The sequence below is a fragment of the Lemur catta genome, chromosome X, assembly GCF_020740605.2.
Source record: "Lemur catta isolate mLemCat1 chromosome X, mLemCat1.pri, whole genome shotgun sequence".
Classification (NCBI taxonomy): Eukaryota; Metazoa; Chordata; class Mammalia; order Primates; family Lemuridae; genus Lemur; species Lemur catta.
Window position 1 is genome coordinate 42169754 of NC_059155.1, and position 71925 is coordinate 42241678.

Genomic DNA, 71925 nt, shown 5'->3' on the forward strand with positions numbered 1-71925 from the left:
GACTGATGAGCATCGTCCCTCTTCAGTCACTGGGCTCTTTGCTAGCTAGGCCTTAATTCTCCACGTTGTAAACCCCGGATCGGATCTCCGCCCGGAATCCTGTAGAGGCCCACCGAATGGATGTTTGGACTGGGATGTCTCGTAGACCTTACCTATTAAAAACCAATCCAGGCTGGGCTTGGTGACTGACGCCTGTAATCCTAGGCCAAGGCGGGGAGGAGGATCGACCCCTTGAGGTCAGGAGTTCGAGACCTGCCTCGGCAAAAGCAAGACCCCCGTCTCTACCAAAAATACAAAAAATTAGCTGTGCATGGTTGCACATGCCTGTAGTCCCAGCCATTTGGGAGGCGGAGGAAGGAGGATCGCTTGAGCCCAGGAGTTTGAGGCTTCCAGTGAGTGAACTGTGCCCTGCTCCCCCGCCACCCCTCCCCATCATCTCTTAGGAAATTACAATAAAATAAAATAAGATAAAATAAAGCTCAGAAAAAAAAAATGTACTATGTAGCGAGACCGATCATAAGAACACGGGGGGGGGGGGGGGGCGGCGAGGCGGGGGGTGGGGAAGGAAGTCACTACCATGGTATAAAATTGTATAAACATTACCCGTTTCTGCGTGAACGGGTGCGTGTGTTTTCTGAGAAATGATCCCCTATTTCTATGGGGCCAGGACTGGAGTCCCAGTTTGGGACCATAGGATTCACGGATTCACCGCACTCGACTCCTGACTGATTCCACCTAGAGTTAGCTCTGTGTAAACACTCTAGATGTGGGTGTTTTATGGACTTCTGTCCTTTGGGAGAAACGACTGGCCCGGGTACAGGAGTGACTGAATGTACTGACCGTCTTCTCCCACCTCTCTCTCTCTCTCTCTCTCTCTCTCTCTCTCTCTCTCTCTCTCTCTCTCACACACACACACACACACACACACACACACACCCACCCACCCCGTTTCTGGGAGCGCCCACTTCATGCGCTTCGGTCCACCGTGACAGATATTCCAACTGTGAGATGATCGTGAGTGGTTGCGCCTAGACCCTGCTCTGAAACTCTCCGCACTGTTCATGTGTCTTCAGCAGGTCCTGCCTCCACCCGTGCATCTAGCACAGGCCGACGCGGCCCTGTCCTCTCTCCTTGCCGTGGACCCCCCCTCCGCCCCCCGGGGGCTCTCTGGTGGACTAGACGTGGTCCGAGAGGGGCTGGGAGGAGGCCTGCGACCCAGTGTGTACCCACTCCCGCCCCCACGCTCCCTCCCCCACCAGGGAGCGCGTCCTTTCCAGGCTGGCACTTGGATCCGTGGATGATGGGGGTTACCTAGCCGTGGGCGGGCGAACGTTATGGAAAAATCCCGGTAGGCGTGTTGCGACCTTCTGCCACAGAGATGGCTCTGGCAACAGCCTCGGGCCTCCCCACCCTGGCCCCTGGCCAGGGCCCGTGAATGTGTTCTCTTTGTCCTTGACTTCTTTCTTCGTTTCACCAGCCAGCATATTCTAAGAATGTGAAGTGTATCATAGTTCCACCCTGGGTTGCAGGATCCTAAGATAGGAAGGGGTTTTAGGATTCCATGACAGAAAGCTTTTCTCATCCTGTCATCTCTCCCCCCTCTTCTTTCTTTCTCTTCCTTTTTCTGCCTTTTCTTTATTTCTTTTTTGTTTCCTACTTTCAGTCTTCCTGTCTTCCTTCTTTCTTGTCTGCCTTCCTTCCTTCCTTATTTCTTTCCATTTTTCTTTCCTTTCTTCCTTCCTCCTGTTATCCTGTCTTTCTATCTCTCTTTTTTCCATCTTTCTTCTCCCTTTCTACTTTCCTACCTTCCTTCTTTCTCATTTTCTCCTTTCTCTCTCCTTCCTTCTTTCTGTCTTTCCTTTCTTCCTTCCTTCTTTCTTTCTGTGTCTTTCTCTGCTTTCTCTCTCTCTCTCCTTCCTTCTCTCTATATTTTTCTCTTTCCATCTTTCCGTATTGTTCGTTCTTTTTCTCTTAATTTCCTTTCTTTTTCTTTTCTGTTCTTTCTTTCCCTCTTCCTTCCTTCCTTCCTTCCTTCCTTCCTTCCTTCCTTCCTTCCTTTCTTTCTTTCTTTCTTTCTTTCTTTCTTTCTTTCTTTCTTTCTTCTTTCTTCTTTCTTTCTCCTTCCTTCCTTCTTCTCATTCTCTTTCTTTCGGCCTGTCTTTTCTTTCCTTAGTTCTTCTTTCCTTCTGTCTTTCTGTGTTTCTTATCTCCTTCCTTCCTTCCTTTTCCTTTTCCTTTCTGCTCCTCTTCCTGTCTTTTATTATTTACTGTTTTCTTCCTTCTGACTTTCTCTCTGTGTTTCTCTGTCTCTTTTCTTTCTCTTCTTTTCCTTTCTCTCCCTTTCTCTCTTTCCCTCTTTCTGTTTCTGCCTGTCTGTCTCTCGGCTATGTTTTGGTCTGTGCAGAGACGGGTTTGGTGGATGATTTCGGTGGTCGGGTCGACCCGTCCTTTCTTTCATCCAAGTGCTAGCCAGGCTGGGGCCTGTTTAGCTTCTAAGATCAGACGAGTTTGGGTGCGTTCAGGGTGGTGTGGCCCTAGACTGACCCGTCATTTCTCGATGGCTTCTGTGCGGAGTAGGGGAACAGTGTTTTATGCCCTCGGGTGACCTGGATGCTGAAGTGACGGGCTTCAGACGGTTGCCCCGTGTTTTGCAGCAGACCTCTGGTGGCTGGCGCCGGTTGTGGTTGGGCTCTTCCTGGAGGCCGCTTTTCTACAAGTCTCTTGTCCTCTGAATCTTCGGTGCAGCAGGCAAAGCAGGGGACAGTCCACGATGTGAGTGAAGCTGAGTTCCGGGAAGCAAGCAGCCTTCACAGGGCCGTCTGGTTAGTGCCGGGATGCCGGCTGGGACATCTGTGAGGCAGATCTTGGGCCTGCAGGGCTGTTGTGGGAGGACGTTGTCACGGCGCTTCCAGGCTCAGCTGGCTAGGCGGCTTGTGGGGCTGCCCAGGCAGGTCGACCAGCACGCTGTGGCTGCTTTGGAGACCTGACGAACCCCACGGGGACAGGGAGGGGGGGAGGGGGGGAGAAAGAAAATGTCACACCTTTTGTCACGTATTGAGGAAGGGAGGCAGAAGCAGTAGAGAAGCCTGAGACCACAGAGCCCTCTGGCGGTGTCCCCTTCCATAGCATTGACAGGGCGGGTCCCACAGAGGTTAAGTCTGACAGGGATATCTGGTTGACCAGGTGCACCATGGCGTCCATGCATGGCACCGGCGGAGGGTGAGCCAGCGGGTGGGGGTGGGGCAGAAACAAGTCACCGCTTCGGCCACGTAGTGAGGAAGGGAGGGTGAGAAATGCGAGGAGCCTGAAACCGCAGAGCCCTTTGGCAGTGTCCCCTTCCATAGCGTCGACGAGGCGGGTCCCACAGAGACTAAGTCTGACGGGGAAATCTGGTCAACCCAGGGCACCATGGCGTCCACGCGTGGCACCGGCGGAGGCTGAGCCAACTGGCGGGTGTGGGGCAGAAAAAAAAAGTGACAAATTCAGCCACGAAGTGAAGAAGGGATGGTGAGAGAGTCGAGAAGCCTGCACCCGCAGAGCCCTCTGGCGGTAATGCCTACCATAGTGTCGACGAGGCCGGACCCGCAGAGACTAACTGTGACAGGGACCTCTGGTCGACCCTGTGCACCATGCCGTTGGTGCGCGGCACTGCTGGAGGTGCGAGGGTGCGGGTGGGGGGGGGAAGGTGGGGAGAAAAAAAAGTCACACCTTCGGCCACGTAGTGAGGAAAGGAGGGAGAGGGAGTCGGGAAACCTTCAAAGGCAGAGCCCTCTGGTGGTGTCCCCTTCCATAGCATCGATGAGGCCGATCCCACAGAGACTAAGTCTGATAGGGACATCTTGTTGATGCAGTGCACCATGGTATCCTCGCGAGGCACCGGCTGAGGGTGAACGAGCCAGCGGTGGTGGGGCAGAAAAAAAAAAAGTCACACCTTTGGCACGTATTGAGGAAGGGAGGGTGAGAAAGTAGAGAAGCCTGCAACTGCAGGGCCCTCTGGCGGTGTCCTCTTCCATAGCATCGACGAGGCGGGTCCCCCAGTGACTAAGTCTGACGGGGACATCTGGGCGACCTGATGCACCATGGCATCTGAGTGTGGCACTGCCGGAGGCCGAGCCACCGGGCGGGGGTGGGGCAGAAAAAAAAAGTCACACGTTTGGCCATGTAGTGAGGAAGGGAGGGAGAGAAAGTCCAGAAGCATGCAACCGCAGGGCCCTTTGTCGGTGTCCCCTTCCATATCATCGACGAGGCGGGTCCCACCGAGACGAAGACTTTTGTGGAAATCTGGTCGACCCTGTGCACCATGCCATGCACGCATAGCATAGGTGGAGGCGTGAGCGTGCGATGGGGGGGGGGAGAGGGGAGCAAAAATAATTCACACCTTTGACCACGTAAAGAGAAAGGGAGGGAGAGGGAGTCGAGAAGCCTGCAACCTCAGAGACCTCTGGCGGTGACCCCTTCCATAGAATCGATGAGGCCAGCCCCACAGTGACTTTAAGAGTCACGGGGACATCTGGTCTACCCCATGCACCATGGCGTCCACTCTCAGCACCAGTGGAGGCGGGAGTGAGCAAGCGGGCTGGGGGGTGGGGAGGCGGTGAGAAAAAAAAAAAGTCACACCTTTGGCCCCGTAGTGAGGAAGGGAGGGAGAGGGAGTAGAGAAGCCTGCAAGCACAGGGCCCTCTGACGATGGCCCCTTCCATAGCTTCGACGAGGCGGGGTCCCACAGAGACTAAGTCTGACGGGGAAATCTGGTCAACACGGTGCACCGTGGCATCTGCCCACGGCACCAGCGGAGGCGCGAGGGAGCGGGCAAGGTGGGGCAGAAAGTAAAGAGTCACATCTTCGTCCACGTAGTGAGGAAGGGAGGGTGAGAAAGTAGAGAAGCCTGCAACCGCAGGGCCCTTTGGCGGTGTCCCTTTCCATAGCATCGACAAGGTGGGTCCCACAGAGACGAAGACTTTTGTGGACATCTGGTCGACCCCGTGCACTATGCCGGGCACGCACGGCATAGGCAGAGCCGCGAGTGTGCGAGCGGCGGGGTGAGGGGTGGAGAAAAAAAAGTCATACCTTCGGCCATGCAGTGAGGAAGGGAGGCAGAGGGAGTCCAGAAGCCTGAAACTGCAGAGGCCTCTGGCGTTGACCCCTTCCATAGTGGCGATGAGGCCCACTCCGGAGAGACTAAGTGTGACGGCGATATCTGGTCGACCCTGTGCACCATGGAGTCTGAGCAGGGAATCAGCGGAGGCGTGAGCGAGCGAGTGGGAAGGGAAGGGGGTAGAAAACAAAAGTCACACCTTTGGCCATGTAGCGAGGAAGGGAGGGAGAGGGGGTGGAGAAGCCTGCAACAGCAGAGCCCTCTGCGGGTGACACCTTCCATAGTGTCGAAGAGGCCAGCCCCGCAGAGACTAAGTGTGTTGGGGACATTGGGTCTACCCCATGCACCATGGCGTCTGCGTGCAACTCCGTCGGAGGCACGAGCGTGCCAGCCGGTGGGGGGGGGGGAGGTGGAAGCAAAAAAAGTCACACCTTCGGCAATGTAGTGAGGAAGAGAATGAGGGTGAGTCAAGAAGCCTGCAACTGCAGAGCCCTCTGGCGATGTCCCCTTTTATAGCATCGACAAGGCAGGTCACACAGAGATTAAGTCTGACAGGGATATCTGGTCGACCCGGTGCACCATGGCGTCTTCCCATGGCACCATAGGAGATGCGAGCAAGTGGGCAGGGCTGGTAGAAAAAAATAGTCACACCTTTGGCCAGGTAGTGAGGAAGAAAGGGAGAGGGAGTCGAGTAGCCTGCAACCGCAGAGCACTCAGGCGATGTCCCCATACATAGCATTGAGGAGGCCGGTCCCGTAGAGACTGTGTGACTGGGACCTCTGGTCGACCTCGTGCACCATGGCATCCGCGTGCAGCACTGGCCGAGGCGAGAGCGTGCGAGTGGGTGGTGGGAGGAGGGGGGAGAAAAAAAAGTCACACCTTCATCCACGTGGTGAGGAAGGGATCAAGAGGGAGTCAAGAAGCCTGCAACTGCAGAGACCTCTGGCTGTGTCCCCTTCTATGTCGTCGATGAGGCGGGTCCCACCGAGACTAAGTCTGCCCGGGATATCTGGTCGACACTGTTCATCATGGCGTCTGCCCGCGGCACTGGAGGAGGCGTGAGTGAGTGGGGGGGGCAGAAAAAAAATTCACACCTTTAGCCACGTAGTGAGGAAGAAAGGGATAGAGAGTTGAGAAGCCTGCAACCACAGAGCCCTCTGGCGGTGTTCCCATCCATAGCATCGACGAGGCCGGTTCCACAGAGACTAAGTGTGACGGGGACATCTGGTCGACCCGGTGCACCATGGTGTCCGTTCGCAACACCGGCGGAGGTGCTTGCGAGCGTCGGGGGTGGTAGAAATAAAAAAGTCACACCTTCGGCCACGTAGTGAGGAAGGGAGCGAGAGGGAGTGCAGAAGCTTGCTACCGCAGAGCCCTCTGGCGGTGTCCCCATCCATAGCATCGACAAGGCTGGTCCCGCAGAGAGTAAGCGTGACGGGGACACCTGGTCAACCCCATGCACCATGGAGTCAGCGTGGGGCACCGGTGGAGGCACAAGCGAACGAGTGAGGGGGGGAAGAGGGTAGAAAAAAAAGTCACACCTTCGGCCATGTAGTAAGGAAGGGAGGGAGAGGGAGTGGAGAAGCCTGCAACAGCAGAGCGCTCAGCGAGTGACACCTTCCACAGTGTCGAAGAGGCCGGCCCTGCAGAGACTAAGTGTGATGGGGACATCAGGTCAACCGCATGCACCATGGCATCCGCGTGCACCACCGTCGGAGGCGCGAACGTGCCAGCGGGCGGTGGGGGGAGGTGGGAGCAAAAAATGTCACATCTTTGGCCATGTAGTGAGGAAGGGAGGGGGAGGGAATGGGGAAGCCTGCAACAGCAGAGCCTTCTGGTGGTGACACCTTCCATAGCGTCGATGAGGCCGGCCCCGCAGAGACTGTGACGGGGATATCTTGTCGACTCCATGCACCATGGCGTCCGTGTTCGGCCCCAGCGGAGGCGATTGCGAGTGGGCAGGGGTGGTAGAAATAAAAAAGTCACACCTTCGGCCACGTAGTGAGGAACGGAGGGAGAGGGAGTCAAGAAGCCTGCAACTACAGAGCCCTTTGGTGGTGTCCCCATCCATAGCATCGACGAGGCTGGTCCCGCAGAGCCTAAGTGTGACGGGGACATCTGGTTGACCCCGTGTACCATGGCATCCAAGTGCAGCACCAGCGGACGCGTGAGCATGCGAGTGGGTGGTAGGGGGAGGGAGGAGCAAAAGTGATTCACAGCTTCGGCCACGTAGTTAGAAAGAAAAGGAGAGGGAGTCCAGAAGGCTGCAACTGCAGAGAACTCTGGGGGTGACACCCTTCCTAGCATCAATGAGGCTGACCCTGAAGAGCCTAAGTGTGACGGGGACATCTGGTCGACCTGGTGCACCACGGTGTCCGCTCGTGGCACCAGAGGAGGCACTTGCGAGTGTGCAGGGGTGGTAGAAAAAAGAAGTCACACCTTCGGCTACAAGTGAGGAAGAGAGGGAGAGGGAGTCGAGAAGCCTGCAACCGCAGAGCCCTCTGGCATTGTTCCCATCCATAGCATCAACTAGGCTGGTCCCAAAGACACTACGTGTGATGGGGACATCTGGTCGATGCGGCGCACCATGGCGTCCGTTCGCCGCACCAGTGGAGGTGCTTGCGAGCAGGCGGGGGTGTTAGAAAAAAAAAGTCACACCTTCAGCCAAGTAGTGATGAAGGGAAGGAGAGGGAGTGGAGAATCCTGCAACAGCAGAGCCCTACTGTGCTGACACCTTTCATAGCATCGAGGGAGGCCAGTCCCGCAGAGACTACGTGTGACGGGGACATCTGGTCGACTCCGTCCACCATAGCGACCACGTGCAGACCCTGCGAAGGCGCGAGCGTGCAAGCGGGAGATGGGAGGAGGGGGGAGCAAAAATAACTCACACCTTCGGCCACAAAGTGAGGACGGGAGGGAGAGGGAGTCAGGGAGCCTGCAACCGCAGAGCCCTCTGGTGGTGTTCCTTCTATAGCATTGACGAGGTGGGTCCCACAGAAACTAAGTCTGGCGGGGACATCGGGTTGACCCGCTCCTTTAAGTAACTCTATCTAGGTGAACAATGAGTTACAAAATCTTCTTATGGCAAACTTCTAAGTTTTATGATAACGCTATTACTTTAGCAAAAAAACAGAGACATCTGGGCTCCGGTAATTGTGTTTTTGGAGACAGAGATGATCTCAGAAGTCAACATGAGCTGTGCCTTGTGCTAATTACTTTAACCGCATGGTTCCGTCTGGGCCTGGCTTGGGCATTAGCATATCTAAGTGATTAGCTCTCATCTCTGGAAGGCCTTTGTTGATCAGTTCTGGCAACCTATGGCCCTAGGTGAGGCCTGCCTTGTCTTTCAAAACAGATGAGAACCATAGGCCCAGCTTACAGCTGTCTCTTTGAAATGCAGCTGTTACTGACCAATTAGACGCCCTCCTGAGGGGAGGCAGCTTTTGAACTAACACGTTATTTTTTCTTTAAGGCAAAGCCTTATTTGACTTCTGATAATAAATCTTGTCTCCAAAAATACAGCGGGCATTTCTATAACTCAGTATTCTTAGGCTCAACACTTAGACATAGGTTTGCAGCTATAAGTTAACTATCCAGCCAAAATCTTTTGTCAAGGGACTTTTAGATGGAACTTTTCTATGTTACAACAAAACTTCACAAACAAAGGCTGACAATACAAGGAATCCCCAGTACAAAATGCCACTGCCGAACAAATGGGAACCACACATTAGAACCAAGTTCTCAATTGAGAATTAGTATCTCCTAATCCAAAGGGGACAAAGGAGAGCCAAAATCTCCCAGACAAGAGAAGCAACGTCTCCCAACCCCTGCTGGTTCTCTGGGAACTGCAAATGAGCTCAAACCAAACCGGGTCCTGAAGCCCCAGTAAACGGCTACATTTCCACTCGCAAACAGTGCCTCTAAACAAACAGGGAGGTCTCACCCCCCAAAAAATTGGTGGAAACAGGGCCTTGGCATCCTGGAGGGCTTTACTTACAAATGGCTGTGGCTATCCTGATGCTTCCCAAATCTGTTGCCTTCTCCTCAAATCAGTTCAGGTTGGTTGGGGCTGCAGCCATCTGGAAAGAAAGAGATGGGGCAGGGCTCCTCGGAGCTAATCATGCCCCAGCACATGCTAGGAACCCCTTTCTTTCTTACCTGAAAAGGCGATGCTCCCATCCATGGTATGACCCGGAGCTGCTCCCTGCCTCTTCCAGCAGTCTCAGGGTGCCATTCTACAGGAAGCCACGACTCAAATCAGGGACACCAAAACTGTTACCAAAAGCTCGGTGCTTGTCCACAGGGCTGAATCAGAAGAAAGAGGACCAGTGGTTTGAGAAGGAAGGAAAGAGACATTTTATTATTTTGCCAGCAAAGGAGGAGGATGGAGACTCCTGTCTGAAATGCCACCGTCCTCCTAATAAGCAGAAATACAGAGCTTTTAAAGGATGAGTCCTCAGACTCAGACAATTACTGTTCAACTATAGTGGATGATTCTGATCTTCCTATCTCATCTCCCCTGAAGACAATCCCCTGGGTAATTTTTTAAAAAAATATTTTAGAGGTGTGGTCTTGCTATGTAGCCCAGGCTAATCATGAACTCCTGGCCTCAAGATATCTTCCCAACTCAGCCTCCGAAGTAGCTGGGATCATAGGTGTGAGCCACCCTGCCCAGCTCAATCTGTGCCCTTTGGAATATCCTTCATGATAAACCAAAGAACGTGAATCCCTGAGTTCTGGGAGCCACTCCAGGAAATTAATCGAGCCCAAACAGGGGATTCATGGGAACCCCAACTTGAAACCAGTTGGTTAGAAATTCTGGAGGCTGAGACTTGTGACTGGTGTCTAGGACTGTGTGCATGTGTTGGGGGCAGTCGTGGGGACTAAGTCTTCAACCTGTGGGATCTGACACTATCTGCAGGTACACAGTGTCAGAACTGAATGGGAGGACACTGACCTGGTGCCTGCTGCTTGTTGGTGGGGAAACCCCATTTCCCACATTGGTCACAGATGTATTCTATCTTGTCTGGTGGCTTTGTTGAGTGAGAGAATAAGAACCATGGTTTGAGTTTTACTACGAGCCAGCAATCCTACTCTTGGGAGAAATGAAAACATGTCCACACAGAAACATGCACAGGAATGTTTACAGAGCTTGGATCACAATCATCAAAACGGGAAACCAACCCAATGCCTTGCAATTTGTGAAGAGATAAACACACTGTGATCTACCCATTTTATGGAATATTACTCAGCCACAAGCAGGAACTGACAACTGTTCCATGCAATGACATGGAGGTACCCGAAATGCACTCTGCTGGATGTTAGGAGGCACATGCAGGAGGCCATGTACAGTGTGACACTCTTGATATGACATTTTGGAAAAGGCAAAACTGCAGATTCAGAAAGCACATCTGTGGCTGCCTGTGGTGGGGGAGGGGCCTGTTCCAGCAGAACACAAGGGGACTTGGGGGTGACCTGTTCTGTATCTTGATTGTGGAGGTGGTTCTGTGACTGTTTGTGTTTCTCAAAACCTGCAGAACTCTATGCTGAAATGGGTGAAACTCTATGTATTACAGTTTGAGTTAAAAAAAATTTTTAAAAAAGAGAGAAAAGCTCATTTAAGATGGAAGATATTACAGGGTACACAGAACACACGGGGGCGCTATAACCAAGTTCTCACAGCAACATTAAAATCAGGCCAGTAAAGGACTGTGGCCCTTTGCTGAAAACCACTCCAAGAAGACCATCATTCTGTGCGAAGACATTCTTTCTCCTCAAACGGGACCTTAAGTCAGTGTTAAGAACCTGCCAGGGCCGGGAGTGGTGGCTCATGCCTGTAATCCTAGCACTCTGGGTGGCCGAGGCGGGAGGATCGCTCGAGGTCAGGAGTTCGAGACCAGCCTTAGCAAGAGCGAGACCCCGTTTGTACTAAAAATAGAAAGAAATTATATGGACAACTAAAAATATATACAGAAAAATTTAGCCAGGCATGGTGGCACAAGCCTGTAGTCCTAGTTACTCGGGAGGCTCAGGCAGTAGGATCACTTGAGCCCAGGAGTCTGAGGTTGCTGTGAGCTAGGCTGATGCCACGACACTCTAGCCCGGGCAACAGAGCCAGACTCTGTCTCCAAAAAATAAAAAAAAAGAAAAGAAAATGATGCTTTTGCCACAAAGGTGCCATTTTAGTAAAGTAACAGTGTATCTAAGTATCTACAATAGCAAAGACTAAGAGCTTTCATGTATTTTAAAGTAAATGCATACATGGACTCTAAACATAAGAGAGAAAAAATGAAGTACCCTGCTGCTATTCTCAGGCACATACTCAGAAGGAAGATGGTTCTTGTCAAAAAAAATGTAACTGAGAGAGATAGGAAGAGATGGATGTGTTAAAGGCTACAAAATTCCAGCTACGTAAGAGGAATAAATTCTAGTGTTCTATACCGATAGGATGACAACAGTTAGCAATAACATATTATATAATTTCAAATAGCTAGGGAGGAGGATATTGAATACTTCCAACACAAAGAAATGACAAATGTTTGAGGTGATGGATATGCTGTTTACCCTGATCTGATCATTATACATCATATGTATCAAAACATCACTGTGTACCCTGTGAATGCGTACAATTATTATGTATCAATCATTTTTAAAGTATAGAAAAATGTGAGTGAGTCCCTACAAGGGGTGACTTGGTCATATATCAAAGTTTCAGCTACCTGGTCTTTGTATCGCTGAGGGAAAAGCCGCGATCCTGCAGAAGGCTGCTTTCCCATGCCGGGGAGCTGCCAGGAGGAGCAGCTTTGAAAAGAGGGCGAGAAGGAGGTGCTAATATGTGTCAGAGGGGACAGTCCCAGCTCTGTGTGAGCTGGGCACAATCTCCCAAATTGGAAAAAAGATTCTCTTCTACACGTGGGCTTTGTCACCACATGGGCTGAAGCACGGTCTTCCCAGCTTTGCAGACAGGCAGTCTCAGATCACGGACGGACGCAGTGCTGGCTTGGCTCAGCCCAGGGTGAGCTATTTCACACCACAGCAATTTCCCCGGCTGCTGATTGGAAGCCTCCATGGTCCCACCTGCTTGGCCTGTGGTGACAATTAAATGAGCAAATTCTCTTTGCATGTTTAGCACAGAACCTGGGTGACAATAAACTTAGGGGCTGCCACTGTTAATAGATCATAGTGTTATTAATAGGAACTTTGCCTGCTAACTTCACCTGTTACCTGTTATGCTTTGATACCTGTGGGGCTTTAGTGCACGTGCCTTTCCCTTGCTCTGAGCGCCTGTTAATTACCTTCCTGCCTGTTCTAATTGTCCAAACAAAAGAGCTCTCTGTACCTGCACCTTCTTAGCAGGAAAGAGAAGAGCTCTTGCTCCAGGCAAGCTTTCCTCTTCTCCAGGCCAGGCTGAGAGCAGCTCTTAGCAAGGGGATGGTGACTCCCTGCCCTGGGTCTGCACGTCTCTGGAAGTGACAGTGCTCATTAGCATAGCAGCCTCACTGGAAAGGATGATGTGGTTCACCTTAGCGTTTCCCCACCAGGTTTATAAATTTCCTCTCAAGGACTTTCCTTTCTTGATCACTTTAAAAGACATTTGAACAAAATAATGTCACAAGTAGGAAACAAACCAAACAAAAAGTCATACAGACAGAGCCTGGGAGCTTCCTGTACCATTCTAAGAGGTCTGGGTGGTGTTGACAGGGAGAAGACCCCTATAGGGTGTTATTGCTCAGGGATGTGGTATGATTAGATTGGCCACAAAAGCAACCATAGGTCACAGGCAAGGAAGCGTGGAAGGGTGGGGTATGGTAGAGGTCCCCAGTGAGACGTGGCTGCTGGGGGCCCCAGCTGAAGGCAGGACAACAGGCTTAGAGTGACGTGTAACTGAGAGATGCTGCGGAGGGAGACCCACAAGGGGATGACACCTGGCCGACTGTGAGCGGTGTGAGGCAACCAGTCGGAGTGACCATCAGGCTGCTTGTACCAGGCTGGGGTGACGGCAGATGAGGCCAGTGCCTGTGTGGCAAAGGGTGGGCTCTGCGTGAAGCGAACCTGAGCTGCAAGACGCTCCAGTAGGGCTGCCCCGCAGGCAGCTGAGAGCCGAATGTGAGCCACTTCAAATCCTGCTTGGAAGAAGGAAGAGCATAAATAACTAAAGGAAAAAAAAACTCTACAAACTAAAATAATAGTTAAAAAAAAAAAAAAGAATGGGCTTCTGTGAGAAGTGGCGTTGGGGATGAATTGGCGTCATCAGCTTAGAGGTGATCACTGGAGACGCAGAGGAGCCGCAGGCGGGTGGAGGCTGAGGAAGAGCCCGCACAGGGAGGCCCACCCGGGAAGCAGCTCCGGGCGCCAGGGTCTGTGCCAAGGTGAGCCCTGCGAGCGCTGCCACCCACGCAGGAGACGGAAAGGGGCACGCCCATGGCATCCTGCAGCCGCTGGAAGGAAGCTAGAGTTTTTGCCTTGAATTTTCCAGATAAGAAACTGCAGCTCCCAGTGCAGAAATTAACCCACATTGCCCCAAATCACACTTTTTGTCAATGACACTCACCACAGTAGCCTATAAAAGATGCTGATTCTTTTCTTGTTTGCCACATAATAAAACACCGATATAGCTACTGTAATTTAGCAAAGCCTACCACTGGCACAGAGATAGTCCAAAGGATGAGTAAGAGAGATTGGAGCCCAGAAGTAGATTCAAGAGACATCAAGGACTTAACATACACCCGAGGTGATGTCTCCATTTAGGGAGAAAAGAATTGTTTTAATAATAAATGGTGCTGATAAAATTAGCTCTTCTGAAAGAAAAAGTAACTAAACTTACATCTCATGCTATACACAGAAATAAGTCCCAAAGGATTCAAGACTTAAATATTAAACTACAAGTAATAAAAGTATTTTTAACCAAAGAGAATTTCTGCATAAGCGCACAGTCTGGGTGCTCTGCCTGTGCCAGATAGGAGACCTGGAGGCCACGCATGAAAGACCAGACATATTTGACTAAATAAAAACGACAAGTTTTCATATGGCAAAAATAAAAAGTACGTTACCTAAGATAATAGAAATAAGTCTACTGGGAAAATATTTTCAACACTTAGAATGGAAAAGGGATTGGTATGTACACTATTTAAAGAATTTCTACAAATTCACGAGAAAAAGACAAACTCAACAAGAAAATGGTGAAAAGATATAAATAGGCTTCCCACAGAAGAAATCCAAAAGGTCAGCAAACATAGGAAAGGATGCTCAACTTCACTGACAGTGAGAAAAATGTAAAATAAAGAAATACGGTACACTGTCCCTTAGTATGTAATTGACAAACATTTTAAGAAGAGAGAAAAGAATTAAATACCTAATGCTTTCATGAAGGCAAGAAATAAGCAGTGGTGGAGATTGCTAGGGAAAGTGGGAATTGTCCCAATTTAGGAAAGCAATGCACCAATATCTGTTTTAAAATTACATATATCCTTTTACAGAACTATCCTGTTTTATGAATCTATTCTATAAAAATAAAAGCACATACAAGTACATACACAAGGATGCTAACTACAGTATTGTTTATGATATCAAACAAACAAGCAGACACACATTAGAAACAATCCCAATGGCCATAACTGGAGGGAGGCTTTTATTAGCTGTGCCCGTCTATACCATGAAACAGTGTATGGCTATTAAAGGGAACAAGGTAGCACAATAGCACATCTATTGACCTGGAGAGATGTCCATGCTATAGTGATACAAGAGGAGAGCAATTTGTAGAGTAATTTATACAGCATGATTCCATTTCTCTAAAAATCCACTGTGTGATTTTGTCTATATATTTGCATATATGTTTGTCTGAGGATTGATGGATAGACATAAGTCTGTTTGACCTTGGCTACTTGAGAGAAGAGGATAGAGACTGCAGGTGACAGATATGTGACAACTTATACAGGCTTATGTTGTAGTGCTGTGCCACTTGTGTAATTTTAAAATTTATAAAGAAAATATTTTTTAAAAGAAGAGAGCTTTTCAGATGTAACTCAGATTCCCAGGCCCTCATTCATTTGAGCAGATGGGATCAAAGGCTGGAAATCTGCATTCTATTTTTTTTTTGAGACAGAGTCTCGCTCTGTTGCCTGGGCTAGAGTGAAGTGGCATCAGCCTAGCAACGTCAAACTCCTGGGCTCAAGCAATCCTCCTGTCTCAGCCTCCCCAGTAGCTGGGACTACAGGCATGCGCCACCATGCCCAGCTAATTTTTTCTATATATTTTTAGTTGTCCAGCCAATTTCTTTCTATTTTCAGTAGAGACAGGGTCTCGCTCTTGCTCAGGCTGGTCTCGAACTCCTTAGCTCAAATGGTCCGCCTGCCTCAGCCTCCCAGAGTGCTAGTATTACAGGAGTAAGCCACCACGCCTGACCTGGAAATCTGCATTCTAATGAGCAGTCCCAGCGATCCTTGGCATGGTGGCTGTGGCCTACACCTTGGGAAGGGCTGCAGTGCCAGTGTCCTGAGGGAGAGCAAGAGGACCTGGAAGGCCAGCAAGGTCCATGTAAGGTTTTATAGTGGAGGTGATGGAAGAGACGGGAGGTAGGCAAGAGAGCAAATGGGCAAAACACAGGAGGTGGGAAGAAGGAAGGCTTCAGTCTGTGAGTATGGGGAATCTCTTCCTCTAAGTCTATAAAGAAGTACCTAAGAGGAGTATACAAGAAGAGTCAGAGAAATTTCTAAGGGGCAGCAGAGGAAATTCATGAGTTTTAGAGAAGAGTGAGAAACGTGGAAAGTATCAGAGTAGAAAGGGTGGGAAGTGGCACCGTCAGTAAGGAAGGCTGCAAACTCCAGGTCACAGAGGGGGTGGCTGTGCTCAGACACGGGGTGTGGTGGATCGAACCGACACCAGCATGCCACGCCCTCCTCCTCCTGAGGAAGGTGAGTGTGGGGGGGTGGTGGCTGGAGGCTGGAATGGGTTATCCCTCTGTTCCCTCAGCCATGACACGACGTACAGGCAGAGACAAGATTAAAATTAAGGTTGTGGTTTGTGATATACAGTTATCATGAGTATAAAATTGGGTTGGATCCCAATTAGGAAGCCAGGGAAATGACACTCATCATTTGTTAAGTGCCAGATGCTGTACAAATAACCTTTCAACAACTTCTTGGGGGCAGACATTATTATTCCCATTTCCAAATAAGAAAACCAAGGTTTGGAGAATTGGAGAGACTCCCACAATTCCATGCCTGTTCAGACAGCGGCAGCTCCCAGAGTGGGACATACATCTTTCCCTTACTAAGGCTCAGGTTCCTCCCACCGCCTCTATAAAAGGACAGACCCAGAGTCCCTGGACCAGGGAAGAGAAACCCAGCAGAGAATTTAGCCTTTTGTTTGCCAGGGTGAATAAACATACCGGCACCAGCCTCTCAGGTTGAGCCTGTGGGACTCTGGACAGCAGCTTTCTTGATGACTCACCCTCCCCACTGATATGTCACAGTCCTGCTGGGTAACGCAGCACAGAGCAGTGGTCAGGGTGGCAGCCAGGCTCCCTGTTGGAGCCCAAGACACGGCCAGCAGCTACACGGCCGGCCAAGAAAAATGGCTCAGCCCTCCCTGCTCGTCCCTCCTCCTTCTTTCTGCTGGGATGGGGCATCAATTGTGTCTCCTTTTTCTGTCTCTGTCCTTGGGCTGTGCTTAGAGTGGCAGACAGAATGGTGCTGACCTTAGGCCACCTGCACAGAGCTGTGTGCAGAGACAGCAGCATGAGGGCACTTGCTAAAGAAAGGAGGCTTTTCCTGGAGGGCTGGGTGAGGATCCAAACCTCTCATGAAGGAACGATTTGGGGCAGAGAGAATAGGCGGGAAGGGTGTTCGTCTGTTGTTTGAAAATCCACTGAGAGCCTGCTGCTGTGCTGGGATTCTCAGGAGCAGGGACACAGAACAACGGAGATGGTTCACTGTGGAATCCCTTGTTTCCTTTCTTCTTGTGTCTCCACATTGGAACAGCGTCTGGCACACATAGGCTCTCAGTAGACAACTGTTGAATGAATGAATGAATGACGGACTTGATCCCAGCCCTTATGAACGTCGAACTCGTAATCACACAACTAATTCACTGCAATGGTGACAGAAGTAGGAAGTGCATGGTGAACTGCAGTTGTTTTGGAAAGCTTTAAGAGTCTTTTGCTGGAATGACATTTTCTTTTGAGAATCTTCTCAGTTTTGAAATGAGAAAAAAATGTCAAAAATCATCGCGAGTCTTGGGTTGAATATAGCAATAGATAGAGTGTGCTGTGCTCTAATGGAAGGATAAATTCCTATCAGTGCCTGTGAGATACAGGAAAAACGACCTCAATTTCTCCTACCATCCTTCTCTCACAACACAGAATACTTTTGTGACCTCTGGTCACCAATGTGTGAGTATTTCTCCCCACTAAGGAAGCAAGCAATTTTGCAGATTCTCCAGTGGACACCAGCTGAGTGTCCTCCAATTCAACTCTGGCGCTATCTACCTGGAGATAGCATCTGATCCCACAGGTTGAGGGCTCTGTCCCACAAGACCTCCCCAACCTCTGATGCCAGTCACAAGCCCCAACTTATTTTGCGCGTGGTTTCTGACTGGCTGGCTCTAATTCTGAGTTCCCGAGACTGGGTTTCATTAATTTGCTAGAGCAGCTCACAGAACTCAGGGAATCACTTAGTTATATTCACCGGTTTATTACAAAGGATATTACTCAGGCTAAAGATGAATGACCAGATGGAAGAGATGCACAGGGAAAGGCACATGGGAAGGGGTGCAGAGCTTCCCCGCCCTCTTTTGGCATGCCAGCATCTGGAAACCTCCTCGTGTCCAGCTATCTGGAAGCTCCCTGAACCCAGTCCTTAGAGGAGTTTTTTGGAGGCTTCATTAAGTAGGTATCATTGATTAAATCATTGGCCACTGATGATCAACTCAACCTTGAGCCCCTTTCCCCTCCCCTGAGGTTGAGGGGTGGGCCTGAAAGTTCCTACCCTGTGTCACATAGCTGGTTTTCCTGGTCACCAGCCCCCATCTGGAGGCTTTCTAGGGGCCCACCAAGAGTTGCCTGACTAGTTGCCTCCTGGCATCCACATCTCTCAGGAAATTAGAAGGGTTTTAGGAGCTCTGTGCCAGGGACTGAAGGCAGAGACCAATACGTACACTGTCTTGTTCGACATAACAATGGAGAACATGACTGTTCCATATAATGATGGAGCCTACCTGTATGACAGTCATCCCATAAGATTATAATGGAGCTGAAAAACTTCTGTTGCCTGGTACCACGGTAGCCCTCATCATTTTATAGTGTAATCACTTTATTTATTTATTTATTTTTTATTTATTTTTTTTTTTGAGACAGAGTCTCGCTTTGTCGCCCGGGCTAGAGTGAGTGCCGTGGCATCAGCCTAGCTCACAGCAACCTCAAACTCCTGGGCTTAAGCGATCCTACTGCCTCAGCCTCCCGAGTAGCTGAGACTACAGGCATGCGCCACCATGCCCAGCTAATTTTTTCTATATAGATTTTTAGCTGTCCAAATCATTTCTTTCTATTTTTGGTGGAGACGGGGTCTCACTCTTGCTCAGGCTGGTCTCGAACTCTTGACCTCGAGCAATCCACCCGCCTCGGCCTCCCAGAGTGCTAGGATTACAGGCGTGAGCCACTGTGCCCGGCCTATTTATTTATTTTTTTAAAGCACAAAAACAAAAACTTTTTATTTTAGAATCGTTTCAGACTTGCAGAAAAATTACAAAAATATTACCAAGAATTCCTGTATACCCTTCACCCACATTCTCCAAATGTTAAAATTTTACCATATTTACTTTATCATTCACTCTCTCTATATTTTTTCACCTAAAACATTTGAGAACAAGTTAAAAACATGATTTACCTTTTTACCCCTTTATCACTAAATAACTTCAGTGTGTAGTATTTCCCCAAAACAAGGGCATACTTCCATAACCTCAATACAATAAAAGTCAGGAATTAATATTGACATAATACTATTGTCCAATTTACAGACTGTATTCAAATTTAGTTTCTAATGTCTTTTATGGCAATAGAAAAAAATGTCCTCACTCAGAATCTGATCCAGGAAAACTCAGTGCCTGCAGTTGTCCTGTCTTCAGAGTCTCCTTAACCTGGAACAGTTCTTCAGTCTTCATCTTTCATGACCTTAACAGTTTTGAAGAGTGAAAGTCAGTTATTTTGCAGAATGTCCTCAGTTTGCATGTGTCTGGTGTTTCTTGAGTAGGTTTAGGTTATATATTTTTGGCAGGAATACCGCAGAGGGAGTGTGTCCTCAACACATGGCATCAGGAGGCACTTGACAGTAGTCTGTCCCGATGCTGGTGATGATACCTTGGACCACTTGGTTAAGGTGATATCTGCTAGGCTTCATCCATGGTAAATATTTGCCCCCTTTTATTTAACAAGTGTTTTGTGGGAAGATGTTTTTAAACCATGTAAATATCCTGCTTCTTTTTATACTTTCACCCACTAGTATTAACACCCATTGTTGATTCTTTTTTTTTATTTCAGCATATTATGGGGGTACAAAAGTTTAGGTTATGTATATTGCCCTTCTGCCCCATCCTCCCCGAATCAGAGCTTCAAGCGTGTCCATCCCTTAGACGGTGGGCATTGCACTCATTATGTATGTATCCACCCATCCCCTCCCCCACCACATCTGCCCGACACCCAATTGATGTTATTCCTAAATGTGCTCTGAGGTGATGATCAGTGAAACCAATTTGATGGTGAGTAAATGTGGTGCTTATTTTTCCATTCTTGGGCTACTTCACTTAGTAGAATGGGTTCCAGCTCTATCCAGGAAAATACAAGAGGTGCTAGATCACCATTGTTTCTTATAGCTGAGTAGTACTCCATGGTATACATATACCACATTTTATTAATCCACTGATGTATTGATGGGCACTTGGGTTGTTTCCACATCTTTGCAATTGTGAATTGTGCTGCTATAAACATTCGGGTGCAGATGTCTTCTTTATAGAATGTCTTTTGTTCTTTTGGGTAGATGCCCAGTAATGGGATTGCTGAATCAAACGGTAGGTCTACTTGTATCTGTTTAAGGTATCTCCATATTGATTTCCACAGAGGTTGCACTACTTTGCAGTCCCACCAATAGTGTATGAGTGTTCCTGTCTCTCCCCATCCACGCCAACACTTATTGTTTTGGGACTTTTTGATAAAGGCCATTCTCACTGGAGATAAATGATATCTCATTGTGGTTTTGATATGTATTTCCCTGATGATTAGAGATGTTGAGCATTTTTTCATATGTTTGTTGGCCATACTTCTGTCTTCTTTTGAAAAATTTCTATTCATGTCCTTTGCCCACTTTTAAAGCCATGAGATTAAGCCCTGTTGTGTGCTGGGCAGCAGGCATAAAACCCAGCTCAGGAAGCCGCGTCCTGCGTGGAGAGCCAGCACTGACCAGTTGCACAGTGTGAGCGGCGGTGTGCACGGGCGGGGAGGTACACAGAGCTGCTGCTCCTCCCCAGAAGGGTCCCTGGTAACCCTGCTTTTAGACTTCACATATTTTCCTGTCTTTCTTCTCATCCTCGGGCTTTTACTTCAGTGCGGACGCCTACATTTACTAAGATACTCCTCTGCCTACGTTTCAAAAATCAGAAAACCTGACCCCTGGTAGCCAAAACATCCCTACTTTGTACAAAACAATGAAGCTTGAATTTAAAACACCAACATGGCATTCAGAAAGATTAAGTACTAAAAGACACTGTGTTCTTTGATTTCTATTTTTTTTTTTTTTTTTTTTTAGAGACAGAGTCTCACTCTGCCTCCCAGGCTGGAGTGCAATGGCATCATCTAACTCACTGGAACCTCAAACTCCTGGGCTCAAGCAATCTTCCCACCTCAGCCCCCTGAGTGTCTGAGACTACAGGCATGAGCTACCATGCCCAGCTGATTTTTTTTTACTTTATTTTGTTAAGATGTTGCAGGGGCGTGGTGGGTGGCAGGGATCTTACTAAGTTGCTCAGGCTGGTCTCGAACTCTTGGCCTCAAGGGATCCTCAGGCTTAGTTAGGGCTCCCAAAATGCTGGGATTACAGGTATGGGCCATGCAGGGAGGGTCTTGATTTTTGTTTTCTATGGGTAATGAAAAACAAATACTTCTTGTGGTTTTTTTTTGTTTTTTTTTTCTGCTCACAGTAAAGGAGAAGCTGAGATGCTCCCAGGCTGTACTATTACGACTCTGTTTTCTCTCCAGGTTTCATCTAAACCTCAGGCTTCACCAGGGCCCTCAGGCTGTTTCACTAAAGCAAGTATTTCCTGGCATCTCTGCTGCTCTTTAAAGTGGGGAGGCCCCTTGGGAGCTGAGCCGCCTGAAAGGGAGAGACGGACACTCAGGGCCACAGGTGAAAGCACCTGCGCGTCGCCTTCAGATTGAAACTCCGCAGCGGCGCCAGCAGTATCGCCCTGGCGAAACTTCTCCATGCAGCGAAGTGACCAGGCTGCCTGAACTCCACCTGCTTGATTCCCGGTTGTCTGTTACTACGTTCTGCCGGGGTGCCTTCGAGTGGCTCCGTGCCTGCATGTCCCCAAGGCCAGAAAACGTCCTGCACTCGGCGCAGGCTCGGTTCCGGCTGGAGCTGGGCCTTAGGAGCCCTCCGCGGGCAGCGGCCACGCGCCCCCAGCCCTGCCCCCGGCGCCCCGAACCCCGCTCACCGGAGAAGTTGTCGAAGGCCGTGCGGACGTCCTCGGTGGGGTAGCCCTCTTGCCCACGGCGCTGTCGCCGACCAGCACACACTTGAGGCCGCGCTCCTCTGCACCGCCCACGCGCCCCCTGCCCACCCCAGGGCTCCCCAGACCCGCGACTCCCGCGTCCCCCACGCTCCCGGTGCGTGGGCACGGGAGGCGCCTCGCAGCGGCCAGGTAATGCGGGGGCCCCTGCTGTGGGGGCATCGGTCCACGCGCTCACGTGCAGGAGCGAGTGAGCAGGGCCCTGCCTGACCGCCCCTCAGCCACGGAGGGCTGCAGGAGGGAGGAGCTGTCACCGATCGCCGCAGGCGCGTCCCCCGCCCCCGAAGGCAGCCATTCCAGGCCACACGTTTTGCAGACAAAGGCGGCCGGGGAGGGTGGCGCCTCCGCATTGCAGCTGCGGCAGCCGGCTCTGCCCAGCTCGACGGGAGGACCGCGGCCCGAGCGCTCTGCCTCCGCCCGGCTTCCCCGCGACACGGCGCGTGGGGAGCGGGCGGGCGGGGAGGGGAAAGAGGCGGGTCCGGCCGGGTGGATCGGCCCCGCCGCGAAGCCACAGCGCCACCGGTCTGCGCGCCGCGGCCCTGCACCGGCTCCCGAGGCGGCGCGGCCCGCAGGCGGGGCTGCGGACAAGGGCGCCAGGGGACCATGAACGCACGTTCTGGGCAGCTTCCTCCCCAGCTCTGGAAAAGGCGACCACCGCTCGACTGGCCACGCGGTTCTGCTCTCTGGCGCCCATGGAGCCGGGAAACCTGAGCTGCTTCCTTTCCCCTCGGTGTGGACGCCCGCCCGCCACGGCGCTCCACCCAAGGGGGACAATGAAGTGTCCTGGCGGGACGTCCCGTAAATGAGACTGAATTAACAGACAACTTTTTTTTAAGAAGTCTAACTACTGCCGGTCGTGTGATTTTTTTTTCATATTGAAGTAAAAGGATGCCAGCCCCATTGTTAATGCTCATTGGACTTTTCCTTTTGGCATGCCATGCTCCTCTATGCGTGGATGGCCCAGCAGATTTCATTATGGCCCCCATTCCTTCATTTACTTAAGTGTAATTTGGAGATGTTAATATTATCTGAAAAAATATCCCGTTTATCTTTGATTCCTTTCTCTCTCTGCTTTCCTCCTACATGTAGCCAACAGTCCATTCAAAAAATGAGATGTCTCTTCTAGGCCTAGACAGGATACAAAGACTGCTGGGGATTTACAGTGTGGTGTGAGGAAAGCCACATACTATCAATATGGATGCAATACTATTACTGGTAGCAGTAAAAATAATAATAGGTAATAAATATTGAGCTTTTATAATGTGCCAGACACTGTTGTAAGCCCTCTGCATGAACTAATTCCTTTAATCATAACATTCCTTATACCCATTTTACAGATGAGAACACCTGAGGCACTGAGATATGAAGTAATGTATTTGGATTCCACAAGCTAGTAAGTGGCAGTGCCAGAATCCAAACCCAAGGAGTCTAGCTCCACAGCCTGAGCTTCTAACCAAGATCCTGAAGGCAAAAATAAGTCGGTGTGGTAAAGTCAGACTTGGAAGTACTGCTGTGGCTGGAATGCAGAGATGGATTTATCAAGAAGCTAGAAGCTTGAATCCAGGGCCCCTGACTTACAGAAAGCATCTTCCAACACACTGGGAGACCTAGCAATGTGAGTACATGGTAAGGTATTTCTATAAATTTTGCAAACACATATATTTTAACCACCACGAGTTAAGTCCACAGTGCCTTTTTAGAGGGTAACTCTAATTTACCCTCATATTGAGTAGCTTTCAAGTAGCCACACCTATGTCGCTTACTGGCTTTTCTCCAAGCTCCAGCTGGTACCCTGCACAAGGGCTTCAGTTGGATGGGATTAGGCACTGATTCCCTCTGAACTTCCCTATGAACCTTCCCTGGTGACTCCTGAACTCATGGAAACTCTCCTTCCTTATCCCTGTGCCTGGGAGTTGCTCTGATTTCCTGACTGAGCCCTAACTATTGGCCTCTTTTTTTTCCCCTGGGGGTGTCATCCTAGGGAAAAAAAATGACAAGGAAAATAGTCGACATTTTTCACTAGAGAAGATGGCAAAATCATATGTCACCAACCACCAGCTGGGCTACCAGTGGGTCCTTGGCAGTAATCACAAACATCAGCTAGTGTCACGGTAAGGGCCCAGGCCACATCATTTGATGTGTTGATACTGGTTTCCCTGCCTCCAGATGTCCCTTTGTCACTTGCCATCACCTTGTTGGTAACTAGAATGAATAAATTAAGAGCTCCCATTGGCATCATGAAATTTGAAGGTGTGAAAATCAATCACTAATTTTGGTTATAAAAAATTTTCTGAAAACAAAATGTTTATATTGCTTTTACTAGTTAGATTAGGTTACACTGTGCTGCAGTAATGAATAAAATCTCCATGTGTAGAAACATAAGAGCTGATTGGTCATGCAAAATCCACAGGAGATCAAGTGGCTCTATAAGGCAGCTCCCTTCCAAGTGGTGACTCAAGTCTATTTGCATCTTGTAACTGTGCCACCTGGGATGCGTACACATACATTCCTCTGTGTGCACCTGTACATTTCTATACATGAACACACATGTCTCTGTGTGTGTACCCATGCATTTCTGTGAGTGAACACGTGCATTTCTGTGTGTGTGCAGACATGTGCAACAGCAATTTTACGGGAACTCAAAACTGAAAACCGTCTAAATGTCTAAAACAGCAAAATGGATTAGTTAGTTTGGGAATTTATATTATTCAATCAAGTAAATGAGCAACAACAAGAATGAATCTCCCAAATAAATGAGGAGTCAAAGAAGGCACACACAAAAGAGTATAAATTGTCTGAGTTGATAGTTTAGAAATGGAAAAAATTAAGCAGTGTTAAATGGCAGAACGATTGAGGATAATTGTTTCATTCTGCAAGGAAGGGGGCCATGGAGAGCTTCTGATGTTCAGGTGATGTTCTATTTCTTTTATTGTATCGTATTGTATTGTATTGTATTTATTTCATTTTTTGAGACAGGATCTTGCTCGGTGCCCCAGGCTGGTGTACAATGTCATGATCATAGCTTGTAACTGGAAACTCCTAGGCTCAAGTGATCCTTTTGCTTCAGCCTCCCACGTTGCTAGGACTATAAGCTATGTACCACCACTCTGGGTAATTTTTAATTTTTTTTTTTTGTAGAGATGGGGTCTCATTATGCTGTCCAGGCTGGTCTCAAACTCTTGGCCTTAAGCGATCCTCCTGCCTTGGCCTCACAAAGCGCTGGGATTGCAGGAGTGAGACACCTTGACCAGTCAATGTTCTTTTCTTGATCTGAGTGACGATTTCATAGGTGTTCACTTTATAGTAATTAATTATACCATACATTTGTTTTATTCACTTTTATGAATTGCATTATACTTCGAAATTATAATGGCTAAAAATATTCAAACCTATAAATCATATTAAATAGTACTCATGGTCATTTGCATTCCAAAGAACTATTTGCTTTAGCCTAGCACAGTGCTAATCACATATTGTACACTTTTTTAATTAAATAACACTCTTATCATAAAATTTAAATGTGATTAAAGTGACCAAAACCCTATTTATACAAAGCTTTTCCAGGAACATTATCACAAAGTATTGCTGTACATTATTTACATCTCTAATATTTATTTTTAATATGGGTATCATCTTCCACAAGGGCTATATATATTTTAATATTTTTAACTAATTCAACTGGTTCTGCAGGATTATTACAAAAGAGATAAATGGCAATTTCCATGCAGAAGTTCCAGGAGAAAAATGAACACATCAGGGAGAGCCCTTGGAGGGACGGCAGGTAAATTTGCCTAGAGAGGAAAGGCTGGACTCATTGCCAATGTGGAAAACAGATGCTGTGCAAGGCAGGCTGAGCAATGCAGGTGTCACCTTTCCCCCCTCAGTCTTGGCTTATGTTTCTTTTTAAAATCCCCTGCTCTGGGCATTTCCAGCTGCTGCAGCCCTGCCATTGCCCTTGGTGGGAAGGCTAACCCATCGAGCTGTGGCATTCCCTGCCAGCTGGCTAACCCTTCCTATGGAAGAGCCTCCCATCCAAGGCCTCCCCAGAAACTGATCCTCTTCCAACTTCCCTCCCCAAACACATCACAGAAACTCCCCAGGCCAAAATTTCCCAGCTTCCCAAGTCCTCACAGATGATAAGAACTCTTTAGAAAGCCCTCTTAGCTATTGCCAAACTGTGACCTCCCCTAATTTTTCAGCCACCCTGAAGATAACAACTAGCCATGTCATCATTTCCCAACAGCTAATCACCCCGGCCAGCATTTCTTTCCCTCCAGAATCCACAGCCATTTCTCTGCTCTAGCTCTTCCCAGCTGAGCATGTGAATGCTTCCACAGTCCTACACTGGGCAGAAGGTGGTGTTTTCATATATTCCAGTAGTTCTCAAAATTTATTGCTGGATTTGCAATAACAGTGTAAGACTCAGAATGAATGTGTGGACATCCAAATCTGCCTAAGTCAGTCTTTGAGAAGAAATGAGGGTCTACTGTACCAGGAGGCCTGTTTTTTCTGTCATATGCATCCTAGAAAAAAATGTATTAGAAGGTAAATATTGCTTCTCCACATTGAAATCATGAAAGGAATTTCATTTTAAGAGGATCAGGGGTATAGTCCTTGGCTACATTATTGAATGGATTCATCCAACTCATGAGCTTAGTATGACTGTGTGTGAGCAATAGTAATCAGCATGGATGTGCTTAGAGCATCAAGGAGTTTATAATCCTAGTAAGAGAAAAGATAGCTGTAAAATAACTGTAATGCAATACAGCGTATGGTGAAGGCAAGGGGATGTGCAATAGAAAGTCAGAAGATGCCTAAGGACAGACTCTCAACTGGGAACGCAAACAACCTTGCTCTGACACAGTTGAGAAGATTGTTTGCTGCAACCTCCAGGTCCAAAAAGATCTTCTTCCTCTTCATCTTCTGAGTGTTCATAAATCTTCAACAAATTACAGCCCCGCCTATTAAGCTTATGATGTCCTAAGCATTTTACATGCATTGTCATATTTAATATTCACAAAATCTAAACATGTGCTATTATTTCCCCAGTTTTATGGATTAGATGGTGGCCACTCAAAGGGAATGAGTTTTCCCTGTTTACCCAGCTAGTGACAGAATCAGGACTCAATCCCCAGCACCAGAGGTTTTACCACACTCTGTATGTAGCCTGTCTGTCAAATATCAGCCCTACATAAGACAACAGAGCAAAGAAGCTATTTTACAAGTTTTAACAAGTTTTTTTAAAAGCCTTTCGTACCACAGTCACAGGACAAAATAACAGTATTGCACCCTTACTCACTAATTCAGTATGAGGTATACAGTACAGACGAGTAAGCACTGACCAGTAGGGAGAGACATAGGAAACAGGCTCCAAAGTCTTGCAGCATGTATTAATACTAGAAGGGAGAAAAATATAAGTGTACATAAATAAGAAAAGCTAAGAAGCAAGGAGAAAAAACAGAGAGAGATCCCATAGTAATTTGGAAGTTTTAAAAAGGCTAAAGTGGAATTTTTCCGCTTATTAGTTATTTTTTGTTTACTAAGATAGTAAAAGAATTGTAGAGGGAATGTTTTAGGTAGCTAAGAAGAGATTATCTGTCATGCCCTACTGAAACATCATTTTACACATGTGCCTGCTAATGTGAAATAATTTTTATCTGTTAATTAAGTTAATCCCATAAACATTGAGTCCCATTGTTAACTTAAGGACTTATTAAATGATCAATTACTTTATGTTTAAAATGTTTTTTTTCCTAAAATTCTAAATTTCTTTAATTCAGATGTCTTTCTGATCAGGAAAAATATGAAAATTGTAAGTTGCATTAAAAATATCTTATAGGGTGGGCATGGTGGCTCACACTTGTAATTTTAACACTTTGGGAGGCCAAGGTAGGAGGATCACTTGAGGCCAGGAGTTCAAGATCAGCCTGAGCAAGAGTAAGAACCCCATTCCTATAAAAAATAGAAAAAGCCAGGCATAGGGTGTGTGCGCACCAGCTACTGGGGAGGCTGAGGCAGGAGGATCGCTTGATCCCAAGAGTTTGAGATTGCAGTGAGCTATGATGACACCACTGTGCTCAAGCCTGGGTGACAGAGGGAGACCCTGCCTCAAAAAGGTGTGTGTGTATATATATATATATATATATATATATATCAAAAAGATATATATATCTGTATGTATCACACACACACATTTTATAGAGTTGTGGCTGTCTAGAGAGCGCTGTCCACGGTCTTTGCCTAATGCAATCTGAAGGGTGCCGCCATCATTCCCCCACAGTGCTCGCCAGGTGGGGAAGTGCTCCATCCTCCTTTGGCGCTCACAGCCCTTGGGCGGTGCCCTCGCTGCTGCTCTCTTGGGCTCGGTGGGCACGGAGGGTGAAGAGAGACACTCGGGGTTGCCCATCACTGGTCCCTCCGGGAGGCCAAGGAAGCCCAGGGGAGGTCTCTGCAGCAATGGCCCCTCGGATTGCAGCACCCACGTGACCATGCAAGACCTGTACTGAACCCCAGACTTCTGTACCGCCCAAACCTATCAGGAAACCCGATTTGGGAACCACTGGGTAAAAACACTCTTCTGGGCTATTTCTCCCTAGGAATATAGAGAAAGCCTGGTTGCTATTGAGCTCTAGTTTCTGTAAATTTTGAAACTCTGCCCTTTGGGACTCGAGAGTGCAGAGCGAATTCCTGCCTCATATTCCAGGGAAGCACCTTCAAATTATTCAATCTGAAAATGACCCAGAAGACGAATATGAATAGCAGGAAGGATTTTATTACACAAAAATGTCAATTTTCTTTTCCTTTTATCCCTATAACCATAGTCTTTAGACTAAATAAAATAAAATAAAATGCAAAGAAAGACTGCCAGGCCAGAAAGGACACAAGGGCAACCCACTAAAATGAGTGACTTTGCTCTGTTCTGGGGAAGAAAATGAAGCTGATCAGCTCGATCTGGCTCACTTCAGGCCGTATCAGTTGAATGCCTTCTGCGTGGCAAGGGGTGTATTCAATGTCCAAAAGGATGGAGGTGCACATAAGAGGGAGAAAGAGGGAGAGTACCTACACCAACCACACTTATTTAACATACAGAAAAGCTTTACCTTACCATAGCAGGGAACTTCAAAAACAACACCACTGCATACAAAGTTTCCAGGGTACAAAGTTTCAGTTAGGCAGGAAGAATACATTCTAGAGATCTATCAGACAGCTTAGTGATTATATAGTTAATCATAATGTATCGCATACTTAACAATTGCTAAGAGAGTAGATCTTAAGTGTTTTCACCAAGAAAAAAACAAGTAAGTACGTGCGGTAATGGAAATGTTAATTAGCTTGATTGTGGTAATCATTTCACATGTATACATGTATCGAACCATCACATTGTATACCATAAATACATACAATTTTTTATTTGTATAAAATAATAAATCTGGATGGGTTGGGGGGAAACAAAGGGAGCTTTTTTAAGCCACCAATGATTTATCCTTTCTTCTCAGACAGTAAGACCTTTCCATCTAAATAAGGGAAGTTGTGTAGGAAGAATTGCATTAATTCACTCATTCAACAAATATTTATAAGGCACCCACTACACATGAGGCCTAGGGTAGTTGGGGATACATCAATGAGCACATAAACACAAACCATTCCTGTATGCATCTGATGTTTTAGTGCAACTTCTGAAATAACTAAATGATGTAACATGTTCAAGGATGAGTGAGTGTCACAGAGGAGAAAAAAGCAGGGCATGGGGTTGGGGAAGGCCTCACAAGGGACACATTTGAGCAAAGACTTTGAAGGAAGCAAGGGACCAAATACTGTGGGTTTCTAAGCATTCCAGGCAAATAGACTAGCAAGGGCCTGTCTACGTGTTGAGAAACAGCAAGAAACCCAGTGAATCTAGGAAAAAGTCAGCAAGCGGGAAGCGAGGCAGGAGGATCACTTGAGCCTGGGAGTTCGAGGCTGCAGTGAACTATGATTCCACCACTGAACTCCAGCCTGGATGACAGAGACCTTTTCTCTAAAAAGAAAAGAGAGAGAAGGCCGGGCGTGGTGGCTCACGCCTGTAATCCCAGCACTCTGGGAGGCCGAGGCGGGTGGATTGCTCGAGGTCAGGAGTTCGAGACCAGCCTCAGCAAGAGCGAGACCCCATCTCTACTAAAAAAATAGAAAGAAATTATCTGGCCAACTAAAATATATATATATATAAAAAAATTAGCCGGGCATGGTGGCGCATGCCTGTAGTCCCAGCTACTGGGGAGGCTGAGGCAGTAGGATCGCTTAAGCCCAGGAGTTTGAGGTTGCTGTGAGCTAGGCTGACGCCACGGCACTCACTCTAGCCCGGGCAACACAGCGAGACTCTGTCTCAAAAAAAAAAAAAAATTAAAAAAAAAAAAATAAAAGAGAGAGAAAAGAAAGAAAGAAATTATTAGGTAAGGCAAAATATCAGATGGCAGACCGGTCACTGGGAAGGAAGAAATGGAAAAGATACCAAATGCCCTGCCTATGTAAGAGCTTACCTCCACAGGTACCTAGCCCCTGCCTGCACAGTTCACCACTTGGCCCCATCTGAATTTGAAACAGTCCTTGTCTCCTTTGTGTACCACGTGGCCAGCAATAAATCTGGCATGGCACTGTGGCCACCATATGTTAAGGGCACCAGACTCTGCCTATTCGCCACCTGATGGCCCCATTTGCTTCTGCTGCTGGGGTGGATTTCCAGGAAAGAAGGCACAGCCGCCGTGGGGAACAAAACAGGCTGGGTAGTCGTGAAGGTGGTGTGTCCTCAGCACACAGCCCCGAACCAAACAGTCCGGTTTTCTTTGTCTAGCGTACCCACTGGACCCGGACATTGAGCTGGTTGTGTCCACTAACACACTTGATCGGAGTTAGTTTTGCCTAATAAAGCCCATGTGTGTTCCTTCCAAACTTACTAGAACTAAAGGGGTTCCCGTAGAGGTTATAGGGTTTGGTTTTCACTGAGAATGTAACTCTAGTCAGCAATTTGCTTTTAAAAAGTATTAACATATCTTGTTTCTGCCTTAGGAAGAAACCTCTCTTGGATCCTCTGAATATATGGCTCATATAGTCGACTGTTTTAAAAGATATGACAACAAATTCTAAGCCAATAGTGGGAGTTCAGAGGCCAGATCTGACCAGGGAGGCATCTGCTCTTGCAGACCTACAAAAGGCTGTGTAGACTTCATTAAAGGAAAGAGGCAGTTAATATTTATTATTTTCCCAGAGCACGTTCTGCTGGGCAGTGGGGGGTGGAAGAGGGCATTGTGCTCAGAGGAGCCTACATTTGATCCTGATACCTTTACCTGCCTATGCAAATCATTTTATTTCTTTTTGATTTATTTTATTTATTTATTTTTTATTTCAGCATATTATGGGGGTACAAAAGTTTAGGTTATGTATATTGCCCTTGCCCCCCCCCTCCGAGTCAGAGCTGCAAGCGTGTCCATCCCCTAGGCAGCGCACACTGCACTCATTATATATGTATACACCCATCCCCTCCCCCACCCACATCTGCCTAACACCCGATTAATGTTATTCCTAAATGTGCTCTTAGGTGATGATCAGTGAAACCAATTTGGTAGTGAGTACATGTGGTGCTTATTTTTCCATTCTTGGGATTCCTCACTTAGTAGAATGGGTTCCAGCTCTATCCAGGAAAACACAAGAGGTGCTATATCACCATTGTTTCTTATAGCTGAGTAGTACTCCATGGTATACATATACCACATTTTATTAATCCACTGATGTATTGATGGGCACTTGGGTTGTTTCCACATCTTTGCAATTGTGAATTGTGCTGCTATAAACATTCGGGTGCAGATGTCTTTTTTATAGAATGACTTTTGTTCTTTTGGGTAGATGCCCAGCAATGGGATTGCTGGATCAAATGGTAGGTCTACTTGTATCTGTTTAAGGTATCTCCATATTGCTTTCCACAGAGGTTGTACCAGTTTGCAGTGGCACTAATTTGCAGTCCCACCAGCAGTGTATGAGTGCTCCTATCTCTCCGCATCCATACCAACATTTATTGTTTTGGGACTTTTTGATAAAAGCCATTCTCATTGGAGTTATGTGATATCTCATTGTGGTTTTGATTTGCATTTCCCTGATGATTAGAGATGTTGAGCATTTTTCATATGTTTCTTGGCCATTCTTCTGTCTTCTTTTGAAAAGTTTCTGTTCATGTCCTTTGCCCGATTTTTGATTTCTTCTTTCTGATTTTCCTGAGTTCTAAATGGATTCTAGTTATCAGTTCTTTATCAGATTTCTAGCATGCGAAATTTTTTTTCCATTCTGTAGGTTGTCTGCTCTTATGACAGTTTCTTTGGCTGTGCAGAAGCTTTTTAATTTGATCAGGTCCCATTCATTTATTTTTGTTGTTGCTGTGATTGCCTTAGGGGTCTTCTTCATAAATTCTTTGCCTAGGCCAATGTCTGTAAGAGTCTTTCCTACATTTTCTTCTAGAATTCTAATAGTTTCCCACCTAAGGTTTAAGTCCGTTATCCACCGTGATTTGATTTTTGTGAGAGTTGAAAGCTTTGGGTCCTGTTTCAGTCTTCTACATGTGGCTATCCAGTTTCCCCAGAACCATTTATTAAATAAGGAATCTTTTCCCCAGAGTTTGTTTTTGTCTGCTTTTTCAAAGATTAGATGGTTATATGAGGATGGTTTTATATTTGGATTTCTGTTCTGTTCCACTGGTCTGTGTCTCTGTGTCTCAAGCTGATTTAATAACCACAGTCTTGTAGTATAGTTTCAAATCTGGTAAATTAATACCTCCCATTTTGTTCTTATTGCCTATAATTGATTTTGCTAAATGGGGTCTTCTATGGTTCCATACAAAGCATAAAATTATTTTTTCTATATCTGTGAAAAATGATGTTGATAATTTAATAGGGATTGTATTGAATCTGTAGATCACTTTGGGTAGTATAGACATTTTAACAATGTTGATTCTTCCGATCCATGAACATGTTATGGTTTTCCACGTGTTTACATGCTCTGCTATCATAAGAGGTTATTTTGAAGACCTCTATGCAAATGAATTTGAAAATTAAATAAAATGAAATGCACCAGGCCTAGATAGTTTCAGAGGGAAATTCTACCAAAACTTCCAAGATAAGGTAGTCTCTAAATTGTTCCAGAACAAATGAAGGATATTTTCCTGATTCTTTTTATGAAGCAAGTATAACATTGAAAAACAAAACTATAAACCAATATCTCATATTAAAATTGAGGCAAAATTTCATAATAAAATATTTATAAACAGAACTCAATAGCACATTAAGAAAATAATACACCATGACCAAGTGGGAATTATTCAAGTAATTCAAGGCACCATAAACAAAGTTAAAATACAATTGGCAAATGTGGAGAAAATACCATATTATAGTATATGTCACAGCTAAAGGGCTAAACTTCCTCACATACGAAACACTATTTAAAAAGTGAAGGAACAAAAATAAATAAATGGGATCTGATCAAATTATAAAGCTTCTGCACAGGCAAGGAAACTGTCATGAGAGTAAATAGACAACCTACAGAATGGGCAAAAAATTTGTATGCTACACATCCGATAAAGGACTGATAACTAGAATCTATTTAGAACTCAGGAAAATCAGCAAGAAAAAATCAAACAACCCTATCAGAAAGTGGGCAAAGGACATGAACAGAAATTTTTCAAAAGAAGACAGAAGTATGGCCAACAAACATATGAAAAAATGCTCAACATCTCTAATCATCAGGGAAATGCAAATCAAAACCACAATGAGATATGACTTAACTCCAGTGAGAATGGCCTTTATCAAAAAGTCCCAAAACAACACATGTTGGCATGGATGCAGAGAGACAGGAACACTCATACACTGTTGGTGGAACTGCAAACTAGTGCAACCTCTGTGGAAAGCAATATGGAGATACCTTAAACAGATACAAGTAGACCTACCATTTGATCCAGCAATCCCATTATTGGGCATCTATCCAAAAGAACAAAAGACATTGTATAACAAAGATATCTGCACCCGAATGTTTATAGCAGCACAATTCACAATTGTGAAGATGTGGAAACAACCCAAGTGCCCATCAATACATTAGTGGATTAATAAAATGTGGTATATGTACACCATGGAGTACTTCTCAGCTATAAGAAACAATGGTGATATAGCACCTCTTGTATTTTCCTGGAAAGAGTTGGAACACATTCTACTAAGTGAAGAATCCGAAGAATGGAAAAATAAGCACCACATGTACTCGCCATCAAATTGGTTTCACTGATCATCACCTAAGAGCACATTTAGGAATAACATTGATCGGATGTCTGGCAGATGTGGGTGGGGGAGGGGATGGGTGTATACATACATAATGAGTGTGATGGGCACTGTATAGAGGATGGGCACTTTTGAAGCTCTGACTTGGGGGAGTGCGGGGGGCAAGGGCAATATACATAACCTAAACTTTTGTACCCCCACAATATGCTGGAATAAGAATGAAAAAATTGAAATAATAAAGAAAATATAAACTGAAGGAACAATAGATCAAAAACCTGAAAAACAATAAACAAATGACACAAGTTTAGCAATTTACACAAAGATACAAATATGGTCCTTAAATATACAAAAAGATGTTCAATCTCAGCCATTACAAGAGAAATGCAAACCTAAACAATACTGAGATACATGTAAAGGATGGAAAAGATATACCATAGAAACACCCATCAAACACTCACCAGAAGAAATCTAGGGTGGCTAAATTCACATCAGACAAAGCGGACTTCAGAACTAAGAAAATTACCAGAGACACAAAGGAACGATACATAATGATAAAAGTGTTCATCTGCCAAGAAAATATGCACCTAAGAAAACCACTGTAAAATACAAAAAGAAAAAAGAACTAATAGACTTGAAAGAAAAAAATTAAGTCCACAATTGGACATTTCAATATTTTTCTTTCAGAAATTGATAGAACAAGAAGGTAGAAAATCAGCAAAGATGTAGAAAAACTGAATGATACCATCAACCAATTGGATCCAATTGACATTTATAGATCATTCCAACCAATAACAGAATACATTTTTTTCTAGTGCACATAAAATATTCACCAAGATAGACCATATTCTGGGCCATAAAATACAAGAATTGAAATCATACAAAGTATGTTTATCCTCTGACCATAATAGATTTAAATTAAAAATCAGGAACATAAAGATATCTGGAAAATCTCCAATTATTCGAAAATTAAACAGCTTACTTCTAAACAACCTATGAGTCAAAGTCTTTCAAAAAATTAGAAAACGTTTTTAAGTAAATGAAAATGAAAACACCACATATCAAAATCTGTAGCATACAGCCTCAGCAACACGCTGAGAGAAATTTACAGCATATTTATAGAGACATTTAGAGCACTGAACAACGATATTAGAAAAGAAATATTTCTAGCCAGGTGCAGAGACACAGGCCTGTAATCCCAGCTATTTGGGAGGCTGAGGTCAGATAATTGTTAGAATCCAGGAGTTCAAGACCAGCCTGGGCAACATAGCAACATCCCGGCAAAAAATAAAAAAGAAAAAGAAAGAAAGAAAGGAGACAGAGAGAGAGAGAGAGAGAGAGAGAGAGAGAGAGAGAGAGAGAGAGAGAGAGAGAGAGAAAGAAAAAAGAAAATAAAACACTAACATTTCTAAGCTTTCACCTTAAGAAGCTAGAAAAAGAAGATCCTGATATGACTTGGAGACCTTGTCTAGCTTTTATTTTCCTGAAAATCTTTGTGTAATACAGACAATGTATTTCTTTCACTACATAGCTGGGTTTGTGCTCTGAACCCAGTTTTTCAATAAAAAATCATTTATTACTTAGGGCTCACACATGGTTGGTAAAGTTATATGGAAAAACAAGGGAATTATTAACATAGAAGTCAGGATATATACCAACCTCTCGAGAGAAATCTATAAAGAACATCTGAGATGCTGATAACCTTCACCATCTTAACCTGAATGTTGAAAATGCGCATGCTCATTTTATTGTTCTGTTCAAACTATACATTTACCTTTATATACTCTTGTATACAGAAGGAAATGTGTATAACTCATAGATATAACTGTAAAGTAAATATGTACATTTACCTTTATATACTATGTAAAGGTAAATTATATACAAGATACATTTTCTCATTTTAAAATTTGAAAAAATACAAAATAAAATGTATTAAACATAGAATTTTTCTGGCTCAGTCTTTACTCATCTCGGGAACAACCTCCTATGACCACAAAACATACCCCCAAGAACTGCTTGAACTTCACAGTTCTTACTTCTAAGTAAGATAATATTTTTGATCACATTATTTTTTCCTGTTACTTAAACAGAATAAAGAGGAAATGATTCTTCCACAAATAAGTGATCTAGCCATCTGGGTTTGCAGCCCATCTGGTAAGCACCATTGTTGCTCACCAGATGGACTCCAGAGTGACGTACTGATTTGTAAGCCACCATGCGCCAGTTAAAACGTGGCAGTGGGCTGGGCGCGGTGGCTCACGCCTGTAATCCTAGCACTCTGGGAGGCTGAGGCAGGTGGATCGTTTGAGCTCAGGAGTTCGAGACCAGCCTAAGCAAGAGCAAGACCGCGTCTCTACTAAAAAAATAGAAAGAAATTAGCGGGACAACGAAAAAATATATATTAAAAAAATTAGCCAGGCAAAGTGACGCATGCCTGTAGTCCCAGTTACTTGGGAGGCTGAGGCAGGATTGCTTGAGCCCAGGAGTTTGAGGTTGCTGTGAGCTAGGCTGATGCCATGGCACTCTAGCCTGGGCAACAGAGTGTGACTGTCTCAAAAAAAAAAAAAAAGTGGCAGTGCCTTGGTCATGTGTCCATACTTAGGCTGCAGGGAAGGCTGTAAAAACAAATAACGTTTTAAGTTTCTATAGGAGAGGAGATTTCTGTCTCAAAGATGGTGGATTCCACAAACTCAGGAAGAAAATACAGAACTGGGTGCAAAATGTGTGAAAATAAAATGTCTACTATTGGCAAATTTTGTATGCCAAAGATCATTGCGTCGTGGATCTGGATGAAATTAGCAAGGGGAGAAGATTGGGAGGTTTAGGACTAAGCACTGAGGAACCCCAATATATAATTGCCACATTGAAGCCTTATCTGTGGAGGAGAATGACAAAGGATCCCTGGAATCCCAGAAAGCAAACCAGCAGGGCCAAGTGTCCTGACAAAAGTGGAAGAGAATGCTTCATGATGCAGGAGTGGCCAAGAGTGTGAGAGGCTGCGGAGAGGCCAACTAAGACAAGTGTGAGGACAAAAGTTTTTTGAAGGTTCATGTTCTGTTTGAAAAGTTCTGTAACAATCCGATATGAGTATTCAACTGTTAACGACAGTACTTTCCTATCTTTTTTACCCAGTCTGTAAAGCATGATGTCACCTCTGCAAAGAACCAGGTGACATTCCTTAGGACATCCAGATAACCTCTGCAAGGCTATGCAAAGAGCTAAAGTGCTGATATGTGCCTGCTCCTTGCAAATTGTCATGGACAAAGAACATTTTCTGGATAAATAGCTGCATGCCAGGTGCCAGAAGCTGTGCCAGTTGCTCCAGTAGAGATGCCACAATTACCATAACAACACTTGCAGCTGGAACCATAACCTGATTATTATAAATCCGCAGTGATTTCCCTATGACTCAGCTACCTTCTTCGCAGGCTATTTAGGCAACTGTCAGTGAGGCTGTGATCAGAATCAGTGCTTCTTCACTTTCCAAGTCACTGGTGGTGACTCATCCCTTCAGGGGTGGGGAGTGGCTTTGGGTTCACTCACTTAATGAAGAAGTTTCCCCCAGGTTTGTCCGAACATAAAAGCCCTCACCCCACATGGCAGGAGCCAGTTGCTGAGGACATCTATTCCAATGACACATTTAGGAATGAGGGAATAACCACTAGCATGTCTGCAGACCTGCTGAGCCCACTGTGAGGACTTGGGCCACAACTCCTGCAGTCCTCTAATATCCGGAAACCCCTACTTTAAGCAGGAGAAACAAAGGCATTTTGAGTATCCAAGTATATGTGCTAACTCAAAATCCAGTATTAAGTAGCACACTGGAATGATAAATATCTCCCCTTCTCCAGTGAATGTCTGTCTCTTCAGGGAAGACCTGGAAGAAAACTGCAGCATACACTTGAAGCCACGTCATAGGGAACTTCTTCAGGAGGATCTGGGATCCTCTGCAACCAACATACCTTAGGTCTATGACTCAGCTTCATGAGAGACCACGATTCCCCACTGTGATGATTTGGTTGGGCAGACTGAGGATGGGCACCAATTCTTTGGCATTCCTTGACATTCCTTCACTTGGGAGGTAGCCTCCATGTCCCCTCCCCTTGAAACTGTGCAGACTTCTGAGAGCTTAACTAAAGAATACAGTGAAAGTGACCTCATGCCAGATTCTAGGCCTAGATCTTAAGACACTGGCAGCTTCCACTTCCTGTGTCTTGGAATACTCCCTTTGGGGAAGCCAGGAGCTATATAAGAAGTACAACTACCCTGAGGTCATTGTGCTGTGAGGAAGCCAGAATTAGCCACATGGGGGGGCTGCATTCGGGGAGCACTGCCCACCAGCCCCAGCTACTGCAGCCAACTCAGCCCAGCCACCATCTGACTACAGCTACCTGAGAGACCCCGAGCAAGAACTGCCCACATTCACACCCATTAACAATCAAAACCCAGAAAATAACAAGTGCTGGTGAGCTTGTAGAGAAGTTAGAATCTTGGTGCATTGCTGGTGGGAATGTAAAATGGTGCAGCCGCTGTGGAAGACAGTATGGTGATTCCTCAAAAAATTAAACATAGAATTCCCATGTGATTGAGCAATTCCACGTCTGGGTATATACTCAAAAGAATTGAAAGCAGAGACTTGAACAGACATGTGTACACCCATGTTCACAGCAGCATTATTTGCAATAACCAAATGGTGAAACAACCCATATGTCCATTGATGGATAAATGGATTTATCAATTCAGCAAAATGTGGTATATACACATATAATGGAATATTATTCAGCCTTACAAAGGAAAGAAATTCTGACACATGCTACATCACAGATGAATCTTGAAGACATTATGCTAAATGAAATAAGTCAGTCACAAAAAGACAAATATTATATTATTCCACTTATATGAGTTACCTAGAATAGGCAAATTCATAGACACAGAAAATAGAATGGTGGTTGCAAGAGGGTAGGGGAGGGGAAAGGGAAAGTTAGTGTTTAATGGGTATATGCGGGGAGTTAGCTACGCTCCCCGCAAAAGTTCTGGTCCCTCAGACAGGGGTCGTCACAAAGGATGAAAAAATATTAGGAAACAGAAATAAAAATAATACACAGATCCAAAGATATAGTTTATAAAGTAAACATTTATGAAGATAGATTAAAGCAGGGTGCCCGGAAGGCTACATCTCTTCCCATGGAAATGCAACCCAGACTGAAGTTTTACACAGATACTTATAGCACAGGTACAGGTTTTCGGTTGCCAAGGGTAATGGGATTTACATGATAACAGGTAGTTTGGTTTAGGGTCAAAGTCTTCTAAAAGGCTACTACAGATCCTTCAACTAACTCTGTCTAGGTGAACAATGAGTTATAAAATCTTCTAAGGGCAAACCTTTAAGTTTTATGATAAGGCCATTACTTTAGCAAAAACAGAGACATTGTGGCTCTGGTTACTGTGTATTAGAACAGAGATTTTAGAAGTCAAGCATGAGCTGTCCCTTATGCTATTTACTTTAACCTCATGGCTCCATCTGGGCCCGGCTCGGGCAGCATATCTTTAGACCTGCTCTCATCTCTGGCGGCCTGTCTTTGTTGATTAGCTCCGGCATCCCATGGCTCTAGGCAAGACCATCTTTGTCTTTCAAAACAGGTGAAAGCCATAGGCCTGGATTGCAGCATTGCCTCGGAAAGCAGCTATTACTGACCATTGAGATGTCCTCCTGAGGTGAGGCAGCTTTTGATATTCGAACTAACACGTTTACATTTTCCTTTAGGGCAAAGCTTTCCAAGACTTCTGAAATAATATCTGTCTTTAAAAATATATGGGGCATTTCTAGAAATCAACATTTCTTAGGCTCAATAGGTATAGAGCTTTACTCTTGGAAAATGAAAAGAGTTCTGTAGATGGACTGTGCTGATGGTTGCACAACATTGTAAATGTAATTCATGCTACAGAACTGTACACTTAAATATGGTTAAAGTAGTCAATTTTATGTCGTATGTCTTTTACAAGAAAGAAAAAACCACCCACAGAGCTATTCAAGATAATGATTGTTGTTTTAATCAACTAAGTTTTGAGGCAATTTGTTATACAAAAATAGATAACTGGAACAAGACCTAAATTACTTGCTGTTAAATAGATCCAGCATAGACTACTCACCTATTTCATTTCTAAGGTTAATGTGACCAATTGGCCACTCCCAAATATCTTGTGGTCCAAAACACTTCGATTACTACTTAGTCCTAACTACCCATGAAAGTCATTGGCCGACCTGGTCTTTCACCCTCCTTGGGATCCCTTCCTCTGCACTGCCCCGGGGAAGTCCTGAAAACTTAGCCTCACTGATGGTGGGCCACCACTGTGGGCCAGCTGACCCAGCCAGCAGCTGCTGAAACGCATCCTGGAAATCTTACCCACACGTCATGTCTGGATCCTGTGCCAGCTCCAGGCCAAGCCTTTGTCTGGATCTCCATGCCTATCTCTTCACAGAAAAGGAAACAAAGGGAAAGAATATTGAGTGTTTTTTTGCCTTACACAAGATAAAATTTGATTATAGGACCTGCAACTTGCTAGTCCTGGGAGAGCTCTGAATCCTAAAGTAAATATGAAGGTGTTGCCACATCTCTGTGTTTCAAGCAGCTGCCATGCCTTCTGAAAGGCAAGAACATAGAGTATTCAGCATGCAGAAGACTGTCAAAGGGTTCGTTTTTATTATGTTGAACTGTGCTGTGTTTTCAGTGATCCCAGTGGCCTGGCAATGTGATCCAAGAGAGCCAGCTGGGACCACTATACCATCTGGTCAGATTTGGTGGGAACATGGACACCAGGAATATGTAGAACTCAGAACCCAAACTTCACGGGGTCTTATACTATCTTCTCTTTTTTTTTTTTTTTTTGAGACAGTCTCACTTTGTTACCCCTGGCTAGAGGGCAGTGATTTCTTGGTAGCTCACTGCAACCTCAAACCCCTGGGCTAAAGTGATCCTCCTGCCTCAGTCTCCTTAGTAGCTGGTACTACAGATGCATGCTAGGATGCCTGGCTAATTTTTGTATTTTTAGTAGAGATGGGGTCTCACTCTTGCTCAAGTTGACCTGGGACTCCTGAGCTCAAGCAATCCTCCTGCCTCAGCCTCCCAGAGTGCTAAGAGTATAGGTATGAGCCACTGCACCCAGCCTACTATCTTCTCATTTCTTAAGATTTATTATTATTTTATTTTAGAGACAGGGTCTCACTATGTTGCCTAGGCTGATCTCAAATTCCTGGCCTCAAGGGATCCTCCCACCTCAACCTACCAAATAGCTGGGATTACAGGCATGAGCCATAGTGCCTAAATTTCAAGATTTACTATTTCTTACATGCCAACTTTCTTTACTTATTAATCTCATGAAAAATGTCAGTCATTTCTTTTGGCATGCTTCACAAATGATCAAAGATAAAGCCTAAAAGCAGGTGGATTAGACAATAAACTATTAAGAGGAGAAAGACAGGAAGTAAAGAAAACAAAAGAGAGAAACCAAAAGCAAGCCAAATCAAAATCAATTCAGACATAAACAAATAATGGATCACAAAGCACCTTCCTTCCAAGAAGAGGAAAAAGCAATAGAAATTTCATTAGTTATGTAAACCATCATTATTCAGCTCCTCTGCTAATGAATAAGAAATGGGGGTGGGGGGAAGACACAGGATTCAATATTTGGAAATTTCTTTTGAGTGTGAATTAATTTCCTTGATTTCTCCTTGAGTGTGAAGCAGCCTCAGAGTAAAGTTTTCTAAGTGTGAACTAAAATAAAATTTTAAGTCTCACCCCCCCACCGGCTGACTGAATGGACCCCCTCATGGCCAAATAAATATCCTAAAACTAAATTGCCTGCCAGGAGGAGGGAGGTGAGACATGCCTCATCATGCCCCACTCCCTTGTTGGGGACATCCTTTGTAACCCATTGACAGGCCTAAGGGTATGCAAGATAAACCTGCTGGTCCTCAATTTCCACAACAATTCTATGTCCAGTGGCTCATCTCTGATAAACAGCAACTATATTAAAACATTCCAGGCCTTTAGACAAAGCTTCATGTCTTTAACCAATTACAAGTCAAAGAATTTTTAAACCCACCTATAACCTGTAAGACCCCCCTTCGAGTTGGCCCACCTTTTCAGGTCAAACCAATGTATGCCTCTCATGTATTGATTTACGACTTTACCTGTAACCCCTGTCTCCCTGAAATGTATAAAACCAAACTGTATCCCAGTCACAGCAAGTACACTTGCTCAAGGCCTCTTGGGAGTGGCTCCAGGTCATAGCCCTCAAATTTGGCTCAGAGTAAATCTCTTTAAAATTATTTTACAGAGTTTGGCTTTTTTTCCATTGACAAGATTGTGCCCAGACGTGGGGCTCAGAGAAGACTCAGGACCACCAAACGAGGAGCCTGAACTCAGTACTAGGTACCGGATGGCCCTTTTGGACCCTCTGACTCCGAGCTTCTCCTTTGGTGGAACTAGTAAGTCCTCCTGAGCACCGGACCTCCTGTTTTTGGTTGATGATCTTGGTTTACTCTGAGCTGGTTCTTTTCCTAGGAATTGTTGTTTGGGATCCTAGATAAATGAGAGACTGAATTCCTCAGCTCCGAAGAGAAGCGGCATCTTAATCTCCTCCCAGCCTTGGCAGCCCTGGGTGACCAGGGTCTTGAGTGGGAATTGCCTGGGGTCATTCCCCGAGAGTCGAGTGGTCCTATAGGGAACCCCCCCAACAAATTAATTAAAAGAAGACTCCTCTAGGAAATGCAGCAACCTGGCGCCTGGCGTGCCCTTATGTGCAGCCCTCGGTGCCCGTGCAGCCAGCGCAGTCAGTCCCTGGACGACCTGGCACGCACCACCGCGTGCCTCCTGCCAGCCTCCTCAGGAGCCCAGGATGCTTCAAGGACTGCCTGCAGTGTGGCAGGCTCCTTGGTGTGCCCACGGCCCCCGGCAGGCAGTGACTCTGAGAATGTCTATGAGGCCATCCTGGACATACAAGGCCCGCAGTGGGAGGAGAGCCCGGAACAACAGGTATGCAGCTGGGCACCGGGGTAGAGGTGGGTGGGTGGCCATGCCTGCATGGAGCCGGGGTGCAAGGAGACCTGCTCAGTTTAGTGTCGCACAGGACGCCCACCTCTGTGTTTGCCGACTTTGGATGAGCTCACTTTCCCCAAACCCAAAATGAAAGCGGTACAGGCTCACAATCCCTTCTCTGCAATTCCCAAGTATCAAAGCTCCTTGGAAGCCCAAAGGTTTTTTGTAATTCACCCGGTGACAAAATTTCACATGAACCCATATGAGGATGTGGACAGTCTTTATTTATCAAACTTGGCGTGAATATTCATGTGTTGCTGCAGAAATGCAAATAAGCTTAATCGCAGGGTGCAGCCCAAGCCCTGTGGGGAGGTTATGTAACCTCTGGCAAGTGTGTGTTGTCCTATTCTCTTTCTAAAATCCCAGCCAATCTGTATTCCAAAACGCACCTGGACATGCGATGGGGCCTTGCGGCCCTGCACTGGCTCCAGCGGCCTCGCCTTTCTCCCGGGAGCTTGGGGGTTCAGGCGAGATGGATGTGAAAGTCTGCTGTCCATTTTCCTTTTGGGCTGTTTCCAACATTTCAGTTTCTTTCATTCTATTTTTTTTTTTTTTTGAAAAAGCCCAAACCGAAAACCTCTGGATGAGTTTGTTTCAGAAAGAAGGCCAGTTATGTTAAGGAGGGGGGGCGGTTTCTATCTTCCGAGTCCAGTTGTGTTAATTTGGGAAATCGAAAATAGAGCACGTTTTAAAAACACTCTTACATCCGCAGAATCCTTCTGGGGCCCTGACTTCTGGAATTTTAGCAACTTTTCAGGGAGGAGCGCCCTGTGGACAAAACAAGATGCGCAGAAACCGTCTGACCCCTGCGCCAGGCCCATGATTTCCTATGGGCGGTTCACTTCCGGGGGACTCACTTCCGGGGGGGGGGGCTCACTTCCTGTCGGGGTCTCGGTTTGTTCCTCAGCCCAAAGGGAGGGCCAGAGGCTCGGATTTGACTCCACTGGGTGCCCTGCCAGCTGCTGATGAGCCACCTAACTGCCCCGGCCCAGTGTCCTCGAGTGTAAGCACTGTACCTGAGGATCAGGGTTGTGGTGAGCCTTAAATGCGGTAGGACGTGGAAGCGCTGCGCAGTAGCGGGCGGTCCCCTCAGACGACCTGGGGTCCCCCTCGGTGCGCTTCACTTCCGGTCTGCGCAGCTTTCACTGGGGTTTCTTGGGGGAAGCCCTCCCCCTGGTGGCTAGGGTGGAGAACAGCACCCGGCAGATGGGAACGCAGGCGGGGCCCTGTGTCCCGTGGCTCTTCCAGCAGGCAGGCACCTTCTCTGGGATAGGTGGCTGGATGCCAGCCCTCCTTCCCCCAACGCCCCTTCATTTCTGAGCAAGCTCCCGGTGGCGCGTTCCCAGGCACATGCTCTGTCCCGGTGATTGTGGGAGTGTGCCTGCCCCTCTGAGCTGTGCCCTGGAGGTGTGCACAGAGTGAGTGTGTGCTGAGGAGGGGTGAGGAGACAGCCCTTGACCATGAACCAGGGCTCTGTAGGTCTGCCCAAGGGCCAGCACCTGAGAGCCCAAACCAAGGAGGAAGGAGACTCCCCAGGTCCTGTCATCTCCAGTTGCTGAAGGCAGAGGCGCGAAGGTGACGATGGGAATGGCATGTAGACAACTGCCCAGAGCCGCTATAGGGCTGAGGGTGGAGCCTTCCCCAAGTTTAAGTGGACAGTCAAAAGCCAGGAGACCGGGAGGCTGAGGATGGGGAGGAGGGGGCTGTTGAGAGGGGATCCTGGGAGAAAAGATGAGGGAGGGCCCAGAACAGAGAGGCAAGGATATGAGGAGGGGGGCGACCAGGGTCACTAGGGAGGGTGAAGGGTGCCTGTCTGCAGGGCTTCAGCTCAGGGCTCAGGGCAGGCTACTCGACAGGCCCAGGGCACCCCCAAAAGAGAGGAGCCTCTGCCATGTATGGCTTTTTACAGCCTTGTCATTCACCATTCACTGAAATAGCACATACTGAGCACCTGGTGTGTGCTGGTCACCCTGCTGCACACTGGGGACCCAAAGCATCATAAGACACAGTCCCAAAGGAGCTAACAGTCCTGTGGGCTCTCACTCAAAGGCTTGCACCCAGAGTTAAGCTCCCGGCATCTTGGAAGGCAGGCATAGGTACCCCAATTTGCCCTGAGTACAAACAGGTTCAGAGAGGTTTAGTGACTGGCCAAAGGTCACACAGCCAGGAAGTGGCTGTGTCCAGGTTAGTTCTGGGCCCTATTTCAGCCAGGTGGCCTTCAGGGTTAGCCACCCTGTTACCCTCAGCAAGAACAGTACAAGCCAAAGGCAAACAAGTGCTCACTTTTCTGCACGCACCTATGTGCCCAGCCCTGTTGTGGACCTGAATTCCAAACCCTGACCTTGCTATCTGCAGCTGAGGGTGCAGTAGGAGAATATGACATCCCAGAAGAGGGCGGAAGCAAAGGCTTCTGAGGAGGGAGAGATGGAGGCGGGGTGAGCTGGGTGTACACCTCTCCTCCAAGGTGGCTGCTCAGGGAGCCTGGGAAGCCTGGCGAAAGCCTCTGAGGCCCCTCCCCCAAGGCCACAGTCCTTATTTCTGGGTGTGGTCACCATCCCGCCCCAGAGGTGGGAGAGCCGGCCGGGAGCCCACTCCTGCTGCTGGACATTGGTCACTGGGAGGAAGAGTTACGGCCCAGTTGCCACTTCTTACACAAACAGCACAGGAGGCGCCGCACCTGAGCAGGCGTCCTGCACGGGAAGGAGCCCAGGGCCCTCGTCCTCCCTCCTCCAGGAACTGTGAGTGGACCCCTCACCTGGGGAAGGGGGCAGCCACGGTTTCCTGCCCTCCGCCCTCCCCCAGACTCCCCACCAGGCCCTTCCCTATTCCATCCAAAAACTCACCGGGTGACCCCTCCTCTCCGGATCGCAGACCAGCTCCCACTTCCTGGGGCAAACTCCAAGGGAAGCCGAGGTGGCTGTGACTGTGATACAGCAACTGGCCTCGGGCAGATCCACCTGTCCTCTCTTGGGCCAGCCAGGGGCCTTTGGAAAGTGGGGTTGGTAACAAAAGGGGCGCTGCAGCCAAGCTGAGGGGACTCCAGGGAGCCCCTTGTCCCCCTCCTCCAACAGCTCCCCACCTCCCAGCTAGGGCAGCCCTGGGTTGCTGGCTGCTTTCCGCACACCTGGCCTGACTTTCCCTCCCCGTGACTCACCTGCTGCCCCAGGGCCGGGGAGCCCCGCTGCCCAGCCTGTGACCTGGCTTGTGAGAGAGCAGGTTCTTGGGTCCCTCTCCACCCCACATAGCTCTGGCCACCCGGAGCTCTCCCCACCTACCCCTCCGTCCCCTGCAGGCTGAGAGGTGGCCCCATGGTCCTCTCGGGATCTTCCTGGAGCCCCGGCCTCATTATTCGCCTCTCAGCCCCTGGTTCCGGTGGCCCCAGGCCTCCTGAGATGGGCCCTTGACAAGCCTACCCGCCTCCTCACCTCCTTCCTGGGCCCCAACAGTGGGTCTCCCTCTGCACCTATTTTCTCTGCCCTTCCTAGAGCTGACAGTGTCCAGTGGTGGGAGGGGATGGGCATCAGTACTGAAATGTCAGCCTGCACGGGTGGTCAGTGCCAGGCCCTGGGGCATGGGAAGAACATGACATGATGTGACAATGCGATATGCTGTGGCTGTGATATGACATGGTGGCATGTCTGCTGGGTGCAGGATCTTGCTGGGAGAGGAAGTTCTAGGGATGCCCCCTGGAGGAGGAAGGTGTTGCCAGAGGTAAAATCTAAAGGTTTCTACAATTCCCTCCCATGAAACCCTCTGGACCTGGTGCTTTTTCAGTGGCAGATTTTTTTCTCAGTGATAATTAGATCTATTCAAGTATCTACTAGTTCTCTAGTTAATTTTGGTCATTTTATATTTTACTACAAAAGCATTTGTTTTCTCTAGATTTGTATATATTATGTTTTTAAAATTTATTAATTTCTTTGTGGCCAAGTAAATGATTTTTTTCTAAGTTTTTCATAGACATGTGGAAAAAATGTACACTTTCTATTTAAGGGATAAAAGGTCCTTCATGTATGAAATCAAGTTTATTAAGTTTATTGATTATGTATAATTGAAACTTTCACTTCATTTGTATCCTTTTTGGTTTTGGTCTTTTATGCTAATTCTGTTGAAGTTTTATTAAACCTCCCTCTCACATTTCCCCTATAAAGTTCTTCTGGTGCTTTGATTAGTTTTTGGTTTTCATATTTAACGATGCTGCTTTTGGGAGCGTGCAGATTTAGAGTATTCTATCTTTATGAATTGTGCATTCGTGTCACTACATGTCATCTCTCTTTATCCTGTTTTAGTGCTTAATATTAAATTTTACCCCTCTATTTTTAATATGGCCACTATTTTATATACATTAAAAATAAATCCTTTTATTTTCAACCATTATTTTTAAACTGTATTCCTTGTATACATCATATCACTGCATTTTAAAACCTGAGCTGACTCTTTTACTAGGAGAATTCGATCTGTTTGAGCTTCGTTTAATAACTGACAGGCTAATTTTATTTATTCATTTTCCGCTGAGGAGTCATACATTCCAGACATCCTATTTCACACCTGAAAACTTCAGCATGCATTTTTGAAAAGTAATGTTTTGTTTTCCATAACCACCCTACCATTATTATAGCTGACAAAATTAACATTCATTCCTGAATGTTGTCTAAGACCTAGGCTATAGTCAAATTGCCTCCGTTGTCCTAACACATCTCTCTCTCTCCCTTCCTCTCTCCCTCTCTCCTGGTTTGTTTGCACCAGGATCCAGTCCAAGGTCGTGCCTTGCTTCTGGCTGTCTCTTTAATCTCTTTGGAACACCCCCACCCTTTCCTTTGCCTTGACACTGACTCATCGAGAGACCAGACCAGTTGCCCCGTGGGGCACCTGTCTGTCGTGTGTGCTGGCTTCCTTGTGGCAGCGTGTCCCTGTTCTAACCGGTGTGACCTGTGAAGCGGTAGGGTCTGAAAGGTTCAGGCGCGGGGATCACCAGGGCTCAGTGACAGATGACGCTAAGGAGGCAGGAGTCACAGATGATTCTACCTGAGTAACAGGTGATGCTGACATGAGAAAGGGAGACAATTTGATTTTGGACATCTTCCCAGGCCTACAAAGGACACCCCGGCAGCAGTTAGATGTGTGAGCCTAGAGAGGGGTTCCGAGTTGGTGACCTACAGCTGGTCATGCTCTCGCAGGCGGCAGAGCGAGAAGCAAGGTGAGACACCCGGCACTGGGGCCCTGGCAGAGGTGGCGCAGCCCCAGCCCAGTCGGGCCGAAGGAGGACGGGATCTGTCATCAAGGGAGTGTGGAAGGCCTTCCGGGCAGGGGGCTGGTGTCTGAGTGAGGGACAGAGAAGTCAGCTCTGAAAAGGAGGAAGGGAGAAAGGAATTAGTTGGTAAAAGGCGATGCGAGCTGGGCCCAGGGAGCACCCAGGCCACTTCTTTGTTCCTGCCCAACATCTTACTGGCCTCTGTGAGTACACAGCTATGAGATCTGGGTTATCGATATCTTATTATTGGTAATAAATATAATTAATGCAATTGTCCCATCCATCTGCCGCACTAAATACTTTGAAAAGCACTTTCAAGAAAATTTTCTCATTCTATCTTCACTACAATTTTTGGAATGGGCAGAGTAGACATTTTCTACCTGGGGAAACTGAGGCAGGAAGGCATTGTGACTTTCTGAAGGTCACCCAGGTGGCAAGTGGCCGAGTCAGGACTGTGTGACCCCAATGGTCCTCTGAAAGTCACGTCTCCTTCCTCCTTTCCTAGGTGGACGAACCCCCGGAGCCCGTGTACGCGAACGCAGAGAGGCAGCCTCGGGCCACTTCGCCGGGTGCTGCCACGGCCCCCCGCCCCAGCCCAGTGTGGGAGACGCACACAGGCACCAGCACCAGACGCCCCTACTGCTACAACCCGGACATGGGCGTGACGACCTAGGAGTCGCCCTTTGAGACTGCTGAGGTCTCCGCTATCTCAGCCACCTCCCTGACCTCCGTGGGCAGCCGCCAGAGCCTCGAGACCGAGTGGAGCCAATGCTGGGATGAGCAGAGCCGCAGGGTGTTCTTCTGCAGCCCTCTGACCCGCGACACCGCCTGGGAGGAGATGCGCTGAGACTGGCCCTGCAGCCCCAGGGACGAGAGGGCGAGGGGCGGGACTATCTGCGATCCCTCTGGCCCCGCCTCCCGCTCCACCCAGCCCCAGGGACCCAATGGCAAGGGGGTGGGCTGGTCCCTGCAGCCCCCCAGCCCCGAGACGGACTACCCTGAGCTGCTGACCAGTTACCTGGAGGAAGAGTATTCCCCCGTGGGCTCCCTCGTTGAGCTCGGCCCCACCTCTCCCTTGACCACATCCCCCGGCCGGTCTTGTCACATCAGCCAGGACAAGCAGAAGCTTTACACCAACCACTTCACCCCAGAGCAGGTAGGGGCAGTGGGCAGATGGACCCAGACAGCCGCTGGTGGCTCCCCTCTACTTTCCTCACTATGAGCTCCCCTTAGCACTCTAAACCGCAGCTCCCACGCAGACCCTAAGCCAGCCCAAGATTCGGAGTCGCCTGCATCTGCCTCTCCGAGCTTCCTGCTGCTGACTTGGACCCTGGTTGGAGGGAGCCTTTTCTCTCCTCTCACGAGCTGGGTGGGGGGCCTTGATCATCCCGCTCCCCACCGTGGGTGAGGTTGGAGGACTAGCACGGGAAACAAACAATACTTCTACAACCCAGACGACTCCTCCGTCCAGTGGGAGCTGCCCCAGGTAACCAGCTGGGGAGAGAGGGGGAGACTATATACGACAGTGTCTTTCTCCCCAGGTCCCTGTCCCTGCCCCTCGAAGCATGCACAGATCTAGCTAGGACAGTGACACTCCAGCCCAGGCCAGCCCTCCTGAGGAGAAGGTAATGGGGGTTGCATGAAGGCCCTGGCAGGACCACCACAGAAGAAATGGGGAGTTTCTGGAAACCCTGGAGGCAAAGACTGGGTGGGACACATCTGTCTCCCCATGGGCCCCAGCACTAGCCCCCAGAGGTGGGTGAGGCTGGGAAGTGGGAAGGAATCTCTCCTGCCGCTGCTGCTGGGGAGCAGGCGCCACCCGCTCCGGCCAGGAGGCTGGACTGGTACCGAGCGTTCAGTGGAGACGCAGGCCCAGCCCGTGGGGAGTTGCAGCTGAGGGGGAGACTGGCCTCTGCCCCCCATGCCTCACCCTCTGGACTACCTGCTCATTCCCCTTCTCTTAGATCAAGACCCTGGACAAGGCAGGGCTGCCGCATCGCACCAGGACGGTGGACAAGGGAAAGCGGCTCTGGTGAGAGCCCCTGTGCACCTAGACCAGGGCTGGGTGGGCCTTAGAGATGAAGTTCATGCCCCACATGCCAGGCTCTCATTAATCCTCATAGTGACCTCATGAGAGGCCCTGTGAGGAAACTGAGGCACCGAGAGCTGACTATGTTTTGAGAGAGCTGCCACCGAGAATGGAGGTTGTTTTAGAAGTGTCATTAGGCCACTCTCTGGGGTCATCCCCAGCAGGGCCCCTCCCTGCTTAGATCACAGTAGGGCTGTGCTGGCGGCCGCTCAAGGGTCTCTAGTCTTTATAAGGGAGGTGGAGGGGTAGAACATGCATTTTTCTTTTTCTTTTTTTCTTCATTTTTAAAGCAGTTTAAATATTAATAGTATTCATTTATGAGTTTAAAAGTGCAGCCAAAAGACAGTCCTCTCTGATTCTAGAAGTTGTTCCTTGTTTGAGACCGTTTCTGCTGCCTCTCCCACTGGACCTAAAGGGCAGGGTTGGTGGGAGCTGCCATGGCCCAACATTGACATTAACCCTGAACTTGGTCCTCAGAGCCAGAGGCTACGGAGGATCCATCCACTCAGAAAGGGCTTGGAGCATCAGGCCTGTTGTAGCCAGTTTCCTTCTGGCGTTTTGTTTAATTTCTGCATCTCGATGAAGTGGGCTGAAAGGGAATCTGCTGCAGGCTGGAGGGTGAGAGAGGGTGGGGACTCCTGGCTGCTAAAGGAGGGCAGCACTCTAGGTCCTCAGTGAGCGTATGGGAGGGGTGCGGGGGACACTCGCTTTCTCTGGGATCCGCTTTCAAATCCTCTCTCCCCACATCTCCTTCCCTGTCAGTTCCAGTGGCCGGGGCTGTCGCTTCCCTCCCTTAGTTTTTTGCAGGCCGGCGCTCTGGGTGAGGCCTGCCACGTCCTGTGGGGGCTCATGTGGAGGTGGGTTGGGGCAGGGGAAGTTTCCCCGACAGCTGAGCCATGCACATCTGCCCTCCATTGCCTCTAGCTATGTGCCCATGAGGAAGCTGCTAAAAGTCACTGAGCCTTAGTTTGGTCATCTGTAACACAGAGAAGCTGGCACCCACTGCTTTAAGTGAGGTGGAACCCCTTGGCTGCATTAGGCTCTGAGTTCCTGGGGGTAGGGGATAGGTCACCTCCATCTCTGTACCCACACCCCTCGGGGCCAACCCCCAGGGCAGACTCAGGGAACCAGAGATGACCCAGTGATTTGTGTCTCTCTAGCTACAGAGCCGCAATGGCTCGGAATACCTGATCCAGCATGACTCAGAGGCCATCATCAACACCTGGCACGAGGCCATCGCCTAGGGCATCCAGGAGCTGGTAGGCAGGGCCTGGGGTCTCTAGGGCCACTAGGGAGGGGTGGCCAGCTGTTACACAGGGCAGCTGTGCCCACTGTGGGACACAGGGAGCTCCATGACACCAGTAGGGAAGCACCACTCCGTGCAAATGCAGTGTCCCCTGCATGGGTGGGATGGCAGGATGCTAAAGAAATTGCCTTCTGTCATCTGTGAATCCAGCCTGGGGGTGGCCCTGCAGGCACACTCTCCATGTGCGGTAGGGGCTCATCCTAGAGGAGTTTCCCATTTTGAGGGAGGCAGGAGGAAAAGTAAATATTCTGGGAACAACTTCAGGCTGGAATGGCAGGCTGAAACTAGAAGGTTAAGTTTAAAAGTATTGATTTCAAGAGTCTCCCATTTCTTAGGTTCAAAATATCAATTGTGTAAGAAGGGATAGGGCAGGTCCCCTCTGACAACTATTTACCTGGAAATGACCTGGGGCTTTTTTACCCTTAATTCTCCACGAGCCAACACTGGGTGCAGCTTTTGGCTGTATTAATAGAGGTAGGAACCCAGAGCCAGAGAGGTGATGTTGGTGCAGTTGTTGGCAGTACTCCAGTCCCAGCTGGAATTAGAAGCTCAGAACTGGATCAGAACTGGGAGCCACATACTGGGTTACGTCTACAGGAGCTGAGGAAAATATAGGAAGAGGGGCCAGGCACTGGGAGGTGGGTAGGGGAGGACAGGATGACTGATTCCAACACCTGTTCGGCTCCAGGCAGCTAAAGGAGGCCAATGTGCTGAGGTTCCATAGTAGAGGTGAGGGGAGTTAGCCTGTGTAAGGGAAGAGAGATCGTTTTGCCTGAGGGCCGTGCCTGCTGGGAGGGCATTTCAGGTCCCTTGCCCCACCCCAGAAGGACCCCCAGCTGGCCCAAGGCCCTGCCTCTCTGAAGCTATGCGATTGCAGTCTGCAGACTTGCCCCTGCCCCCGCCCTGGAGGAGGAACGTGAGAGCGGCAGTGTGGACTTCGGGTCTAATGAGCCTGGGAAGCTGGCAGGAGAAAGAGGATGGCACGCGGCTGAGTCCCGGTGTGTGCAGGGCACAGGGTGGGGAGCATCCCAGAGACCTCTCTCAGTGGGTGGCGATGCCCCGCTGGGGCCTGCCCTGCCAAGAACCCAGATGCCCCTGACTAACTCACAAGGTCCTACTTTCCCCTACATCAGGTGCGCCCACCCTGGGCCCCAGGGGTCTGGAGAGCGCAAGTTTCTGCAGAGGCGGCCCAGGCTGCAGTCGCTGCGGCAGAAGGGCCACCTCAAAGGTACCGGCTTGCAGAGGGCGCGCGCCGGTGGCGCAGGGCCGCGCTGCGGCCGCTGGGTGGCGCTGACGAGCCTCTCTCCCAGACCAGGTTCAGCCGCGTGCTGGCCACGCTGTGCGAACGGGAGTGGAGCCCGGAGCCGCGCTTCGTGCCCCGTGGGTCGAGGTGCGCCTGTGTGTGGCGGGCTGGGCTGGGTCTCCTGCCAGGACTGCAGGATGGAGACCCCTGGGTGGGCGCAGGGCTGAGTGAGGAAAGAACAGGAGGCCCTGAGTAGGAATCACAGCAGGGGCTTCAGCCCCACCCCACCCCACCCCACCCGAGTCCGCGCCTCCCTCGGTCCCAGGGCTGGACATCGACGGGCTGTACCGCATCAATGGAAACCTGGCCACTATCCAGAAGCTGCGCTATAAGGTGGACCACGATGAGGCCGGTCCCCGTCCTTGCCCTGGGGCCTGAAGGCGCTAAAGGGCCCTGACCTCCTCCCTTCCTCTGCCGCAGATGAGCGTCTGGACCTGGGAGACCAACGCTGACGCTGGGAGGACGTGCACGTTATCACGGGCGCACTGAAGCTCTTCTTTCGGGAGTTGCCCGAGCCCCTCTTCCCCTTCTCACACTTCCGCCAGTTCATCATGGCCATCAGTGAGCACCTGCCGGAGGTGGGGTGGCTGGGGCAGGGGTGGAACTGTCCTGCCTAGGGTCACCCCCTTGGCCGGGCTCTGTGCCACCACGCTTGCTGACCCCGCTCCCCTCACAGAGCCCACCCTCCTCCTCCTCCGTCCCTGTCTGACTCCATCCCTCTGATCCTTCCCTTGCTCAGAGTTGCACCACCAGGCCCAGCGCAGCCGCTGTGTGCCTGACCTGGTGGGCTCGCTGCCCACCCCCAACCGCGACACGCTGTGGCTGCTCTTCCAGCACCTGTGCCGGTGAGCGGGGCGGGCGGGTGGGAATGGGGTGGCGGGTCCTCGCAGGACCCCCTCCACGTCTCCCCCCTGCTCTGGGCCCTGATTCCACCCGCCCCGCCGCAGGAGGATCAAGCACGGCGAGCAGAAACGCATGTCGGTGCGGAGCGTGGCCATCGTGTTCGGGCCCACGCTGCTGCGGCCGGAGACAGAAGAGACCAGCGTGCCCATGACCGTGGTGTTCCAGAACCAGGCGGCAGAGCGCATCCTGCGGCAGTGCTCGGATAGCTTCCCGCGCACTGACTGCGGACCTGCGACTGGGGGCTGCTGGAGGCCACCCAGCTGGATTTCACAGACCCTCTGCCTCCCCCGCGTCTGCAGGCGGTTGTGACGTCCTCACCCCTCGGTTCCGAAGCTATGGTGACCGCTGGTGGGCAGTTCGCAAAATGTGATTTTTCTGAGGCATGTCCTGTTTGGGGTTAATTGGGTTCTGCTTTGTATCGCAGTGCCGCCCCGTGTGCGCATGTGACAGTGTGCGGGTGAGTGTTCTGGGAGAGACCATCCTGGGAGGAGGAATTTGGTGAGGGGGCTTCCCGGCTTCTTCGGGCCTTCCCCTGAATGAGGCCTTCACCAAGACCCCGTGTGTCCCAGCCCTGTGTGGACCATGAAGCAGCTAAGACAACTGCCCCGCTGCCCAAACAGGACTGACCCGGCCTCCAGCGTGGGCAGCCGGACCTGCCTTCCTCAGGCCTCAGGGATGACGCTGCCACGGGCCCCCTGACAGGCTGGCTGCGGCCCAGTTTCACCTACTTTCCTGTTCCGGCTCCATGCTCCTGCCCTCCCTGACCCGCTCGTGTTCTGCGCAAGGGTGCTTCATGTTGGCTAAATGTGCACTCTGAACCTGCCACTTGACATGCACCATTTCCACACACCGTCCCATTTTACAGATGAGGAGACTGAGGCTTGCAGAGGCAAAGCGACTTCTCCAGGGCCCAGGAGATGATCTGACTTCCCAGAAAAGGCTCCTCTCACACTAGAGCACAGCCGGGGGTGGGGTGGGGGCCCTCTAGCTGTCAAGTACCCCTGCCTGGTGCCCACCTAACCTGAAGAGTTGGGAGACGCTGCGGGGTGGGGCAAAGGAGGACACAACCCCAGGATAGGAAGTGTGAACGCTGGGGTCCGCAGCCCCTCCCTCCTCAGACAGGAGCTACCTCAGTTTACAGATCTCAGCCCCCAGCCCTACCCACTTGTTCATTTTTTTCAACAAATGACAGCTACTATTTAGTGGACATTGGTACCACACCAAGCATTTTACTTGGCCTATCTCATTGTTACTCACAGCCAATATTTATTGTCTGCTCTTCTGTGCCACGCACTGTGTCCTGGGCCGGGGGCTGCACACACTGCCTGCCCTGGTGGAGCTTATGATCCAGTGGGTGGGGCTGACCCACGCCCACGCCCACCCCAGTGCCAGTGGGGCCAGGGCAAGAGTATACACGGAGGCCTTGCACCATATGTCTGGACATTTGGAAGTTATAAATCGAGCTAACAACTGTTAAATAAAACATGTTCTATTCCCCTACTCTGACAGATATGCTTTGATAGTGACCTGGAAGGCCAGGTTCTAATTTAAAACTTCTGTGACTTCTGAGTTCCCTGCCCCAACATGGACATGAGAAGAGCTGGCCTGGCCCTCAGCCTGCCTGCTTGTCTCCCCACCCCCAGAGCCATCTTGGCCCAAGGAGAGGTTCACATGCACACGTGTGGACACTCTATTCCCTGTGTGCAAGCTGCCCATACCTCTTGCAACCCGCTGCCACTTGGCCACTCCACTGGTGACACAGTCCACCCTTGAGGGACATTCTGGAGTCCCTCGTATTGGGAGTGTGGTCTAAAGGGGAGGGTCTGGCCTTCTAGAGGGCCCCACAGAATTCTTGTCCTGTGAGGGGAGCCACAGACAGAGAAGGTCTGGACTGGAGTCTTGCCAAGCAGGGGACCCATGGCAGGGACGTCCCGCACCCGAGTCTAAGGGTGGAACTGGACAGACCTTGAGCAACTGACGACTTGCTCAACCACTGCACAAGAGCTGGGAGAAGCACAAGGGTGCTCTGAAGATGCGTCAAGGTGGTGACTGTTGTCCAGGGATCTGAGATGCCTCTGCAGAAGCCACATTTGAGTGAAGCAGAAAAGAATGAAGAGTCAACCAGGCCAGGGGTTAAGGGAAGGGTGTCTAGTCAGAGGGAACAGCATGTGCGAAGGCTCTGGGGAAGGAAGGCTTGTGGGGAGAACGAGGTCTGAGAGAAGACCCTCATGACTGGAGCCCAGAAAGCCAGTGGGCATGGGCACCAGCTGAGGCCAGAGAGCTGGCAGGGGACACAGCATGTGGGGCATGTGGCCAAGAGCTTTGGGTCACCAGGACAACAAGCTGGAGGATCCTTGGGCAGAGAGGTCTTGGGAAGTGTTTGCTCCCCACCCCCACCCCAGGCTTCTGACTCTGCCAAGGCCTCATGGGCAAATAATGTAGCAACAGGCTGAGAAGTCCTAGAATCGTCACATTTTGTCACAAGGAAGAGCTTCAGAAATCTCCCAGAAATCACAGCTGATCTCTGTCTTTCAGAAATCACCCATTGCCAATGAGAAAACTCCTAGAGAGACAACGTCAGAATTCACCTGAGGTCACTGGCAGGCTGCTGGCAGAGCCTGGCCCAGAGCTTTGTTTGCGCAGTCTGAGGACCTACTGTGTGCCCCACCAAAGTCTGAGGCACAGCAGACGTCCTCAACACCGAGCACAGAGCGTGGTGGGCACTGTAGGTGCACTTCCAAGATGTTTTGAATAAACTGGACTTTGTCCGGAAACACAAAAACATATACAAACAGTATTAGCCCTTTTGAGGCTCTGTCTCATTGGGGAAAGGACATAAAAAGGAGTGACAGTGGCACAGCTGATAAGCTGGCACAGTGGCCTGTCCCCAAGCCTACAGCCTCCTAGCAGGTGCCCCTAAGTCCTCCTGCAGCCTGGAGTATGTCCCTGCAGCCACTCTTGAAAAGGCCCTGGTGCCCACCTGATTGCTAAGTCCGGTGGACACATGAATGGCCTGCTGTCCTCCCTGAGACACACCGCTCCTTTGCCCCAGGCAGCCCGGGTCCTCTCCATCACTCCACCCCTCCCTTCCTCAGCTCCCCCTCTTCTGCCCGCCCTGTAAATGGTGATGCCCCCAGGTTGTGCCCTTCCTGAAGGCCCTCATGCCTTCCCCTGTGGGGACTCAGCCACCAAGCCTGCACATGTGTCACCCAAATCTCTATCACCAACGCAGACCTCTCTCTCCCGAGTCCCATGTGCAAAGTCCACCTGCTTGCAGGTCACTGCCACGTGGATGGCTGCCAGAAACCCCAAGTGCAACCCACCTGCCACGAAACTCCCAAACCAGCTCTTTTCCCTATTTCTGAGCATGGCACCTCCAGTCCCCAAGTCCCTGTCTTCCACCTTCTAAACATCTTCCAGATCTGCCTCTCCCACCCTCCCTTGTTCTCTCTCATCTGGGTGAGCACAGCAGCCTCTGAAAGGGCTCCTCGCCCTGTTCCATCCTCCACCCGGCAACCGTCTGACCACACCATGTCCCCAATCTCCGCATGCCAGCTGTGCCCATGCCTGTCACTCCCAGCACACTGCAGGCTGCTTCTTGCCTCCATGCCTTTGAGTCGACAGTCCCCCCACCTCTCCCACTTTCCCCTGTCTCATTCCTCCTCTGCCTTGAAGCCTCAGCTGCCCTATGTGTGCAGCTCTGTCCTCACGCTCAGCTTGCTGGACGCAACTGCGCTTCTGTGTCCTCCTCTCCCTGCTAGGCTGAAGCTGGCAGAACGTTCACAAGCCTCACCCACTTGGCCGCCAGTGCTGCTGCCTCACTCGTTTTGTTGACAGATCGCAACCCATCCTATGGATATGCCACATTGTGTTTATCCATTCATCAAATGATGGACATTTGAGTAGTTGCCACTATTTGGCTATTATGAATAACATTGCTATGAACATCTGTGTACAAGTTTTTATGTGGATGTATTGTCTTAGCTCGGCCTGCCATAGCAAAATACCACAGACTAGTGGCTTAAACAACAGAGATTTGTTTCTCACAGTTTTGGAGGCTGGAAGTTCGAGATCGAGGTGCCAGCATGGTCCGGTTCCAATGAGGACCCTCTTCCTGGTTTGCAGACGGCTGCCTTCTGGCTGTGTCCTCACGTGGCAGACAGAGCTTGTGCTCCAGTCTCTTCCTTTTCCTGCAAGGACACTAGTCTCATTTTTACGGCCTCATCTAAACCTAACTACCTTCCAAAGGCCTCACCTCCAAATACCACCACATTGAGGGTTAGGGTTTCAACATATAAATTGGGGGGGGGGAACAAAAACATTCAGCCCATGACTCATGTTTCAGTTTTTTCAGGTGCATACCTAGGAGTGGAATTGCTGGATTAAAGGTAACTCTGAGTTTAACCTGTTGAGGAACCATCAGATTGTTTGCAGCAGCACGATTTACACCTGCCAGCAGTGCTCGAGGGTTTCTAGTCTCACTTTCTGCAACGGCTGTCTCGGGTCTTCATTCTCCTCAAACCCCTGGCCCTCCTGACCTTCCCACCCTCTCAACAGAGGGCTTGCCTCCACCTCCCAGGAAAGTGGAAACACCTGTCCCAGCTTCCAGCTCAGACCTCCCCCACCCCATCCTGCCTGGCCTCCTCTCCCCGGAAGCTCAGAGCAGACATTTCTCTAGGGCACACCTGATCTCCGTCTTTTGGGAAATATCCACGATCACTGACCGCTCCTCTCTCTTGCTCGCTGAACTGCTGTCTGGGATTGAGGGCCCCGGGAGACGGAGAGCAGCGAGCAGGAAGCTCACTGGGCATGCTCTCAGGACCGACACCTGTTCTGGGGGAGGCAGGACAGAGCTGAGGGACAGTCGAGCCATGACACAGGCCCATGGAAGGCCTCAGCCACCCCACGGGAAGCTCTGGAGCAGGGACAGCCTCAGTGTCATGCCACATTGTGGCCAGGAGTCAGACCACTGCCTTCCAGGGCTGGGGCAGGGAGGGCACGGATTGGGGCCACATGGCTCTGTTCAGTCCAGGGCGCGTCCTGGAGAGAGGCTCAGAGGAGAGCCGTCAGCCTCTGGCCCCCTGCAGCTGGGGCAGTTCAGGTTCGGTCCTGGGATTCTGGGTGGTGCCCATGGCATCTGCTCTGACCTCCAACAGGCCCCTTCCCCTAACCATGGGATCGTGTTCAAATCTCTCTCTGAAAAATCCTCCCTCAACCCCACATACCTGCAACTGCCTGCTTCCCTCCTCTTCTTCCTCCTCCCCGCCAAACTTCTTGAGAGAGTCCTCCACACTCACTGTCCCCACGCGCTGCTCCTGTTCACTCCCCAACCCCGATGCACCAACAGACCACTGAGATGCCACATCACGTTTGTTGGGTGCTTTTGGGTCTTCACAGTCATCGTCCTCTTGGGGACACCCTGTCCTCTGCTGGCTGCTCCTGCCTTGGAAACACTGCCTTCCTCTCGGCTTGCATGATGCCACAGCCTCATCTTCCTCCTACCTCTGGCCAAGCAGCCCATTCTCTGCTGTATGGCCAGTAAGGGCAGAGCCCGTGGGGCCAGCCCTCCTCTCCCTGGCCTCCCTCCCTGGATGTCACCGTCCACACACGCCGCATCAGTGACTAGTGAGCAGGCATGACTGCCCCTCAAAACTCTCAACCCCAGTGTCCCCTTGACGACCTGATGACGTCTGCTCTGGGACGGTCCTCAGTCTGAGACTGGATTCTTGCTCCTCCCCACACCTGTCCTCCTCCAGGGTTTTACCTGTCCCAGGAACAGGCTCCACTCCCCCCAGCTGGGCAAGCCAGGAACCTGGGAATGTGGCCTGCTCCCTCCATCTCCCCCTCTCTGTCAGCCTCCCTACCTGATCTGTGTCCCAGTCCTGTCGTTCCCCCTCTGACATACTCCTCCTCTCCAGCCAGGGCCCCTGCTCGGCCTCAGGGGCTATGATCTCCCACCTGGACACTGCAGCTGCTCCCAGCCTTCCGCCTCCCACATCCTCGTGGCCCCCACTCCCCCCAGCCTCATTTAAACACACACCTGATCATATCATCGCCCTGCTTGGAAACCGCGCCACCTGCCCAGGGAAAAGACCCCAAGCTTTAGCATGGGCTGCCCACCCCTCTGCCTCCCCTTGTGACGTACTGTGGCTCAGTGGCTGGGAACGTGGGCTCTGGAGTCAGGCCACCCGGATTCAAATCTGAGCTCTGCCATGCTAGAGGATTCTGGGTAACTGACTCATCCTTTGTGTCTCGTTTCTTCATCTGGAGAATAGGGATGCAACAGCAGCACCAGCCTCAGGGGGGCTGGGCAGAAGACAAGATGATACCTGCAAGGTTGTGAGAACAGAGTCTGTTCAGAGTGAACATTCAGGGAACACTTGCTGGGCCTCATGCCTTACTTGCTTTCTTAGTTTCTGCACAGCAGCTACACTGGCCTCCCATGGGTTTCTCAAATGTTTCATGCTCCCCCACCCCCACCCCAAGATCTTTGCACGTGCTGTGCCCGCTTTGCAGTTCTCTTTCCCTTTGCTTAGTCATGTTTTAGCATTGTGCCCAGGTAACCATTCCTCAGGCGGCTCTTCTGAGTGCCCAGCTAGGACAGCTTTCTCTGTTACACACCATCAGAGACCCATACACTTCTGTTATTTCAGTTTGTCATTTTACATTTATAGATCATGATTATTGCTGTCTGTCCCTCTCCCCACAAGCCTATAAGCCCAGGAGGGTGGGGATTCTGTTCTTGCTCACCATCCTATGCCCAGCGCCCAGCACAGTGCCTGGCACGTAGCAGGTGTTCAAGCCAATACATGTAAAGGAAGACAGCCTGAGCAAGAAGCCCAGCTCTACTATTTGCTACTGCATGATCGTGGGCAAGCTGCTCACCTCAACGTGCTCAGCGGTAAAGTTAGAGCATTCTAGGACATTCACGCCTACCTCGGAAACTTCTTACGATTATAAAATAAGACATGCAACATGCACGGCCCAGAACATGGTGCAGGGACACTTGCACAGTCTCGCTGGCCTTCATTCCTCAGAGCCAAGGAGAGTCCTGGGTCCCCGGACGAGACAGTCTCTGTGGCAGGGCTAGAAGGAGTCAGATGCAGAAGGGTCACAGAGGTTCCCCGGGGGTGCAGCCAGATTGCCTCGAGGGCAGGACAGCACACTGGGCCTGGGACTCTTTTGTTTCCAGAGCTCTAGAGCAGTCCTTTTTCAAGATTCAGCCCAGCAGTGCCATAGGGAAGGGTATTTTCTTTAGGACTAGAGCAGCAAAGAGAGAAGAGTGACCCCCGCAGGCCAGAACAGGAGGGGACCCATTGGGATTAATTTGAGAGGTCCTGCCAGGTGGGACTGGGGCCGAGTGAGGTCCAGCCTCCCGTGCCCTCCAAGAGCGGACGTTCTGCTTTGCTGGCCAGCCCCGGGGCACGGCTTGGTGAGCTAAGGGAGGTGGCAGATTTCCTTTCAGGGAGAAGTGGCAAGCCAAGAGAGCCTCGTATGTCTGGCTGCGAGAACGGACGTCATTCTTTATAGCCCAGCAGGCACCACTCAGTGACGACCAGGTGGACAATATGGCCAGGGATGTGTTCTTCTTTTTATGAACTTTTTATTTTGAAAGAATTATTGACTCACAAGAAGTTATGTAAATAGTACAGTGAGGTCTGGTGTGCCCAGCACCTGGCTTTCCTGGTGGTGACATCTTATATAACCAACAGCACATTATCTCAATAGGAAAGCAACCGGCACTGCAGCTGACCAGACTACAGACCTTGCTCAATGTCACCGCAGTCTGCATGCACTCATTTTTGCTTGTCTTTGTGTACAATTCCGTGACATTTTATCACATGTGTGGATTCATATAACCACCACCACAAGCAAGACGCAGAATGTTCCATTCTGCAGAAGAAATTCCTGACCTTTCTCCCTTACAGTCACATCCTCCCTCTCCTTCCCTCATCCCTGGCAACCCTGTCGTTCTCCAACTCTATAAATGCTTCATTTTGAGAATGTTAATAGGTGGACTCACGTGGTATGTTTGAGATTGGCTTTTTGCAGTCAGCGTAGGGCCCTAAGACCCACTCCAGTTGCTGTGGCGATCCATCATTCATTACTTGTATTGCTCGGTAGTGTTCCACAGATACGCTCTTAAAGAGAGTCTCCCAGCGGTGGCTGAAGGACGGAGGAAGGGGCCCAGTTAGGAGGCTGCGGGTAAACAGCGCGAGGCGGACACGCATCCCTCCCGGCTGGCACGGCCTGGATGAGTTCAGGCCACGCGGGTGGGTCTGCGGCAGAGCAGGGTTTGGGAGTCGCGAAGCAGAGCTGCCAGGAGGGGGCGCCAGGAGCCTTTTGCCCAAAGGGTGATTCCAAAGCGGGACCGCCAGGGGAGGTTAGAGGGAGTTTAGGGGCGCTGTGCACATCCGCCCAGAGAACCCTGAAGTCCTGTCTGTCTCTGCACCCCAGCACTCAGGTTTCAGTCCAGCCCTGAGCGTCCGAGACTGCGGGATGAGGCCGATGTGTACTCAAGGAGGAGGCATCAAGGGGAGGCCTGGACCAGGAAGGGGCGGGCTGGGGTCGGGCACAGGGCGGTGCTCAGCGGGCCTGGGGCTGCCCCTGAGACGGTGGCTCTGAGCTCAGGCCACGGGGCTGGGCCTGGGCACCTCTGCCCGCCCTTCCCATCCCTAACGACTGCCCGCACTTCCCTGCCCACTTCTCTCCCCAGACCCTGGCGTGTGCTCTACACCCTCCCACCCGCCTCCCTGCAAGACGCCTTCCCCGACGCCCCCCACCCGCCGCCCCTTCCCCGGAACGCTCTGAGCTGTGCGGATGCGCATTGGTGAAGGGCGTGGGCTGGGCACTGGCTGTGTGTGGGTTGAAACAATGCACATCCCCATCCTCTGTGCCCCCTCCCCGTGTAAGTTACCTGTACTTAAGAGAATCTCCCTCGTGAGGCCTTGCCTAATAATTTTCGGTCCATACACCTGTGAGACTTCTCATTCATCTCTTGTTGCCCGGAGCCTGGCACACAGAAGGGGCCAAGTGAAGGTTGATTGAATAAATGAATCAACGTCTCAATTGTCCTATCTTTGAAGCTCCCCTCCCCCACTGATTACTCCGTGGCGGTTTGCTACTCGGGCATTCCTTCCCCTGCAGCCCCTGAACGCTGGTGGGCTGCCCTCCCCCCTGCTCATGTCACTCCGCCCCCTCCCCAGCAGGCTCACCCACCCAGACAGCTTTACTTTCCACACTTGTGATGCCAGACCCAAAATCCACCACGCAGCCCAGAGCCCTGAGCCCCACGCATACCTCCCACTGCTTCCTCTTTGCTTGTCTTTTTCTGCCCTTCCCACTGTCTGTCTTTCCCGCAAACATTAAGCTCCATCGGAGCAGGAATCTTGTCTGTCTGATGGATAAATGCACCCGCAGCACCTGCCTGTACTCAGAAAATATTTGTGAAATGAATGAATGAATAAATGAAGGAATGACTCTCCCTCTGAGGTCCTGTGAACACTTGAAATACAACATACCCCCTACGACTTCCTTCTCCTGTCTTTGCCACCTCTCTCCTCCTCGTCCCCAAATTTAGAAATTGCAGATTCTCCCCAGATGGCTCCTTCCCCACATCAGCCAGTCACTACGTTGCCGGATTCCACCTCTGAGCTCTCCCATCCCCACTTCACTCCAGTCCCTCCAAGTCTACACCCTCCACACGTCCCACCTGGACCTCCTCTCCTCAGGGCAGCTGGGTTTCCTGCCTGCGCCTTTGCCTCTGACCACGTTGCCACCTGAATGATTTTTCCAAAACATCAGTCTTGTTATGTCAACTCTGAGTTAAAGCCCTCATTGCATCCATGTCCCAGTTGTGTTTCCTGAAATGTAGAACTCATGAAGTGAGTGGCACATGACATGATTCTGGGAGGTTCAAGGACCTCCTACACCATGCAAGAGGGCACCCTGGGGTGACCATTAACACAGAACTGCAAGATGAGAAAGTTGGTTCTTTCTAACTCTGATTACACTGAGGAGAAAGAGACATCTTTTTTTCCCTTTTTAATTTTTCCTTCTTGCAGGAATCAGGACTCCAGCCACAGCTGCTAACCAGATAGAAAGGCAACTAGCAGAAAAACAACACAACAAAAAGAAAGACAATGGGATAACATGGTCTTATTAATATTTTTATTTTATTTACTTTACAGTTACCTTCTATATTTGACATATGATATCAGGTTTCTTTTTTATTCTTTCTTTCTGTAGACCCCCTCAGCTGGGGCTACAGTCGCGCACCATCACATCCAGCTATTTTTTTCTATTTTTAGTAGAGAGGGGGGTCTCACTCGTTCTCAGGCTGGTCTTGAATTCCTGAGCTTGAGCGGTCCTCCTGCCTCGGCCTCCCAGGAGTGAGATTTACTTTTGTACCTTTACATTTTTTTTCATTGTGGTAAAATATACATAACATAAAGTTTACCATCTTAGCCATTTTTTTTTGAGACAGACTCTTGTTCTATTGCCCAGGCTAGAGTGCCATGGCATCAGCCTAGCTCACAGCAACCTCAAACTCCTGGGCTCAAGCCATCCTCCTGGCTCAGCCTCCTGAGTAGCTGGGATGACAGGCATGTGCCACCATGCCTGGCTAATTTTTTTCTATATATATTTTTAGCTGTCCAGATAATTTCTTTCTATTTTTAGTAGAGACAGGGTCTCACTCTTGTTCAGCCTGGTCTCGAACTCCTGACCTCAAGCGATCCTCCCCCCTTGGCCTCCCAGAGTGCTAGGATTACAGGCTTGAGCCATCATGCTCGGCCGACGTTAATGTTTTGATTGCTGGACTGCTTGCTCTGTCCCACTAGACTGTAAGCTCCATGAGGACAGGGACCTCTGCCTTGCCCTTGGCTGTCTCTGATTCTGATTGGCTGGGACGATGATGGGCGCAGAGTAGGCGGTGTTCAGTCGGCATCTGTGGGAAATCAGGTAATAGCCACGTTGTGAGGACTGAGTGGGCAGTGGCCCTTCTGACAGTATTCCAGAAGGGTGGCACTTGGTGAACAAAGGCCTGGAGGTGGGAAGCAGCAGGGTGTGGGGGACAGATGGGTTGCAGTTGGCATGGACAGCCAGAGGCTGGAGGGATGAGGCTGGAGAGGCCCTCAGCCTCCCTCCCCACTGCCTATTATGAGACTCTATAGCCCCAGCACTTTGTCTACACTTCCTTCACACCCTACATCCTGCCTCATGTGATGCAAGTTCATTCATCAGCACTTACTGAACCCCTACTGTGTGCAAGGTATGGCGTTGGGGCAAAATACCTACCATGTGCAGCACAGAGTGATTTGCCACCCGGTATCACGCCTCATGCTCACAGCAGCCCTACAGAAAGGAATCATCCATCCGTCCATCCTTCTGTCCGTTCCCATACTCAAACACTTAATAAATATGTATCAAGTGCTGAGCACGTGCCAGGTGCCAGGAATACAAAGCAGGCAAGGCCAGCAAGGCCCTCATGGAGTGGGGAAGAACAAACTCGTAAACAACCAGCAAGGCAGTCTGCAAGTGTGATAAACTCTGTGCAAAACCTAACAAACGGGTGATATTATGGGGAGAAACTGGGACCCATCAGTCTAGTCAGTTGGGGGGCTCTCTAAGAAGGTGCCATTGGAGAAACCGCCAGCCATGGGAGGAATGCGACAGGCTGAGCTCACAGCAAATGCAAAGGGCCCAGTGGCATGGGACAGTACCTGGGCATCGGAGAGACAGTACCTGAGTGTCACCGGAGAACTAGAATATTCGATGGGGTGAAGTGGGGAGAAGAAGGGATGAGATGGAAGAGGAAGCCAGCAACCAGATTAGGAAAGGCTTGTCGACATTTGGATTCATCCTACGGTGACAGTCTTTTTTTTTTTTTTTTTTGACTCCGTCCCCCAGCCTAGAGTGCTGAGGCACCAGCCTAGCTCACAGCAACTTCAAACTCCTGGGCTCAAATGATCTTCCTGCCTCAACCTCCCAAGTAGCTGGGACTACAGATGTGCACCACCAGGCCCAGCTAATTTTTCTATTTTTAGTAGAGACCGGTCTCACTTTGCTCAGGCTGGTCTTGAACTCCTGAGCTCAAGTGATCCTCCCACCTCGGCCTCCCACAGTGCTAGGATTACAGGCATGAGCCATGGTGCCTGGTCCCTACAGTAAGATTCAAATCCACTGAAAAGTTCTACAGAGGTGAACCAGCATGTGCTGGCTGACATCTCCACACCTTCACCGGGCCACGCTGGAGGCAGTGGAGATGGGAAGATCCACATTGGCTTAAGGTCTATGTGAGAGATAAAACTGTTGGAACCAACTCCGGAAGCCTTGGTTTCTCTTCCAAACCTATTTCTCTCCATCTTTCCAGAAAATGGCACCACTGCAACCCTATGGCTCCAGCCAGAAATGTCTAACTTCTGCATCCTTTCTTCCTCCCCTCCCCGCCCCCCTCCATCCACATCCAGCTCTGTCAGTGTCCACACTAGGAGAAGGGAAGTTTCCAGGCAGTGCCAAGTTGCCTTTGAGGTTAAGGTGCACCCAGGCACCCTGGCTGTGGGAGAGTCCCAGCTACTGACTGCTTCCCTGCTGCAGGTGGAGACAGTGAACATTCAGCTTCAGCCACAGTGAGGTTCCACCAGGTGAAGATTAAAAGGGATCAAGGGACAAGAGCTGGGGCTGTTGCCAGAGAAAAATCCAAATGGTAGACCATGGAGTCCAAAGTGGGAAAGGAGGGAGGGGACAGGGGAGACGTGGTGGCCGTGAGAGAGTGGAACTTGAGCAGGAGCCGCCCCACAGAAAGTGAGCTGGAGATGCAAGAGCTGTGATCAGGGTGCAAACGCAGGGACGGTGCTGTCAGCAACAAGGATGAGCTCTGGGGTGTGGCCGTGGGAGTGGGCAGCTGGGTGCAGGGGAGGAAGTGATGTCTGGAGGTGAGGTGGTCAGGATGCTGTCGTCTGTGTATTGCAAATGCCATGAGCCAGGAAAGCCAAAGTTCCCCCAGCAAGGGGAGCGGCTGGAGGTGGAGGTGGAGGTGGTGGGCGCCAGCACTGGCTGGTGTGTGTCCAGAGGAGCCAAGGGGTGAAGGAGGAAGGATGAGGAACAGTCTGGAAGCTGCAGAGGGGAACGAGGAGGGTGCCAACCTCCACGTGCTGGCCCGGAGGTGTTTCCTCTGGAAAAAGCTGCTGGGACATCCCCACCAGGGCTCGGAGGTAGGGGTACCCTGAGAACCCCAAGCCCCCTAGAGAGACTCTGGACAGGGAGGTGGCCAAAGCTGAGGCCACACTTGGCAGGCAGACTTTCCAACGGGCCAGCAGGGGGCGGGGTAGGGTAACAGAAGGACAGGGAGAGGGACTTGTGAGTGGCAGAGGACACGGGGGAAAGTGGGAGGGTCCGAGGGGTGAGAAGCTAACTAGCTTTTAGCATGAGTTAACTACCTTTTCTAGAACTGCCTACAACCGCCAAACTGAAGCTTTCTGCCCAGCTCTTTCCAGGCCAGTAACACTAGTCTCCCCACCCCCCACCTCCACTCTGGAGCACTCGGTTCAGACCCAGGTGTGAGTGGCTGAAGGGCGCAGGGGTGGGTCCACCTCCGCAGCCCCGCTCCTCTGCAGAGAATTCCCCTGGCAGAGAGGTGCCACCTACCAGCAGCGCAGAGACCACTCTCCCACCACGAGGGGGTTGGTGGGGACCCTGGGGCACTGGACTAGCCATCAGGCCCCCTGCGGTCTCTCTTCCGTGGAACAGGCAGGTGCCTCCCAGATGGCCAAGGCTGCCTTATCCGTGTGTGCAGGTGAGACCCGTGTAATGTACCTTGTCCTTTATCCTGACAGGCTTGCCATGGGACTCCCATCTTGGGGAAGGGGATGGGAAGAAACTGGCCCTGTGGACACCATCTTGGATATTATAGAGCAGTAGACCTTAACGTGGGAAGGAGGGAGGCTGTGGTGTTTTGGGACAAAGTCTACTGGATGGAAGGGGAAGCTCTGACCAACTCAGTGCCTTCAGTGTCCACTCCACAGCCCAGGCAGGAATGGGGCTAGACCCTGGAACGCATGGGATAAGGTCCAGTCCAGAAACCCTGGGATTTCACAGACCGCCAAGTGATTGGTGTGCCAGAGCTGGGACTGGGGGACACGCACAGGCATATGGGATCCCCAAGGAGGTACCTTGTCTGCCTGGAGGGTCACAATGCTCACGGGTTGGGAGTCTTCGTGGAGCCTGGGCCAAGAGGCACCAGGAAGCCTGAATTTGTCTTTCTGGTTGGAGGGTGCTCACCTAGTAGCCTGTGACAACTGATAAAGGTAACAGGCCCAGCAAGGCCCACTGAGTGTTAGTGACGCATTAGGCGTGAGACCTAGATGTGGAGTCCACCCCCTCAGGTGACCCGCCACACCCCTGGCAGGTAGGCAGTGTCACGCCCCCACCTCACAGAGGAGGGAGCTCAACCCCCCGCAGCTGCCCTGGCCCATGGTGGCGAGCGTGCTCTCTGTCCATTTATTTACGCGGTGAGTGGTTTTTGAGCCCCTGCTACATGCCAGGCACAGGTAGGCGCTGAGGATGCAGCAGATTACAGTCAAGATAAACATCGCTGCCTTCACGGGCTCACACTCTGCCTCCCGGACACAAAAACAGAGGGGATGCAAAGTCAGTCAGAGAGCTGGCGCGGTTTACAGCACCCACCACCACGGCTGCCACCCTGCTGTCGTGAGAGCACTCCGCCTGGGCAGGAGCCCCAGGGAGGGAGGATGCTCGCTCAAGGGCTGGGGCAGCCTCCAGGCCCAGGCCTGTCTCGTTACTGTGAGCCCGGGTGGGAGAGGCTGTCTGACCCCCTGAGCCCATGTGTCTCTGGAGACCAGACAACATGGAGCCAGATTTGGGCCAAGTGGGGTCCCAGCACTTGGTGAGTCCTGACCGAGGAGCTCATAGAACTGCTGATGGCATCTCTGGCTCATCCCGTCCTCTCTCAGTGCAACCACCCTCCACCCTACTGCCCCCCCAACTTCCTGCAATTGATGCTGGCTGTCGGCAGGGACCCTTGCTGACACTGTTGGCCAGACACCTACACATGGCCTTGCACCATTTCCATGGCAGCTTAGGGCTCCAAAGGTGAGTGTCCCTGGAGAATTTGAAGGGAGCAGAACTGTCCTTAAGACCGAGCCTTAAAAATCACATAGCATTGCTCTGCCATGTCCTGTTGTCACTGTCCCCTATAACCCTGGCTCAGCTTCAAGGAGAGAAGACATAGCCTCCAGTTCTCGATGGGAGGAGTGCCAGATAACTTGTGGACATTTGGAACCGCCAAACAGCTAGGAGAGGTGGCAGCAGAAGGTGAATGCAGGATGTCTGATGGCAGAGTCTACATTAGGCCGTGGGACTCCATATGACGCCAGGCTGCCAGGAGAGAGGAGGGCTTCCTGAAGGCAGTGGCTGTGGGCCAGGGATGGGCCAGAGAGGAGTCATGGTAGGATGGTAAGAGTGCTGTCTTGTGCGGTGTGGACAATATGGAGGGCCAGGGACTGCTGGGCCAGTGGGTGGTTCTGGGGCTGGAGGTGCGCATGCTCAGAGAAGCCTTTGTCCTGGGCTGGAGGCCTGAATTAGCACCACGGGCCAGGGAGAACGGAGGACAGGGTCCTGCTCTCAGAGAGCCTGGCCAGGCTTTGAGAGGAGCTGGCAAGGGGCCCTGGGGGTGTCAGATCCCCATACCCAGATTGCAGCCACCACAGCCCTTGGGACGTGAAACTTTCAAGGCCAGCTTGATCTGGTGTTTGAGGTTGGCCTTCAGTGGCCCCCCCTGCTGGGAGAGGCAGACAGGGGCACAGGGGCGGGGCCTGAAACACACGGAAACTTGCCTGAGGGATGTGGGAGAGAGGGGACTCCCTGAGGGGATTCCCAGTTTGGGGGAAGGGCCATGAACTCGCAGGACCCCTCTCCTTTAACACCATGCCCAGGGGTTGGGGGAGGGACTCTGGCCTGGGTTTTGGTAGCAGCTACACCAGGAAAGATCTCCGTGACTTTCAGAAATCACTTCCCTTCTGAGTGCTCAGTTTCCTCACTTAGCAAATGTCAGGCTGATTGGTCTGTAAGGCCCTCTGCTCCCCTGACATCACCACACAGACTCTTCTCCCTAAACCCCTTCTCTTGGCCTCCACTCAGAACCTGCTGGCTGGCTGAATGAGCGCAGGTATTCCCAAAGATGAGGGCGTGGGTCAGCCCAGATCCACCATGACCTCAGGCTGGGTCTCTCCTCCGCTACTTGCTCCATTCACAGGGGAGGTGGGGAGAGAGTGTGGACAGCTTGGAGTGGCCCAGCTCCCCCGCTGGGGACACCACTGGACTCTCCAGCTCTCCTTTGCAGGGATCAGGAGCATTCTGGCTAAGCCTTGCTCTGCCAGCACCACTGCCCAGGCACCCACGGGGCAGGAGTGAGGGAGGAGCTGGGAAAGTGTGAGGCTCCCATAGACTCTCATTGCAGCTGGGACAATAACAGTAATTATTAATCATTTTGGGTAACTGGTGTTTACTATTCATCTTCCTTGCCAGACTGGAAGCTCCCTGGAGGCAGGGCCCAGGTCTGGTTCACTGCTGTATCCCCAAGGCTTAGAACTATGACTTGCATGCCGGAGGTGCCCAGTAAATAATTACGTGAATGAATAAATTGTCTCGAAGCATTTTTAATCCAGTGGAGGACGATTAGGCATGTACCAATACTATGATAAGCCTGGCATGCCATGCAACATTTATTATTAACATGCCAGCTGACATATACTGGGCACGAACTCTGTACCAGGCTAAAGTTGCCAGATTAAGCAAATAAAGATAAATGATGCCACTTCAATTTGAAATTCAGATAAACATTGAATAATTTTTTAGCCTAAGTATGTCCCATGCAATGTGAGTGTCCTGTGTCTTACCTGGCAGCCCCGTGCCAGGCCACATTCTCTAATCTTCACACCAACCCTATGACAGGGGTACAACTATCACGACCCTTTACAGATGAGGGTACTGAGGCACCAAAGGGATAAGTAACCTGCCCAAGGTCACACAGCTGAAAAGTGGCCAAAGGCTCCATCCTGGGTATTATAATTGGAGCCCTGAGTTGGGGCTTAATCACCAAGATCTCTTGCCGCCCAACAAGTGCCCATAAGTAGTGGGTGCTGGGCTGGCTATGGGACCCAAGAAGGAAAGGTCATTTGTCAAGAAGGACAATAGCTTTGGCTAAGGTGGACTAGGAAAGTTTCTCAGCAGAGGGATGGGAGAGGGGTGGGACAGAGAGGGTGGGCAGAGATTTGCAGCAGCTGGGTGAGGGTGAGGGCAACTCAGGCTCAGACTCCAGCCCTTCCCAACTGTGACTTCACCTCTCTGAGCCTGGACTCTGCTCTGTAAAATGGGTATAACACAGACCCACAGCCTCTTATTGAAAATCCTGGGCCCAGGTGTGGTCTGGAACTCAGATATTAGAAAGGAGTTTGGTGCGTGAGTTGTATGTTCTATAGCACCCCCAGGGGACCTAGCACAGCACCCTATGAGCAAACACGGACATTTCCGCAGCAAACATGCGTATTCACTGCTAAGCAGGATAAGTAGTCTACAACTTGGTCTCAGGTCAGGTCAGTTTTTGCCATCCTGTAAGTTTGGTTTCCAGGCATTTGAGGATTCTGGAATTGAGGACAAGGGAGGGCGATTCTTGGGGGATAAGGCCTGCAGTCCCAGCACAGAGAGGGTGCTTGGTCCCCAGGCTTCCCTGCCTTCCTTTCCTGGTCGGCCTGCGGGGCACCAGGGAGGAGACTGGCTCCTTGGAAGCGGAGGCATCTAAGGAGTTTC

The 71925-nt window shown here is 49.7% G+C and overlaps 1 pseudogene; it reads left to right on the forward strand.

Moving 5' to 3' along the window:
* Positions 1 to 42588: 42588 nt before the first annotated feature.
* Positions 42589 to 54408, forward strand: LOC123628217 (annotated as a pseudogene).
* The last annotated feature ends 17517 nt before the right edge of the window (positions 54409 to 71925 follow it).